General features: G+C 46.7%; 1 long non-coding RNA gene and 1 other non-coding gene across 2 annotated transcripts; one reads left to right on the plus strand and one right to left on the minus strand.

Moving 5' to 3' along the window:
• The first annotated feature begins 6,374 nt into the window (after positions 1-6,374).
• On the plus strand, positions 6,375-53,169 carry LOC149452822 (uncharacterized). Its single transcript, XR_016314832.1, has 4 exons — positions 6,375-6,446; positions 15,825-15,942; positions 24,962-25,058; positions 51,549-53,169. It is a non-coding gene; the product is annotated as an uncharacterized LOC149452822 (long non-coding RNA).
• LOC149452823 (small nucleolar RNA SNORD82) lies at positions 30,003-30,068 on the minus strand. The gene has a single exon (XR_016314837.1). It is a non-coding gene; the product is annotated as a small nucleolar RNA SNORD82 (small nucleolar RNA).
• Positions 53,170-72,089: the final 18,920 nt, after the last annotated feature.

A 72,089-nucleotide genomic window follows, 5' to 3' on the forward strand; every position in this document is an offset into this window, starting at 1 on the left:
CCTTACATGCAGTGTTCCCATCGGAGTCACCCCTTACATGGACTGATCCCATCGGAATGCCCCCTTACATGGACTGATACCATCAGAGTGCTCCCTTACATGGACTGATCCCATCGGAGTGCCCCCTTACATGGACTATTCCCATCTGGGTGCCCCCTTACATGGACTGTTCCCATCAGAATGCCCCCTTACAAGGACTGTTCCCATCGGAGTGCCCCCTTACTTGGACTGTTCCCATCGGAGTGCCCCCTTACATGGACTGTTTCCATCGGAGTGCCCCCTTACATGGACTGTTACCATCGGAGAGCCCCCTTACATGCACTGTTCCCATCGGAGAGCCCCCTTACATGGAACGTTCCCATCGGAGTGCCCCCTTACATGGACTGTTCCCATCGGAGTGCCACCTTACATGGACTGTTCCCATCGGAGTGCCCCCTTACATGGACTGTTCCCATTGGAGTGCCCCCTTACATGCAGTGTTCTCATCGGAGTGCCCCCTTACATGGACTGTTCCCATCAAAGTGCCCCCTTACATGGACTGTTCCCATCGGAGTGCCCCCTTACATGCAGTGTTCCCATCGGAGTGCCCCCTTACATGGACTGTTCCCATCGGAGTGCCCCCTTACATGAACTGTTCCCATCGGAGTGCCCCCTAACATGCAGTGTTCTCATCGGAGTGTCCCCTTACATGCAGTGTTCCCATCGGAGTGCCCCCTTACATGGACTGATCCCATCGGAGTGCCCCCTTACATGGACTGTTCCCATCGGAGTGCCCCCTTACATGAACTGATCCCATCAGAGTGCCCCCTTACATGGACTGATCCCATCGGAGTGCCCCCTTACATGGACTGTTCCCATCGGAGTGCCCCCTTACATGGACTGTTCCCATCGGAGTGCCCCCTTACATGGACTGTTCCCATCTGGGTGCCCTCTTACATGGACTGTTCCCATCGGAGTGCCCCCTTACATGGACTGTTCCCATCTGGGTGCCCCCTTACATGGACTGTTCCCATCGGAGTGCCCCCTTACAAAGACTGTTCCCATCGGAGTGCCCCCTTACATGGACTGTTCCCATCGGAGTGCCCCCTTACATGGACTGTTCCCATTGGAGTGCCCCCTTACATGCAGTGTTCCCATCGGAGTGCCCCCTTACATGGACTGATCCCATCGGAGTGCCCCCTTACATGGACTGATCCCATCGGAGTTCCCCCAAACATGTACTGTTCCCATCGGAGTGCCCCCTCACATGGACTGTTCCCATCGGAGTGCCCCCTCACATGGACTGATCCCATCAGAGTGCCCCCTCACATGGAATGTTCCCATCGGAGTGCCCCCTCACATGGACTGATCCCATCGGAGTGCCCCCTTTACATGGACTGTTCTCATCGGAGTGCCCCCTTACATGGACTGATCCCATCGGAGTGCCCCCTTACATGAAATGTTCCCATCGGAGTGCCCCCTAACATGCAGTGTTCTCATCGGAGTGCCCCCTTACATGCAGTGTTCCCATCGGAGTCACCCCTTACATGGACTGATCCCATCGGAATGCCCCCTTACATGGACTGATCCCATCAGAGTGCCCCCTTACATGGACTGTTCCCATCGGAGTGCCCCCTTACATGGACTGTTCCCATCGGAGTCACCCCTTACATGGACTGATCCCATCGGAATGCCCCCTTACATGGACTGATCCCATCGGAGTGCCCCCTTACATGGACTATTCCCATCTGGGTGCCCCCTTACATGGACTGTTCCCATCAGAATGCCCCCTTACAAGGACTGTTCCCATCGGAGTGCCCCCTTACTTGGACTGTTCCCATCGGAGAGCCCCCTTACATGCACTGTTCCCATCGGAGAGCCCCCTTACATGGAACGTTCCCATCGGAGTGCCCCCTTACATGGACTGTTCCCATCGGAGTGCCACCTTACATGGACTGTTCCCATTGGAGTGCCCCCTTACATGCAGTGTTCTCATCGGAGTGCCCCTTACATGGACTGTTCCCATCAAAGTGCCCCCTTACATGGACTGTTCCCATTGGAGTGCCCCCTTACATGCAGTGTTCCCATCGGAGTGCCCCCTTACATGGACTGTTCCCATCGGAGTGCCCCCTTACATGAACTGTTCCCATCGGAGTGCCCCCTAACATGCAGTGTTCTCATCGGAGTGTCCCCTTACATGCAGTGTTCCCATCGGAGTGCCCCCTTACATGGACTGTTCCCATCGGAGTGCCCCCTTACATGAACTGTTCCCATCGGAGTGCCCCCTAACATGCAGTGTTCTCATCGGAGTGTCCCCTTACATGCAGTGTTCCCATCGGAGTGCCCCCTTACATGGACTGATCCCATCGGAGTGCCCCCTTACATGGAACGTTCCCATCGGAGTGCCCCCATACATGGACTGTTCCCATCGGAGTGCCCCCTTACATGGACTGTTCCCATTGGAGTGCCCCCTTACATGCAGTGTTCTCATCGGAGTGCCCCCTTACATGGACTGTTCCCATCAAAGTGCCCCCTTACATGGACTGTTCCCATCGGAGTGCCCCCTTACATGCAGTGTTCCCATCGGAGTGCCCCCTTACATGGACTGTTCCCATCGGAGTGCCCCCTTACATGAACTGTTCCCATCGGAGTGCCCCCTAACATGCAGTGTTCTCATCGGAGTGTCCCCTTACATGCAGTGTTCCCATCGGAGTGCCCCCTTACATGGACTGATCCCATCGGAGTGCCCCCTTACATGGACTGTTCCCATCGGAGTGCCCCCTTACATGAACTGATCCCGTCGGAGTGCCCCCTTACATGGACTGATCCCATCGGAGTGCCCCCTTACATGGACTGTTCCCATCGGAGTGCCCCCTTACATGGACTGTTCCCATCGGAGTGCCCCCTTACATGGTCTGTTCCCATCTGGGTGCCCTCTTACATGGACTGTTCCCATCGGAGTGCCCCCTTACATGGACTGTTCCCATCTGGGTGCCCCCTTACATGGACTGTTCCCATCGGAGTGCCCCCTTACAAGGACTGTTCCCATCGGAGTGCCCCCTTACATGGACTGTTCCCATCGGAGTGCCCCCTTACAAAGACTGTTCCCATCGGAGTGCCCCCTTACATGGACTGTTCCCATTGGAGTGCCCCCTCACATGGACTGATCCCATCGGAGTTCCCCCAAACATGGACTGTTCCCATCGGAGTGCCCCCTCACATGGACTGATCCCATCGGAGTGCCCCTCACATGGACTGTTCCCATCGGAGTGTCCCCTCACATGGACTGATCCCATCGGAGTGCCCCCTCACATGGACTGATCCCATCGGAGTGCCCCCTTTACATGGACTGTTCTCATCGGAGTGCCCCCTTACATGGACTGATCCCATCGGAGTGCCCCCTTACATGAACTGTTCCCATCAGAGTGCCCCCTAACATGCAGTGTTCTCATCGGAGTGTCCCCTTACATGCAGTGTTCCCATCGGAGTGCCCCCTTACATGGACTGATCCCATCGGAGTGCCCCCTTACATGGAACGTTCCCATCGGAGTGCCCCCATACATGGACTGTTCCCATCGGAGTGCCCCCTTACATGGACTGTTCCCATTGGAGTGCCCCCTTACATGCAGTGTTCTCATCGGAGTGCCCCCTTACATGGACTGTTCCCATCAAAGTGCCCCCTTACATGGACTGTTCCCATCGGAGTGCCCCCTTACATGCAGTGTTCCCATCGGAGTGCCCCCTTACATGGACTGTTCCCATCGGAGTGCCCCCTTACATGAACTGTTCCCATCGGAGTGCCCCCTAACATGCAGTGTTCTCATCGGAGTGTCCCCTTACATGCAGTGTTCCCATCGGAGTGCCCCCTTACATGGACTGATCCCATCGGAGTGCCCCCTTACATGGACTGTTCCCATCGGAGTGCCCCCTTACATGAACTGATCCCGTCGGAGTGCCCCCTTACATGGACTGATCCCATCGGAGTGCCCCCTTACATGGACTGTTCCCATCGGAGTGCCCCCTTACATGGACTGTTCCCATCGGAGTGCCCCCTTACATGGTCTGTTCCCATCTGGGTGCCCTCTTACATGGACTGTTCCCATCGGAGTGCCCCCTTACATGGACTGTTCCCATCTGGGTGCCCCCTTACATGGACTGTTCCCATCGGAGTGCCCCCTTACAAGGACTGTTCCCATCGGAGTGCCCCCTTACATGGACTGTTCCCATCGGAGTGCCCCCTTACAAAGACTGTTCCCATCGGAGTGCCCCCTTACATGGACTGTTCCCATTGGAGTGCCCCCTCACATGGACTGATCCCATCGGAGTTCCCCCAAACATGGACTGTTCCCATCGGAGTGCCCCCTCACATGGACTGATCCCATCGGAGTGCCCCTCACATGGACTGTTCCCATCGGAGTGTCCCCTCACATGGACTGATCCCATCGGAGTGCCCCCTCACATGGACTGATCCCATCGGAGTGCCCCCTTTACATGGACTGTTCTCATCGGAGTGCCCCCTTACATGGACTGATCCCATCGGAGTGCCCCCTTACATGAACTGTTCCCATCAGAGTGCCCCCTAACATGCATTGTTCTCATCGGAGTCACCCCTTACATGGACTGATCCCATCGGAATGCCCCCTTACATGGACTGATACCATCAGAGTGCTCCCTTACATGGACTGATCCCATCGGAGTGCCCCCTTACATGGACTATTCCCATCTGGGTGCCCCCTTACATGGACTGTTCCCATCAGAATGCCCCCTTACAAGGACTGTTCCCATCGGAGTGCCCCCTTACTTGGACTGTTCCCATCGGAGTGCCCCCTTACATGGACTGTTCCCATCGGAGTGCCCCCTTACATGCACTGTTCCCATCGGAGAGCCCCCTTACATGGAACGTTCCCATCGGAGTGCCCCCTTACATGGACTGTTCCCATCGGAGTGCCACCTTACATGGACTGTTCCCATCGGAGTGCCCCCTTACATGGACTGTTCCCATTGGAGTGCCCCCTGACATGCAGTGTTCTCATCGGAGTGCCCCCTTACATGGACTGTTCCCATCAAAGTGCCCCCTTACATGGACTGTTCCCATCGGAGTGCCCCCTTACATGCAGTGTTCCCATCGGAGTGCCCCCTTACATGGACTGTTCCCATCGGAGTGCCCCCTTACATGAACTGTTCCCATCGGAGTGCCCCCTAACATGCAGTGTTCTCATCGGAGTGTCCCCTTACATGCAGTGTTCCCATCGGAGTGCCCCCTTACATGGACTGTTCCCATCGGAGTGCCCCCTTACATGAACTGTTCCCATCGGAGTGCCCCCTAACATGCAGTGTTCTCATCGGAGTGTCCCCTTACATGCAGTGTTCCCATCGGAGTGCCCCCTTACATGGACTGTTCCCATCGGAGTGCCCCCTTACATGAACTGTTCCCATCGGAGTGCCCCCTAACATGCAGTGTTCTCATCGGAGTGTCCCCTTACATGCAGTGTTCCCATCGGAGTGCCCCCTTACATGGACTGATCCCATCGGAGTGCCCCCTTACATGGACTGTTCCCATCGGAGTGCCCCCTTACATGGACTGTTCCCATCAAAGTGCCCCCTTACATGGACTGATCCCATTGGAGTGCCCCCTCACATGGACTGTCCCCATCGGAGTGCCCCCTCACATGGACTGATCCCATCGGAGTGCCCCCTTTACATGGACTGTTCTCATTGGAGTGCCCTATGCATGTATTGTTCTCATCGGAGTGTCCCTTTATGTCACCTGCTCCCCCCCCCCCCCCCCAGTCTGTCCCAGAGATGATTGGACGGTCCTCTCCAGAGTGTCCTTGCTTTCTGAGCAGAGCTTCCTCACAGTCTAGACTCCTCCCCCTTTGGAAACGTCCAAAGGGGGCGGTGCGGTACGATTAGCCAGGAGGCGGGGCTGAGGAGCGCGCGGGTAGGATCGTAGACTACTTAGGTTGCTAGGAGACCGGCGCTGTGCCTTCCAGGAGATGAGTCGAGGGGAGTGGCCTAGCAGCAAAATGGAGCTCCACTCTAGATAGGACATGTGGCCTGCACTCCATCTTTAGTTCAGGTCTCCTTTTTTTTTCTTTTTGTTTATTGAACTTTAATTCAATAAACAACCAACAATCGCAGCTCAATGAAGTGGATGTCACATATTTCCTGTGTAGATTTGTACAGAAACTGAGAAGTCTGGCTGCAGAATGGAACTCCATTTTGGAGGTCACGTTTCCTGTCAAGTGGAGCTCCACTCTGTAGCCTCTGAATATTTGTTAGTTCATTAAAGTTCATTAAAAAAGGGGCGGAGTGGAGGTCATGTGTTTCCTCTCAAATTCTGCAGCCAGCTTGTCTGAATAGAGCCCCGCCTCAGTCTAGACTCCTCCTTCCGATGATGCAGTAAGAAAGGGACGGAGCAACTTTGAGCAGCTAGGAGGCGGAGCTGAGGAGCGTGAAAAAGAAATGTATGTGATCTGTTCTGTAGTGTTTACATCGGTTGCTAGGAGACCGGCGCTGTGCTTGGAGCAGCTGCCTGCAAGGTGCTGATGGTGATGGGATCAGTCCATGTAAGGGGGCACTCCGATGGGAACAGTCCGATGGGATCAGTCCATGTAAGGGGCACTCCGATGGGATCAGTGCATGTAAAGGGGGCACTCCGATGGGAACAGTCCATGTAATGGGGCACTCCGATGGGATCAGTCCATGTAAGGGGCACTCCGATGGGAACAGTCCATGTAATGGGACACTCCGATGGGATCAGTCCATGTAAGGGGCACTCCGATGGGAACAGTGCATGTAAGGGGGCACTCCGATGGGAACAGTCCATGTAAGGGGGCACTCCGATGGGATCAGTGCATGTAAGGGGGCACTCCGATGGGAACAGTCCATGTAAGGGGGCACTCCCATGGGAACAGTCCATGTAATGGGACACTCCGATGGGAACAGTCCATGTAATGGGACACTCCGATGGGATCAGTGCATGTAAGGGGGCACTCCGATGGGATCAGTCCATGTAAGGGGGCACTCCGATGGGAACAGTCCATGTAAGGGGGCACTCCGATGGGAACAGTGCATATAATGGGGCACTCCGATGGGAACAGTCCATGTAAGGGGGCACTCCGATGGGAACAGTCCATGTAAGGGGGCACTCCGATGGGAACAGTCCATGTAATGGGGCACTCCGATGGGAACAGTCCATGTAATGGGACACTCCGATGGGATCAGTGCATGTAAGGGGGCACTCCGATGGGATCAGTGCATGTAATGGGGCACTCCGATGGGATCAGTGCATGTAAGGGGGCACTCCGATGGGAACAGTCCATGTAAGGGGGCACTCCGATGGGATCAGTGCATGTAAGGGGGCACTCCGATGGGAACAGTCCATGTAATGGGACACTCCGATGGGAACAGTCCATGTAATGGGACACTCCGATGGGATCAGTGCATGTAAAGGGGGCACTCCGATGGGAACAGTCCGTGTAAAGGGGGCACTCCGATGGGAACAGTCCGTGTAAAGGGGCACTCCGATGGGATCAGTGCATGTAAGGGGGCACTCCGATGGGAACAGTCCATGTAAGGGGGGCACTCCGATGGGATCAGTGCATGTAAGGGGGCACTCCGATGGGAACAGTCCATGTAAAGAGGCACTCCGATGGGATCAGTGCATGTAAGGGGGCACTCTGATGGGAACAGTTCATGTAAGGGGGCACTCCGATGGGATCAGTGCACGTAAGGGGGCACTCCGATGGGAGCAGTCCACGTAAGGGGACACTCCGATGGGAACAGTCCATGTAATGGGGCACTCCGATGGGATCAGTGCATGTGAAGGGACACTCCGATGGGAACATTCCATGTAAAGGGGGCACTCCGATGGGAACAGTCCATGTAAAGGGACACTCCGATGGGAACAGTCCATGTAAAGGGGCACTCCGATGGGATCAGTGCATGTAAGGGGGCACTCCGATGGGAACAGTCCATGTAAGGGGGCACTCCGATGGGAACAGTCCATGTAAGGGGGCACTCCCATGGGAACAGTCCATGTAAAGTGGGCACTCTGATGGGATCAGTGCATGTAAGGGGGCACTCCGATGGGAACAGTCCATGTAAAGGGGGCACTCCGATGTGAACAGTCCATGTAAAGGGGCACTCCGATGGGAACAGTCAATGTAAAGGGGCACTCCGATGGGATCAGTGAATGTAAGGGGACACTCCGATGGGAACAGTCCATGTAGAAGGGCACTCCGATGGGAACAGTCCATGTAAAGGGGCACTCCGATGGGATCAATGCATGTAACGGGGCACTCCGATGGGAACAGCCCATGTAAAGGGGGCACTCCGATGGGAACAGTCCATGTAAGGGGGCTCTCCGATGAGAACAGTCCATGCAAAGGAGCAAACCGATGGGAACAATGCATGTAATGGGGCACTCCGATGGGAACAGTCCATGTAAGGGGTAGGGGCGGCTTCATATCGGTCAATCAGATAACAAATGGCTGAGGGTTCGGGCAGTCTGTGTTCTTTATCAGAGGGGTCTCCTCTATGCTGCAGATTCAAAGCAGGGAGCCGGCCTGTGCAGATTGCCAGTGACCTCTGACCCCCCAGGTCCCATTAAGGGAACCTGCCTTCAATACAGCCGCCATTACTAGGTGGTCCAGGATGTAATAGAAAGGTCAAATTGTGGAGGATTGTATGAGCACAGCACACATTGTCAGATCAGATTGGTGGAGATCGCTCTTCAATCATTTCTGACTTTCGCCCCACACCATGATGGTCACATGATTGCTTGGGTGGGCGCTAACGATGGCGGATCCTCATACAACTCACTGTTTATGTCTTACAGAGCCCCTCCCCCATACTGGGAATCTGAGGGGGGCAGCAGGAAGGGGGAGTAGGCCATCGAGACAGGTAGGAGGGTAGCAGGACAAGAGGGAGGCATTATGACAGGGGGAGGGCAGCATGATGGGGGGTAGCATGATGGGTGGGGAGACAGGTGGGGGCAGAGGGACAGGAGAAGTGCAGTGGGACAGGAGGAGGAGCACAGAGGGACAGGTGGGGGGCATGGGACAGGATCGGGGCAGTGAGACAGGAGGAGCGCAGAGGGACAGGTGGGGGGCAGCGTGACGGGGGGCATGGGACAGGATCGGGGTAGTGAGACAGGAGGAGCGCAGAGGGACAGGTGGGGGGCAGCGTGACGGGGGGCATGGGACAGGATCGGGACAGGAGGAGGAGTGCAGAGGGACAGGAGGAGCGCAGAAGGACAGGTGAGGGGTAGTGGGACAGGAGGAGCTCAAAAGGAGAGGTGGGGGCCAGCGTGATACGGGGCATGGAACAGGATCGGGGCAGCGGGACAGGAGGAGCGCAGAGGGACAGGTGAGTGGCAGTGGGACAGGAGGAGCACAGAGGGACAGGTGAGGGGCAGCATGACGGGGCATGGGACAGGATCGGGGCAGCGCGACAGGAGGAGCGCAGAGGGACAGGTGAGGGGCAGTGGGAAAGGAGGAGCGCAGAGGGAAAGGTGAGTGGCAGTGGGACAAGAGGAGCTCAGAGGGACAGGTGGGGGGCAGCGTGACAGGGGGAATGGGACAGGATCGGGGCAGCGGGACAGGAGGAGTGCAGAGGGACAGGTGGGGGGCAGCGTGACAGGAGGCATGGGACAGCATCGGGGCAGTGGGACAGGAGGAGCGCAGAGGGACAGGTGAGGGGTAGTGGGACAGGAGGAGCACAGAGGGACAGGTGAGGGGCAGTGGGGACAGATGGGGAGTAGTGGGACAATGTGGGGGGACAGGAGGGGGGAAGTGGAACAGGTGTGGGAAAGGGTGACAGGAGGGGGCAGCGTGACCGGGGGCAGTGTGACGGAGAGGGGGCAGTGGTACGGGGGAGGGAAGTGGGACATGTGGGGGGCTGTGTGTCGGAGGGACAGGGGTGGGGAAGCACCAGTCCTCCAAGCTCTTACCTGTCCAGCAGGGGCTCCTCCAGACAGTGTCAGGATCACTCCAGGAGGGACGCTTGTGTCCCATATCCCTCAGGATCTCCGGCGGCGGCTGCAAAAGAGCGGGGGGCTCCTACACCCTGACCTCGTTCTTTTCTTTTTCCTCCTCCGCTGGCACCTTCTAGCCATCCTGCACGTCCCAGCGCACACTGACAGTGGGCCCCGCCCTCACGCGCTCCGAGCGCACACCAGGGATCCGCCCACCACTCTTCTCTCCTCTGCAGCCAGTCCCTTAGCCCGGGTGACCCTCCTTGTGTGTCGGCTTGGCTGTACACTCATCCATGGCAGCACTGTTGTTGACACACACAGTGTCCTTTCTGCCTGGGGGGCGTGCCGCCCCCTGTAAACTGCCACCCTAGACAAACGCCTTGTTTGCCTCATGGCAGATACACCCCTGCCTCCTCACTACCCCCCAACACTAACACAGTCCCATCCCTGCAACCAAAATCAGAACATTAACCCTCCTGGAGCCTTTGCCAGGAAATTCCCTCGTAGACATTCCTCACCAGAACACGTAACCTGTATGCATAGCCAAAACTTTTTTTTCTGTTCTTGGTTAAGTGGGAAGGATCGGCGCCCCTGTTGTGTTTTATTGTTTTTTTTTCGCACTGGGGAGAGTCTCTATTTTTCTTGATGGCTGTTGTCACTGAAGCAGAACATTATGAGAAATGTAAAATTGTAAAAGCTGTTCCCAGAAAAGGAATAGAGAAGTCCTCCAATGCAGACATTTGTTCTACTCTATCCAAAAGTGAAAACGATTTGGCTATAGATACAGTTAACTCCATTTAATCCCTCATTATATGTCACTTACTGTTACCAGGACATAGAAGGTGAATCTCCCCAGGGGGAACACAGATCGCAATAACAATTTCATAGGGAATCTAACCCATGACTTGCTTCCATTGTGAGGATCTTTTAAGAGATCAATAGGAAGGATTTTCCCAACAAAGCTTGAATGATGATCCACCAGGCCAGAGAAAACCTGGTGTTTGGTGACAGGTGCATCAGTTTGTCCCGAGATTGAACCGATTTGTCCCAGGATGAACTAACAAAAGAAAAGAGAAATCATTTTCCTAATGACACCAGTGTAATGGAAATTATTTTTGACTCCAATTTAAGGCTCGTTCACACTTGACTGTTTTACCAACGCTTGCCAAATGCCCCTATAGCGTTTGGCATGTGTTGGTCCGGCGTTTGCGGAGCGTTTTTTAACGCTTGGAAAATGCCGCATGCGCGGTTTAGCGGAGGTTGCTAGGTGTTTTCCGAGCATTAAAAATGCCCCACAAACGCCTATAATGAAGTTTGAATGGTATTACCGCTCCGCAAACACCCCGCAACCCCACCGCAAACGCCAGTCGAGCGTTTGCGGAGCGGCACCATAGACTAGAATAGGAGGCTTCAACGCCTCCTGACTCGACCAGAGGTGTCTGTTTTGCCTCGATGCTAATGCTCCCATTAGAACAGCACCATGTGCTGCAATGTGCAGAATTGTCCGAGGCGTTTGGGAAGCGGTAAAAACGCTTCCCAAACGCCTCTCTTCCGCCTGCACACAACGCTAGTGTGAACGTAGCCTTACTGGTAATTTTTCCACTGACATCCACGTATGTGAAAAATATTACCAAAGGGATGCTCACATAAGGGGAATTATTTTCCCACTGACACCAATGTAATTATTTTTTTTTTTTGCACACTGTCACTGGTATGTTGGTGGGGAATAGTTTTCCCATTGACACCAGTATAAAGGGCATTATTTTACAATCTTTACCAATTTAAAGTAGCAGTAAACTTGTTATATACACGCACGCACGCACGCACACGTGTTAAAGGGAGTTCTTCGTTGCTGTGCTGTCAGTGTGTGGTGATTTCATGTGGTCTTCCTTCCAATGTGAGGTTTCCCATCCACACCAAATAAACCCCTTCCCACCGTCTGTACACTTATGTAGCAACACACTGACACCAGTGAAACAGGAATTATTTTCCCATCTACAGCAACTTGAGAGCATTATATTCCCAGTGACATTGATGTAAGTCACATGTACAAGCAGGCATTATATTTTAACCGACATCAATGTATGAGGAATTATTTTCCCACTGACATCAATGTTAGGCACATTGGGGAGATCCAGATTGCCTTTAAATCATCTGCACATAATTAAGGAAAGCCTTGCTCGTAAAGTTCCAAAACATGCAACAGACTTGGGTAGTTCCTATTTTGGGAATTTTCAAATGTAAGAATTACTGACAGTTTGTAGATAACGTAACAGGAGGTAATTAAAACCACCTCCAATTTGGTGTACAGAGACAGGCCAGACCATGTTTGCGCTGCAAAGCTGTTGTGGATGTTACGCTTCCTCCTTAGGGCTTGCTGGTTGCTAGAATGCTGGAGGCTGCTGCTATCCTAGCAACCAAGGATGCATCTCTGGCTCCATTCAGCTGACAACCAGGAGATTCTCCAGGTGACAGCTGATTGTAAATGAAGGGGCTAAGAATGCCGGCTGATGTAATAAACTAAATATGGCACTTTTTGAACAATGACATCAGTCAGCACCCCCAGCACCCCAACCCTTTGTTTACATTCAATTGTAGGCTGGGGAACATTCCAATCATCAGCTGAATGGGGCGAGGGATGCGTAATTATTTGCTAAGGCACTGCCTACTGCACGCCTAACAGCATCTTACCAACCAATGGCACTGTGCGGCTCAGGAGCTCAGTATGGACTGAGGACAGGGTGTCCACAGTTTGTACACTGTGGCCTCATTGCTGCACCCCTCACCATGCCTCTATGTGACACATTGTTGTGCCTGTTTCTTACGTTTACAAAAATGGCAACTGTCCCATTTTATAGCTAGTTTTAGAGGATAAGTTCACCTTTAAAAAAATAAATAAATAAATAATACATGCACATCTTTTTGTAGGTAAGAAAATGTGCATTTATTAGAAAGCATCGCTCCTGCAATCAGCAGATCGCGGGTGCTATGCAGGACTTCTGCAGACTTGTCAGTGTATGTGTGCTTTTACTCCGTACGGGCAAGGAGATACACACTGACGGGAAGAGACAATGAACTATCACAGTGCTCAACAGTGCTGTGGTAATTCACTGAGGACTACAAGTCGAGAGTGTAGTTTCCCATTCACAGAATTCTGTGACTGAATGACACTGCCGGGCGGGCGAGCAATAGGTATCCCGTGCCTATTATGTGGTATAGGTATCCTAATTAAGGAAGCTGCTTACACCAAAAAACGTGTATCTCCTCTCAACTGAAGGATCAACAGTTATTAAAGCTAAAATCAGTGCTACCCATAAATCAGCATAATTAACAATGTGTCTCATTAATAAAATCATACAAGTTAGGCCTCGTTCACACTATACGTGCAGAAAAACTGATGGAAAAGATTTCACTCGCAGAGCACAAGTTTACATCTGTTTTCATGCGCATATCAGTGAGTTTTATACAGGGAATAGGGCACATTGAGAACTATTGTTTTCTTTGTACCCTTGCAGAACGTATGCAGAAAAACTCAGAAAGGTATACAGAAAAAAATGGCACGAACAAGGCCTTAGGTTCTATGACTATTCGTAACAATGTAACATGACAATATAAATACATGCAATAAAGGAAAAAAATAAATTAAGATTAAAATGATAAAAAAACTTAAAAAAATATATATTAATAATATGTTTTTTAATTATTATTTTTATTTTCATTTTTAGTAATTTTTTTCTATTTTTTTATTGCATTTATTCACATTGTTGCATTACAGTTTTACAAATAGTCACAGAACTTTATTGTTGCATGATTTTATAAATGAGACACATTGTTAATTATGTTCATTTATGGGTGGTGCTGCACTTGCTTATTTTTGGGGATTTGCTGTTTTTGCCGCCCTTCGTCAGACCCCTGGTCACACTTTTTTCTGATCTGCCTATATGAAATCTTAGGAGTCTTTTAGTTGAATCCCATGGTCAAAAATGAAACTGCCCAGAGACAATACATTCTTTCTCCAGTTTTGACATTTGTAACCAAAAGATGACAAGCCTGCCCACCACGACAAGGTAGACTCTTTCAGGGCAGGACCTACACTAAACTACACTACGCTAACCTACTCCATGCTAGTCATCGTATTTTTACTGTTAGATGCCTGATTGTAATAAGCCTCATCCTAGAACCTTCCATCTTCCTCTCCAGACTTGTTTACTAAGATCTACATAAGAACAACCCTTTTCATTCACAAAACAGAGAACAGATTTGAAATGGTTGTTGCTGTTATCTTATGGTGGGTGATGCAGTGGTCAGCAATGCTCACCTGTAATGTCCCGACACATTTCCCTTCTTTAATCAATGCAGAGCTCTCTTCCACATAGATGCCTTCAGTCTGAAAGGTCTAAAGCGATTTAATTGTCGTGAAGTTTGTTCACAGAGAACTGCCTTTGTCGCCCTCCTCATCCTACCAGTCCTCAGTTTTACTGACATAGACAAATGCTCACAATAGTGTGTTACAATAAATAATTGGATGTTAAATAAATAAATTAGGTTTTTTTTAGAATTACAATTCCAAAACATCTAAATAGAGCCCATGGCAGCAACAGGGGGAATGACAACCCTCAGGGTACTGTGGTCACCCCCTGAAGGAGGACACCCCACCCATATTCCACCTATCAGGCCATGCACAACACCCCAGTTATCCCACCAGACCACACCCAACTGGGAGGAGGTGCAATCAATCCTGAACTTCGTGAACCCAACAGGAAGGCCGAGACTTCCTCAGAGCTATGCACCACCGACATTCCTGTCCTGCCACAGTTTCAGAGCTTCCCCGAGAGGTAGCCTCACTCCATTCCTTCAGGCACAGAGTGTCTACACTCCGCCTAAAAAAAAACCTGTGCTAATACACTATTATGAGCATTATTTATTAATTATATTAATAAAAGGTAATTTTATTTTGGTTTATTCACATATATTATGGATTGGCAATATGAGATTATTAGTATACAGTATTTGATTAAGGGTTTTGTATATTAAAATATTTTTTATATACATGTACTTATTTTTTATATACATATAATTCTGTATACTAATTTTTATATTAATGGCATCGGGTTGGTATCACCCGTTTTTTTTGAGGATTAGGGGGTGAGTTTTTTTATTTTTTATCTAGTGTATTTTTATCAAATTTATAATTATTTAGATTATTAAAGGTTTTTTGAGGCTGTCCAATTTATACTGTCCAATAATGATGTTGGGAGCCATTAAGGGATATATACTATATAGTGCCATTAAGAAGTACTGCCCTGTGATCTATAGGGTCTGTGGAAAACAGGCTTCTTTTCACTGCGAGTCCGACGGTAGGGTTGCCTAGTTACCATTCGGACTACACTAGTATGGCAGTGGTTGTGCCGCCCAGCGGTCTGATTGGCAGACCTTCAGCCTATAAAATGGAGTACTGTCTACCAATAACGCAGTCCTGAAAAAGTCAATCGCATTCCTGTTCAAAATGCATGCTATTCTTTGCGGTGCAATTTGCGTCCATACATTTTGTATGGACGCCAATGGCATAGCAAAGTATCGGTAATTGGTAACGGCGAGTACTTGAGCGACAGTATCGATATCACACTTGCATCCCTAGTTAGGATATGACAGTGTTGTATCTGATGAATGTTAGACAATGTGGCCAGTAGATTAGATCCATCAGCATTTAGAGCCCGGAATTCAAATGTTGGAATTGTGTCCCTGGTGGTGGGTGTTTATTGGCTAGAATAGTTTTCTCACACCTTTATTTATAATGCTGACATTTTGACATTTGCTGTGTACAATGGTTGCACCATCTAAATCATTTTATGATCGTTATTTCTAGGTTCTGGGTTGCTTGCAAGATTCCAGACTGGACATCGAGTGGATGAGATATTTTCACAATCTACCTGACTCACTTACCTCACTCCTGATGCTGCTGACAACCGCCAATAATCCAGACGGTACGGCTTTATTCTTTCATGCACAAATCTGAGACCGCAGAACTGAAAGCAAATGCTGCACAAAAAATAGATGACTGGAGTGTTAACTAGTGGATGTGTATTTCTTATTTCTGAAAGATAAAGATCTCATGTAGGGCCAGTTCACACCACAAAACGCACTCTGGATGCATTCCGGATACGTTTTTGCTTACAGTTCACACCACACTCTGTTGCGGTGCAGTTTTGATGCAGTTTGCCATGTTCCAGTATGGTTCTGTTTAGAACAAAATGCAGCATTTTCTCTTTTTTTCCTGCACCAGAAGCTGAAATAGGCTGTGGGATTTGCAGTGTGCATAGAACAGTGCGTATGATCACAACTAGTGCGCATGCTTGTTTCAAAGAAACAGGTGAGGAGGAAAAGCATAGGTGTGGGAGCTCATGAAGGATTGGGGAAAACCTCCTGCGCTCAATCCTACTAAACTAATAATAAGCTGCTACACCTGCACCTTATTACCGAAAGTGAAAAACCAAAATATAACAAACAATAAGTGTAGCGCTCTGGTGAAAACTAACTAAATCTCAACATAAACAACATGTGACATAATGGTGGAACAAACCGTGAATCTTAATGAGAATGAATGCTAAAACAGTGCAACATCACACGATATTGTGCATATGGTGGACATGACTAATATTAAGCCCCCTAATACAGGGATATACCCTATAAAACAAGTGCTCTGTGTCAACACACTTTATTCATACCATAAATAAACCGCTGAAATCAGAAAAAAAAAATATATATATATACAGCAAGTGAATATAAATGAACACATCACTGAAAGTAATATCTCATAAACAAAACTTGCCACCAGTGTTCACAACAATAAATGCAATCATGCAGGTGAATCTTGTACGTTTGTAGGCTCTGGTGATGACTCCACACACAGCTAGATTGGCTCCTCACCTCCTTGCTGCGACCCTAAAAGGGCCTAAATGCCTTATGGATCACTCCTGGATCCCCCTTGGGTTAAAGCGTATCCTCTAGGAATATCCTAAATGGCTGTTATTCAGAAAAATCATCTCCCACATGGTCCACAAAGAGAAAAGCCTCCATAGTGTTTTATCATTTATTAACACAGTAATTAAAATAATATACACAGGACACTCACATGATACATCTTCTTGTATACAGCATTTTGAACCTGATGTATGGGTGTACTTGCATGGGTTCTTTAGGGAGTCCAAAGATGGCGTCCGCGCCAAAAATGACGTCACCTATGCCTTGCATCACCTCTCACGTGACTTCCTCAGGGACCCTGACACCATTATGTCACATGTTGTTTATGTTGAGATTCAGTTAGTTTTCACCAGAGCGCTACACTTATTGATTGTTATAGCTCATGAAGGATGTTACAAGGAAGCAGAAAAACACAGTAAGAAATGATTTTATGAAAAATAGATTATTACATTAACTAGCTGATGTGTATTGGATTTTTTTCTGAATAAGGATATTGTTTAGTGTCACAAAAAAAATCTGGCCTCCTCCTTCCCCTTATAGCCAGCCAATCCTCTCCTTTTTTGTTAGATGTTAAAGAAGTGACACTAAACTTTGGTTTAAAAAATGTGTTGTTAACCCAAAAAGTAGTTTTTACTGCTTCAAATCCCAATTTTTTTTTTTTTTGTGAGTGGGCTGTGCAGTGTATGTAGAGCAGTGTACATGGCCATAACTTATATTCACTGCTCTTTCCAAATAAACAGAAGTGAGGGGGATAGGAGACATTTGGGAGTCAATGGCGGATATCACAATGATACACAGTAAGACACAATTTCTTGAAAAATAATTGTTTTTTTTTTTTTTGTTAAATCAAGATATCATTTAGTTTCAGAAAAAAAAATATCTGGCCTCCTCCTCCCCTAATAGCCAGGCTATCACGTTCTTTTCTTGCAAGATGTTAAAGTGACACTCCAGTGTGCATAGAACAGGCGTATGATCACAACTAGTGTGCTCATTTCAAACAAACAAGTGGGGGGAAAGCATAGGTGTGGGAGCTCATGAAGGATGTTACAAGGAAGCAGAAAGACACAGTAATAAATTGTTTAATGAAAAATAGTTTATTACAGGGCCATTAATTAGTGGATGTGTACAATTATAAACAACAAATTCTCACACAGTCACAAATGCTACTAAAAATATTCCCTTCTTGTGTCAAATACAAAACTATATATCAGAAAGCAGCTCACACTAACACATACTCATGATGTGCGTGGATTCTAATACATAAAACACGCAGTGCCGCGCTCTCTTTTAGTATGTGAGAGCAAACAAATTATGTTATAAAACAGTGAACATATGTGAAAAAAGTCTCTAAGTATAAAGTTTTTCTTCAACTTGAAACAAACTTCACAATTTCATATCTTCATGCAATATAAATCCTCCACCACAAATTCCAGATGTGCCCTCACCAGGGGTTTTTGACCTCACATATAGTTTGTTCAAAAAACGCTTGTGTTCCTTGAGGTGGACATAAATGGTCAGATGTATCCTGAAAAAGGTATCTTCCTCCAAAGATTAAAGGGATCGGTGATCTTTCCTCTTCCATTTAGCATACATGTCAAAAAACGAGTAAAACACAATAGTGCGTTATCCTTTAAAACACATTACTTTACTAAAAGCATAAAAAGTGGCCAGTCACATGGTACAGGTGCTAGATCGCACCAGATATATGCGCAATTAAAACCTGTAATACTCTTGTATGAGCAATCAAAGGAAACTCCACTCCTGAAATGTAACAATGTGGTTGTAACGATGAAGGGGGGGCTTGGTGACGTCATGAAGCTCGCTGTTCATCGTTACAACCACATTGTTACATTTGAGGAGTGGAGTTTCCTTTGATTGCTCATACAAGAGTATTGCAGGTTTTAATTGCGCATATATCTGGTGTGATCTAGTACCTGTATTATGTGACTGGCCACTTTTTATGCTTTTAGTAAAGTAATGTGTTTTAAAGGATAACGCACTATTGTGTTTTACTCGTTTTTTTATCATGTATGCTGAATGGAGGAGGAAAGATTAAAGGGATCGGTGATCTTTGGAGGAAGATTCCATTTTCAGGATAGATCTGACCATTTATGTCCACCTCGAGGGACACATGCGTTTTTTGACCAAACTATATGTGAGATCAAAAACCCTGTTGAGGGCACATCTGGCGTTTGTGGTGGAGGATTTATATTGCATGAAGATATGAAATTGTGAAGTTTGTTTCAAGTTGAAGAAAAAAATGATACTTGGAGACTTTTATTCACATATGTTCACTGTATTATAACATAATTTGTTTGCTATCACATACTAAAAGCGCGGCACTGTGTGTTTTATGAACTAGAGGATGTGTATTGGATTTTTTCTGAATGATAAGGATATTGTTTAGTGTCACGAAAAAATCCGGCCTCCTCCTTCCCCTTACAGCCGACCAATCCTCTCCTTTTTAGTAAGATGTTAAAGAAGTGACACTAAACTCTGGTTTAAAAAATATATCCAATTCAAATATGTGTTTTTTAAGCCAAAAAAAAGTCATTGGTGCTCTCAGACCCTCCAAATCTCCATTTTTACTTTTTTTAATTTGTGATCCAACTTCCTGATATGGGCCCTGGGCGATGGGTGATGGGGCGTGCAGTGTGTATAGAGCAGTGTACATGGCTACAACTAATATTCACTGCTGTTTTCAAACAAAGAGAAGTGGGGAAAAGGAGAGGTTTGGGAGTTAATGTAGGATGTCACAAGGAGTTTTATTTTCAAAAAGAAGTTGGAGGGAAGGTGTGGAATCTCATGGAGGATGTTACAAAGAAGTAGAAAAATACAGTAAGAAATTATTTCCAGAAAAATAGATTACAGGAACAGTAACTAGCGGATGTGTTTGGGTTTTTTTTCTGAATAATAGGGATATTGTTTAGTGTCACAAAAATAAAAAAATCTGGCCTCCTCCACCCCTATAGCCAGCCAATCCTCTCCTTTTTTGTAAGATGTTAACGTTAAGATGTTTTAAAAATGTATACAATAACCCAAAAAAGTGACTTTTTCTGATCCAGATCTCCATTTTTTGTAATCCAACTGCCAGCTGTGGGTGACAGGTGGTGGGTTTTGCAGTTTGTATACATAAAATATAATATTATATATAACATTTTCTTTTTTAAACAGAAATGAGAAGAAAAGGAGAGGTTCAAGGGTTAAAGAGGATGTTACATGAAGTCAGAAACACACCATAATATCTTACATTAACTTACCACTATTTTATCTATGTTAAAAACTAAAATCTATTTTTTTTTTTTTTTGTATTTTTTTTTTTTTTTTTTGTAATTTTTTTTTTTTTCCAAACAAAGTGAGAAGAAAAGGACAGATTCAGGAGACAGGGAAGATGTCAGAATCAGAAACACACAGTCTAGAGAGAGCTATGGCTAAAAAATGGACTTTTTTTCCCCTTTAAGCCAGTAATTAGGGGGAGGTAAGAGAGATGGGCTGTAAACATAAAAAACCCATAATTGCCTGATGTTACTTACCTCATTCGGCCCTTACCTGATGTTACTTACCTCATTCGGCCCTGGGTCTTTTGGCTCCTTGAGGCTTGCTGTACGCTGCCTTTCTTTTGGGCTCTTTGGCATTCAGGGCATCCAGGAGACCTTCAGCTACCAGCTCTTTGTATTTAGCCCCTTTGCTTGCTCGGGAAGAGCATCGCTGGGTGCTGGTTGTAGGCTCCTGGGATGCCAAGCTGGTGGTGATGTCCCTCCTCTTCACCTTGAGGGCCTTTCCATCTTCAGCCCTCTTCCCAGATGTCTTTGGGAACCTCACTGGATAGTGGAAGATGGGAGCCATGGTGCAGGTAGTAGCCATGTCCAGAAGCTGTCCCAGGGCCTCAGTCTTCTCAGGCTTTCCTCCCTGCAGGTAAGTGACAGCGGCCATGATGTCCTCCTCTCTGTCCTTCCCGGTGCAGTCCGAGGATGCGAATCCCAGAAGCAGAAGAGGGTCCGCTGATCCCCAGTCGAAGTCTTTGGCCATCATAAAAGCAGAAACGCTGAAAACTTGCTGAAATCCACAGAAATCCACAGAAATCCTGGAGCTACAGGTGTCTGTGTCCTCAGCAGTACAGCTATCAGCAGCGATCAACTGTCACTTTTGGTGTGAGGTTGTTTACTCAAATCTCCCCCCCCCTCCCCCCCCCTCCTCAACCGACCTGATGCTTAGAAATTCACCTGTTAGCCCATTTGTTTAACACATAAACCTTATTTTACCCCAAATACTACCAGAAATATTGTTCTATAGACACACACTTTAATATCACCATACATTTAGACTGGGCACGTTTAACCCTTTTTCTGCCAGAGACGTTTTTAGGGGTTTTTTTACACATATTTTAAAAATGAATTTAAGGTGATTGCTGAAGATTACAGAAAACCCCCAAACATGATATATTTTCTTGCAGCAGAGACCCTGGCAATTCAAATATCAAAAATTATATCAAAAATTAGACAATTTATGTCACATAATATGTGTGCAATGGTTTTTCAAGCTCAAATTTTTAGTAAAAAATGTCACTAGAGTTCATTTTAGGGCACACAAACACAATATATTCCCCAAATGTTTGGTAAAATATAAAAGATGAAGTTGCACCAGGTAAATAGATGCCCAATATGTGAAGCTTTAAAACTGAGCGTGCCCATAATACAGACATGTACTTCAGCACCCTATATTTTCTCCAAGGGGACACATTAAAAGCCCCTCCAGGTCATTAGGTTGGAAGTAACTCTGTATAACAGCCCTAAAATGATTGCTGTCACTCTGGCATGTGCAGCAATGCACAACACGTGTAGCACCAGCAATGTTTTCATATGTGGGTGCCATGACCGGTGTGCTCAGGTTGGTATGTACATGGGGGGGGGGGGGACCTTTTGGAGGTTTAAGTGCTTGGGTGTACGTTTATTTGTTGACACTTTTTATTGATATCACAGAGAGGACACCGTCTCCTATGTGATGTAATGCCTTTGTGACAGGTGCTGCTTCTTCACACATCAGGAGTCTATTTCAGCAGCAAGCCGACAGATAACTTGTGATACATTGTTACATACAACACACTCCCAGCTCCTGGTGTGTACCCCCCCCCCCCGGCAGTGAGAGGGTTAATGATGCCGTAACAGATGTTGGTGTTTCTGGGGGTTGGAGGGGCATTAGGGGCCTCTTACTATATGGCTGATTCATGATTTGGCTGCCTTGTCTTGGCAGTGTGTATTTCCCTCCTGGGATCCAGTTTGTGTTTTTCTGCTCCTGATAGTTGTCTGTGAGTATGGCTGGGGAAGACAGGAATGGAGGGCACTCACACTCTATTAGTTTCACTGCAGGCAGGTGAGATGTCGGGTCTTTTAGACCCCTGTCACCAGTTACTGTGAGCAGGGAAAGGGCCACGCTCGAAATGCGTTGTCATGGTGACAGTGGAAGCCTCCATCTTGTTTGGTCCAGCTTGCACTCCACCTTGATCCCCGGATCCAGTTAACTTCCTTTGTTGATGTCACTTCTGGTGCACCGCATCCGAGCCCACGCAGGTTACCGAGTGACTCCCAGAATCCTAGTGGACCCATTGATGGTGGATCCTTACTAGCGGAGTCGCTAGTGGTTATAAAACAGTCCTGTTTGCTGACATGGGCTCACCGCTGACACTCCTGAAGCTCTGTGAGCTTCTATCTCCCTGGAAGGCTTTCCTTTAATGTGCAATGTTGCTGTTTTTATTGAAGTTCATCCTCTCTTGTTCTGACTGGTATATTACCATTGATCAAGCAAGAGAGCACGTGTTTTATCTGCCATAAATATGCTTGTGCCTTGTTATAAACGTTTAGTGCCACAGTGACCGAATTGTTGTTCTGATTTTTGATTTGACATGGGGACTCCTTTATACAAGTCACTTTCCTCGAATCGCTTTTGGGACATTTGGTTTCATGTTTGCTTTTTTCACCACTCTTGGTGATTTTCATGCGAAGCAGCTGAGGACTAGCAGCCACTTTAGACAATCATTCTATGTATACCTCACTGCCCAGCCTTAGCGCCTAAACTTCAGGATATATATCCAAATTTATTCTGCAGAAGGGCAATGACCCCAAACATACATCCAATGTCATTATAACCATCTTTACTGTAAAGAACAAGGAGTCCTGGAAGTGATGGTTTGGCCCCCACAGAGCCCTGATCTCAACCTCATCAAGTCTGTTTGGGATTACATGAAGAGTCAGAAGGATAAAGGGCAGCCTACATCCACAGAAGATATGTGGTTAGTTCTCCAATCTGTTTGGAACAACCTACCTGCCGAGTTCCTTCAAAAACTGTACAAGTGTACCTAGAATTGATGCTGTTTTGAAGGCAAAGGATGGTCACACCAAATATTGATTTCATTTGGATTTCTCTTTGGTTCATTTACCTTCCATTTTGTTATTTGATAAAAATAAACTATTAACACTTCTATGCCTGAAAGAATCCATAGTATAAGTAAACCCTCATCTTGTAAAACAGCCCATTCAGTTTGAAATAGAAATGAAAGGCAAAACATTTATGTATACTGTGGGAACTCGCTTCAACGTGGTAGAGCTTTTAAACGCAAACAGCTACTCGCTTCCTTTTTCAAGGGCCTTTTTAGCCCACTTTTATTTAAATGAAAGTTCAAACATAATGCTTCCCACGCAGGGGTATCCACCAACAAAATCAGCCTCCTGGCTTACACACAGTTCAATGTCAGTCTCCTGTAGACTCTTCCCAAATTATAGCCACTAGCACACAGCTAGTCTGGCTTCCACCTGACTCCAAGGCAGAGACCTCCCATCTGACTCCTATCTGCTGGGGTGGAGCCCTGCTGACTCCTAGCTGCCGGGGTGGATCCCTGCTGACTCCTAGCTGCCGGGGTGGAGCCCAGAACCCTGGTCCTGACTCTCTCTAAAGGCCTGCACACACCTGTGCAATCAGTCTCCTGGCCTATCCCAAAACCTGGTCCCAGGATTGGAGATTTCATCCCTCCCAGATCTCTTTGAAATCTCCAGGCTCCCGATCCCAAAACAGACCTTACAAACAAAGGAGGAAAGTGAAAAGCCACTTTCCTCCGTATCAAACACTTACCCTGGAGCCCCTCAACCTGCCTAGTTGAGAATCCTGGGTGACAGATCGTCACACTGACACAATACATATAGAAAAAGTGAAAATATATCTTCTGTTCTCAGCTTCATATGGAACTCAGGGAGGAGAAACAGCAGCACACTGGTCTTCCCAGTGAAAGACTGTGAAGGAAGCATGTCAGCACAGTTTAATCCATGGAGGAGAACAGGCTGAGTTGTCAGCAGAACCAGAAAACTGGCCACACTGTGCTCTCATGCCTGGTGTGGTCAGTTTTTAATAGGAAAGCACAGGAACTGGCAGGAACACCAACAATTTCACACAAAGCAAGCAATTCAAGGAGAACAGGATACTTTTTTTTTTTTGGTACAAGCACGTGGTACAACAGTTGTATGTCAGGAGTATGCAATGTTGGGCTTACATATTTAATTTACAGCATTTTTTACACCGGCCTAAAATGTTTGCACAGCAGTGTGTGTAAATAAGTGTATGTGTACGTGTGTGTGTTTATAAAAATATATTTTAAAAAATTGTACTATCCCCGAAATAAAATTTGCAACAATGTTTTTAATGGTAGTTGGATGTTTTGGATATGTTCTATTGGTGTAAGACTTGTGAATGTTACCCCTCCCTATCCTAAAACAGGACATTCAGAATAAAGGCAGTCGCTTACTTTGGAATTGAATGCATGAATGGATTTCCTTCTCTGAAAACTTTCAGCCAGAGTCTGGAGTGGTTGGGACATTGATATAGATGTAAAGCTGGGTTGGGTGAAGATCTGCTGACTATTTGTGCCTCTAATGATTTTCTCCTTGTTTTTTTTTTCACTTTTTTGATCATTCATTTTATCTTGGAGATCCACATCTGTAATAACACATTCACCTGCTATTTATCTTGTTTTTCTAGCTCACCACTTTAGCACCTAAACAGAGAAAGGGAAATCAACATGGGGGATGAAAGTGAATGGTTGAAACATCCTGTTGGCCAGAAGAGTGAGCACAAGGTAAATTGTGATTTCTGATGTTTAAATATGATCCACGTCATCATGCATGCCTAAAGGAGAACTTGAACTCCCTTACCCACTTCCAGTCCGGACACTTTTTTACCCTCGTCCTGTCCAGGCCAATTTTCAGCTTTCAGTGCTATCACAGTTTGAATGACAATTGCGCAGTCATGCAACACTGTACCCATATGAATTTTTTAGCATTTTTTTTTAGACAGATAAAGCTTTATTTTGGTGGTATTTATTCACCACTGGGATTTTTATTTTTTTTGCTATGTAAATGAAAAAGTCCAAAAATTTAGAAAAAAAGTGTTTTTCTTATAAAAGTTTGGAAATAAATAGTATTTCAGTATAAATCTTGGCCAAAATGTATTCTGTTATCTTTTTAGTAAAATAAAATAACCCAAATTAGTTTATAACCAAAAATTATAAGTTTTAAACATTTTTTTTTTTTTACATATTGTCACCCTAGCAGTACAGTGTCACCATGGTGACACTGTACTACATGTGAGGGGTGATGAAGATTTTTTTTTTTTTTTTACACTGATTGCTTTTACACCCGTAAAGACTGTAAAAGCAATGATTTCTCCTTCTCACTAGCTGCATTCTTGCAGCCATTGAGAACTACTGTGTGAGCTGTGATTGGTCACAGCTTGTCACAGGGTACAAGGCTGTTGTGAATAGCCTTGTACCATGTGATCTCTGTGATCATTAACAGATTTCACAGGTAGTAAGCAATGTCAAAAGTGACATCTTGCTTACTACTCTGCATGTGATCACTGATTGGCCAATCAGTGATCACATGATCGGGACGTCACACAGAGGTCCTGTCCGACGATCGGTGTTTCACTGTGTCCGGAGGCGGATTGCGGTGCTGCGTGCTCCCAGGGAGCGCGCACAAGCAGGGTGCAGGAAGGCTGTTTATAAATGGCCACCCGACCCTGCACTGCCACTGTCCGGCCGTTTATATACAACAGCCGGATGGGAGGTGGTTAATGGCACTTTTTGGTTAATGGCTGGGAGGTGGCACAGCTTCACTATCATGAGCCCACTAAAGTTGGTTGTCACAGTGGATACATGATTGGGAACCCATCCCACAGGCTGCTTGTCAAAAGCTGTGACTGAGAGCTGTCTTTGACGGCTCAGTTAATGTGCAGTGAGCTTGCTAATTGCTGTTGTGGGTGTATATGTGCCGACGCGGGGTGCTGAGGCCTACTTTTTCTTGCTATTGCAGATATGGGCTACATGGTTGGCAAAAGGTTACGTGAAGGGAGGATGATTTATGGTACATGCTCAGTTTTGCTACCAATGTGAACCTCCTTCAGCCCTACTTCGGGATCTTCACTGTGTAGCCCTACCTGGCACCGCAGAGCCTTTGCCTCAGTTTTTACTTGACTAGAAGGATAAAATGTGTCTGACGGAAATCCAATACATCTCACCATCCAAATACTACCGTTCCTACAGTAAAGCATGGAGGTGGTAATATCCTGTTCTGGGGGGCTTCTGTGCAGCAGGGATTGGAGCACTTGTCAGGATAGAAGGAAAGATGGATGGGGTGAAAAACCATCAAATTCTTGAGGAAAATGTGCTGCCTTCTGCCAGAAAGTTGTCAGTGAGAAGGTTTACCTTCCAACATGATAATGACCCAAAGCACACAGCAAAAATGGCCATACAGTGGTTGGAGGAGAAAAAGGTGAACGTCCTTGCATGGCCTAGTCAGAGCCCAGACTTAAACCCCTTTGAAACTCTGTGGAATGATTTAAGACTGCAGTCCACAAACAGTCACAATCAAATTAAAGTGAACTTGAGCAGTTCTGCAAAGAAGAGCGGGCAAATATTGCCAAGTCTAGATGTGCAAAGTTAGTGGAGACCTATCCCAACAGACTAATGGCTTTAATTAACTGCTTGCCTGCCGCCCCATAGCAGATATACTTCTCAGGGCAGCTTTGCAAAATCATGTAAATATATGTGATTTTGTAGTTCCAGGTAGGGGGTTTTCGTGTGCGGTGCCCTACCCGTTCTGCTATTTGCTCCTGAGGATGTCAATCACCAGGTCCTGGCTGGTGATTTTTGGCCAGGACTAGGTGATCATCTGCAAAGCTGAGAGGGGAGAGACCTGTGTGTAAACAACACAGATCTCTCTCCTGTCAGCATTGACATGCTGCACAGCAGAGATCTAGAAAGCAGCAGCTTTGCTTAGTAAAACACAACACAGTACACAAAAAAATCACCCCCTAACCCACAGTTAACCCTTTGATCGCCCCAGATGTTAACCCCTTCCTGCCCAGTGTCATTAGTACAGTGTCAGTGCTTTTGATTAGCCCTGATCACTGTATTAGTGTCACTGGTCAGTGGCAGTTAGTCTCCCCCAGTGTTAGATTGCCCACTGCAGTCCCACAGTTCCGCTATAAGTCGCTGATCACCGCCATTACTAGTATATATATAAAAAAAATTCATTATACGTATGTGCCGCCATTTTGTAGATGCTATAACTTTCACGTAAACCAATTAATATACACTTATTGGGATTTTTTTTTAGCAAGACATTTAGCAGAATACATTTTTGCCTAAATTTATGATGAAATGTATTTATTTTTTTGTAATTAATATGTTTTATAGCAAAAAGTCAAAAATATTGTTGTTTTGCTTTTTCAAAATTGTCGGTATTTTGTTTTCTTTATAGCATAAAATATAAAAACCACAGAGGTGATCAAATACCTATTTGTGGGGAAACAAAATGACATAAATTTCATTTATGTTCAGCGTTGCATGACTGCACAATTACTTATAAATGGGGTATGTAACGCTAGATAACAGATGACAGGCACAGTGGCTGTTACAGTATGAAGTAACCATACAGTAGTTCATATACTGATTCATATATCACTGTCAGAAGCACAACGGAGATGATCCAATGCTACTCCAGATCACATTAGGTGAGATAAAGGAAAATAGTGAGATTGTGCGCTTACCACAAGTGCACATAATATGCGCATTGTATGCAATTCAACAGCAACCGGGCATCATGGTCTGGTCAATAGCCTGGGCACCCTCTGGTCATATCCGAACATCTGGGTCACAGGTACAACGCTATCCAGGCCCTCTCAGGCTTTCAAATCCAAGAACGCCACCTTGCATAAGCATGGAGTAGCATTGGATCATCTCCGTTGTGCTTCTGACAGTGATATATGAATCAGTATATGAACTACTGTATGGTTACTTCATACTGTAACAGCCACTGTGCCTGTCATCTGTTATCTAGCGCTACATACCCCATTTATAAGTCTTTATTCCAAGGTTTTGAGGTTTACCCTGTATGTTAGCTGCTCACCTGACCTGTTTGCGCTCACTTACCTACCCTTTATATTTATGACTGCACAATTGCCAGTTAAAATAACACGGCGCTGTATCGTAAAAAATGGCCTGCTTAGGAAGGGGGGTAAATCTTCCGGAAGGCAAGTGGTTAAAGCAAAGATTGATTTAACAAAACACTGACACAAGCGGGTGATCCTTTTTCCAACTCGGTGATTCTGTTTTTGACTTTGTCAATTCTTTTTCTGACCTGTTGGTGTTCTATCTTTCACTTGGATGTTGTAACAAAAAATCTTTTTACTTTCTATGCCTCGATCACATGGGTGTGCTGCAGTGTATACCTGTGAGAGGGCCATGTAGGACCACAGGGGGATGCCCAGGTGTTCAGGTGGGTGCCATGCAGATGCGGGGGTGCAGTCCGAAATGCAGAAGTGTGCGTTTGGGGCTGTACACCCACACAGCTGTCAGAATGAGAGCAGTGGCTGTGTCCATGCAGCTCTGTGTCCCAATTGACATGAATGGGACTGCCGGCATGGAGATGCATGAACACCTGTGGCTAAAAGCGGCAGTACGCCTGTGTGAACGAAGTCTTGAAAAAAAAAAAAACTTTATTTGTACATAAAAATGCACATGAAACCCTGAAAATATTTTAAGAAGGTAAAAAAAATTTTTTAATGTATGAACTTTTTTTTTTTTTTTTTTTAAATATTTTTCAGCAAAAAACTAATGAAAACAAATGCTCAATTTCCTGGTAAAGTATAAAGAAAAAAAAAAAAAAAAAAGTAGTGTCACCATGGTGACACTCCACTCCTAGAGTGACAGTATGTAAAAAAACAAATATAGAAAAATAGAAATTGTTAAAAAAAATGTTTAAAAATTATAATTTTGGTTATAAACTAATTTGGGATTTTTTTTTTTACTGGAAAGATAACGGAATACATTTTGGCCAAGATTTATGATGAAATATATATTTGCAAAATTTTATAAGAAAAACACTTTTTTTCAAAATTTTTGGACTTTCATTTACATAGCAAAAAAAATAAAAATCCCAGTGGTGAATAAATACCACCAAAATAAAGCTTTATCTGTCTAAAAAAAAGGCTAAAAAATTCATATGGGTACAGTGTTGCATGACCGCGCAATTGTCATTCAAAGTGTGATAGCACTGAAAGCTGAAGATTGGCCTGGACCAGGAAGGGGGTAAAAGTGTCCAGACTTGAAGTGGTTAAATATGGCAATGCAGTTAAGTAGAGCAAAAAGGCTTTTTTTTCCCTTTTTAAATATGTTGGATAGAAGAGGAGAGGGTTACATTTATTGACCATCTGTGTCAGAGAATTCCCTTCACTTCCTTCAATGTTGCCTCAACATGAAGAGGAGATATCTTTCCAATGTGAAGGATATCCTCTCAGACAGTTGTCACAGGAAAACGTGCCCCCATTAGAAAAAGGTCTCCTGCATTCATGTTTTGGTGGCAACAAAATGTTGAATCTTTACAACGGGGACACAGACGGCAAAAAAAAAAAAAAAAATCTGACAAAAGGTTTTCTTTCATTACACAAGTAAAAAAAAAATAAAAGTTCCAGTAAAAAGAGATCTCCATTGCATGTTAAAAACAAAGTTATCACATTTATGGCACATCAGCAAACATCAGTCATCAAAGATCAGTATTAAGTCCCAAAATTGTTCATCATTTGTGCCAACAATTCATAAGACAGCAGGCAGCTTACCCTCCTCTTCAGACTCCTCCTTTCCAGGTTTCTTCCCTTGAGGCATTTTGTCAGGAGCTTTCTTGGCAACAGGTTTTTTCTCTTCTTCAGATTCATGTAAAGAATAGAATTCCATTAACACACCAAACCAAATTTCAGTGACACCATCTCTCTATTAGATATCTAGTATTGTAAGAGTGGGAGGAGCCATCCACTATGTCCATGTCTCCTTCCCCTGTAATCCCAGGGCGCGGCCATGGAAACAGAGGTGACCCGGAAGTAGAAAAGAGGGCAGCCTGTCACTTCAGGTGTCCTCAACCCACAGAGCGCCGCCTCTTTCTCTATGATTTGCCTCCTGTTCTCCTCCCCCTAGGTGGAGACCCGCCCCTTCCATCACGGCAGATGAGGATTCTGATCCCGCCTCTTCTCCGCCCCCTCGAAGAGTTCTACACCATACTCCTCCCCCCAGGCGGAGTTTCGGTCTTTTCCCCACTCTCATTTAGAGAGGTACCACGCCCCCACATTTATGGAGGTGAAAGCCACCCCCTCTAAAAAGTTCAATGGGAGGACATAGAGATGCCGCCCCAAAGCTTTGTCGCCCCGCCCCCATGCTCTGATGCCACGCCCCCGTTTTCTGAGTGGTAGGTTGCAAAGTCCCCGCCCCTCTCATTTGCATAAATGTTGCAGAGGATTGTGGGTATGTTGGTGTGTGATCTGGGGATGGGGGCTGAGCGGTTGTGTGTAATGTATGAGTACGGTATTCAGTGTAAGAGGTATACATTATTCATAATAATACATCCACACATACATCACAGCAGACACGTCTAGGAATAAAGGGAATGAAATGGACGGGCTCTCCATGATGTGACCCTCACAGATCCTGGAAGGGTTTATATAGAACAGGACACACCATGGTAATCAGCTGAGGGACGGCTTACTACCAAGGCTATGTGCACACCTTGGGGGGGTGTGAGGCCAGAACCAATCACTGGTGAGTCCAGAACCAATTGGTGTCCAGAACCAATCACTGGTGAGTCCACCAAGACCACATGACATGAGAAGAGCAACAAACGAAAAGAGAAGAAAAAGAAGAGATGTTGTCATGTGGGACCTTGGAGGGTGGTGGAGGTGATTGGCTGCCTGGCAGAGCAAGTCTGCGGTGTGAGATGGAGGCGCCCCACTGAAGAGTGAAGAAATGCGTGCGTGTGGGCGCTACCAGAACCCGTTTCAGACTACTCTCCCTTCCCTCACCAAACTTTTACTTCACCACAGCATGTGAGGGTGCTGCACGACCCGATTCAGACTACCTTCCCCTCCCCCACCCTCATTATTCATCACGGCATGTGGGGGCGCTACATGACCCGATTCAGACTACTCTCCCCTCCCACACCATCATTACACTCCGCCACGGCATGTGGGGGCGCTACACCACTACTCTCCCCTCCCACACCATCATTACACTCCGCCACGGCATGTGGGGGCGCTACACCACCCGATTCAGACTACTCTCCCACCCTCATTACACTCCGCCACGGCTTGTGTGGGCGCTACATGACCCGATTCAGACTACTCTCCCACCCTCATTACACTCCGCCACGGCATGTGGGGGCGCTACATGACCCGATTCAGACTACTCTCCCCTCCTCCACCCTCATTATACTCCGCCACGGCCTGTGTGGGCGCCACACGGCCCAATTCAGATGACTCTCCCCTCCCCCACCCTCATTATACTGCACCATGGCCTGTGGTGGCACTACACGACCCAATTCAGACTACTCTCTCCTCCTCCACCCTCATTATACTCCGCCACGACAAAACCACTTCTTCGGTTCCAAGACCTTCCATTCTCAACCAGTGTTCCATGGAACCCTGGGGGCTCCTCCAGAGGTTAAGAGTCCTTTGAATTGTGGCTGAATCTGATGGTGCCTGAATAGTTCTGGACCCAATGCCTATTTGAAGAGCCAACAGCAGGACACCAAAGATCTTTTTAACGGTCTGTAAGAGTGGCCTGCTGACCACCATTGTAGGGGGCAATCTTCCAAATGACTACCACTAAAAGGGGGGTGCGAATTCTTCCCACTGGCCACCAATGCAAGGGCCACTCTTTCAAATGATTACCACTAAAAGGGGCAAAATTCTTCCCACTGGCCACCAATGCGAGGGCCGTTCTTCCCACCGGCCACCAATGCGAGGGCCGTTCTTCTCACCGGCCACCAATGCGAGGGCCGTTCTTTCCACCGGCCACCAATGCGAGGGCCGTTCTTCTCACCGGCCACCAATGCGAGGGCCGTTCTTCTCACCGGCCACCAATGCGAGGGCCGTTCTTTCCACCGGCCACCAATGCGAGGGCCGTTCTTTCCACCGGCCACCAATGCGAGGGCCGTTCTTCCCACCGGCCACCAATGTCAGGGCCATTCTTCCAACAGGCCACCAATGTAAGGAGCATTCTGCCCACTGATCACCAATGAATTAATTTTAGCAAGGGTTTCCTGAAACCTGAAAATTATTTCAAGGATTCCTCGGGTAAAACTCTTGAGAAAGTCTGTCTAAGAGTTTCACAAAGATGCTCAGCATTTATATTCACAACTTAGGTCACCTCACCCTGATTGCCATGGAACATGGAAATGTGGATTGTCCAAGAGCAGGATGTGGGTGTGTGAAAGTGGCACCATCCTGTCCTAGTTACATAACCCCATTGTTGGTGTCAGGAAACCTTTATAGTCGTTAGCTCCTCCATTTACATCGGCTGATAGTGTGAATTGTCGTCAAATCACCGGGGCATTATATGTGGTAGTAAGATGGTGAAGAAGGCCACCCACCCAGTGGTGTATTTAGGTTTTGTGCAGCCCTAGGCAACACTAACATCGTCCGACCCACGGACACCGACCAACACCAACCCCCCCACCCCCTTGTCCCTCTCGTGGAGAAAGCCTGACATTGACCAACAACACCCTTGCCCCCCACCTGGGAGAGCCTTCCACTACCACCCCCCGCCCTGGCAATAGGGAGAAAGATACTCATCTTCATCTCTGGACATCACCGGGAACGAGAGTCAGGCTCTACATACACCATTAACCACTTCCAGTCCGGACACTTTCCCCCCCTTCCAGTCCGCACACTTTCACACCCTTCCAGTCCGGACGCTTTCACCCCCTTCCACTCCGGACGCTTTCTCCCCCCTTCAAGTCCGGACGCTTTCACCCCTCTTCCACTCCGGACGCTTTCACCCCCCTTCCACTCCGGACACTTTCACCCCCTTCCAGTCTGGGCACTTTCCCCCCCTTCCAGTCCGGACACTTTCCCCCCCTTCCAGTCCGGGCACTTTCCCCCCCTTCCAGTCCGGGCACTTTCACCCCCTTCCAGTCCGGGCACTTTCCCCACCCTTCCACTCCGGGCACTTTCACCACCCTTCCACTCCGGGCACTTTCACCACCCTTCCACTCCGGACACTTTCCCCCCCTTCCAGTCAGGACACTTCCCCCCCCTTCCATTCCGGACACTTTCACCCCCTTCCAGTCCGGACACTTTCACCCCCTTGCAGTCCGGACACTTTCACCCCCCCTTCCAGTCCGGGCACTTTCCCCCCCTTCCAGTCCGGACACTTTCCCCCCCTTCCAGTCCGGACACATTCCCCCCCTTCCAGTCCGGACACATTCCCCCCCTTCCAGTCCGGACACTTCCCCCCCCTTCCATTCCGGACACTTTCACCGCCTTCCACTCCGGACACTTTCATCCCCTTCCACTCCGGACACATTCCCCCCCTTCCACTCCGGACACTTTCACCCCCTTCCAGTCCGGGCACTTTCACCCCCCCTTCCAGTCCGGGCACTTTCACCCCCCCTTCCAGTCCGGGCACTTTCACCCCCCCTTCCAGTCCGGGCACTTTCACCCCCCCTTCCAGTCCGGGCACTTTCACCCCCCCTTCCAGTCCGGGCACTTTCCCCCCCTTCCAGTCCGGACACTTTCCCCCCCTTCCAGTCCGGACACTTTCCCCCCCTTCCAGTCCGGACACTTTCCCCCCCTTCCAGTCCGGACACTTTCCCCCCCTTCCAGTCCGGACACTTTCCCCACCCTTCCACTCCGGACACTTTCCCCCCCTTCCAGTCCGGACACTTTCACCCCCTTCCAGTCCGGACACTTTCACCCCCTTCCAGTCCGGACACTTTCACCCCCTTCCAGTCCCGGCACTTTCACCACCCTTCCACTCTGGACACTTTCCCCCCCTTCCAGTCCGGACACTCCCCCCCCCTTCCATTCCGGACACTTTCACCCCTTTCCAGTCCGGACACTTTCACCCCCTTCCAGTCCGGACACTTTCACCCCCTCCCAGTCCGGACACTTTCAACCCTTCCAGTCCGGACACTTTCAACCCTTCCAGTCCGGACACTCCCCCCCCCCCAATCTTCAGCTTTCAGTGCTGTCACACTTGGAATGACAATTGCGTGGTCATGCAACACTGTACCCATATGAATATTGTAGCATTTTTTTAGACAGATAAAACTTTATTTTGGTGGTATTTCCCCACCCTTCCAGTCCGGACACTTTCACCCCCTTCCAGTCCCGGCACTTTCACCACCCTTCCACTCTGGACACTTTCCCCCCCTTCCAATCCGGACACTTCCCACCCCTTTCCAGTCTGGACACTTTCACCCCCTTCCAGTCCGGACACTTTCACCCCCTTCCAGTCCGGACACTTTCACCCCCTCCCAGTCCGGACACTTTCAACCCTTCCAGTCCGGACACTTTCACCCCCTGCAAGTCCGGACACTTTGTCCCCCTTCTAGTCCGGACACTCCCCCCCCCCCCCAATCTTCAGCTTTCAGTGCTGTCACACTTGGAATGACAATTGCGTGGTCATGCAACACTGTACCCATATGAATATTGTAGCATTTTTTTAGACAGATAAAACTTTATTTTGGTGGTATTTATTCACCACTGGGATTTTAATTTTTTTGCTCTATAAATGAAAAAGTCCAAAATTTTGAAAAAAAGTGTTTTTCTTATAAAATGTTGCAAATAAATATTTCATCATAAATCTTGGCCAAAATTTCTTCCATTATCTTTTTAGTAAAACAAAAAAAAATAACCCAAATTAGTTTATAACCAAAAATTATAATTTTTCTCAATTAATTTTTGTTTTTATTATTTACATACTGTCACCCTAGCAGTACAGGGTCACCATGGTGACACTGTACTACTTGTGGGGGGTGATGAAGATGTTTTTTTTTGTTTTTTTTACACTGAATGCTCTTACTCCCATAAATCTGTAAAAGCAATCATTTCTCCTCTCTGGCTGCATTCCTGCAGCCATTGAGAAATGCTGTGTGAGCTGTGATTGGTCACAGCTTGTCACATGGTACAAGGATGTTGTGAATGGCCCTGTACCATGTGACCTCTGTGATAATTCACAGATTTCACACGTAGTAAGCAATAATGTCAGAAGTGACATCTTGCTTACTACTCTGCATTTGATCACTGATTTGCCACTCACTGATCACATGATCACACAGAGATCCCATACAGCGATCGCAGTGCCGCTCACTCCCGGCAGCGCTCCCATCTGGTCGTTTATGGACATGGTCCGGACGGGAAGAGGTTAACGGGTTAATTTGCTGCATGTACGCGCCCTAAACTGAACTTCACTGTATTTTTCATGGAAATTTTAGCTTTGCGCTAATGTCGTGGGACGCAGAAACTTGGATCGGCCGCCATCTTGTTCTCCGAGGTCTTTGCTTTCAGGAAACACATCATGGCGGGAGGTTTCATCTGACCTATCAGGACTAAAATGCAAATCCAGCTCCGGCGGGGGAAAGGGTTCATCCTGATTGGTGGTTATAGGTGTCAGGGCTCCGCCCCTGCGGTACGGTGCACTCCCCTGACTGTCCGCAGCTTGTAGGAGGAACGCGGAGGAGGACAGGGGTCTCCGGAGGAAGGGGGAGCCCCAGACACATCTCTAGAGACAGAGAGAGAGGGAGAGGAATTAGTGAGAGGTCACAGAGTATACCCTGCATGAGGAGCTCCGCCTTCACTGGGAACATGCTGCTTCCTCCAGGAGAAGGCTCTGTGTACACAGAATGGAGGGGCAGTGAGGGGGCACCGCCCTATTCACTGTCTACCACACCGGAGTCTCACCTCTGCCGCTGCAAACAGCTGCCTGAGTGCCACTGTAGCGGCAAGATCTGTCTCCCATGAAGCAACTGCTCATGTCCCGGTTTTAGGCATAAGAAGCCGATCGCGGTCTGTAGTACGGAGCTGCCACAGTTAACCCGTTTTAGGCTGGATTACACTTACACGCATCGCTGAAGCTGATCCCTCGGATCACTAGGCGCCGACGACGCTCCCGCAAGATGGTTCTAAGCTGCGTATTGGGGAGCATCAAGGATCGGAGAGAGGGCAGTTACATTGGGGAGGGGGGTTGTTACATGGGGAGTACAGTCACATGTGAGGAGTACAGTGACATGGGGGGAGTGAATGACATGTGGAGGGGATCAGTGACATGTGTGGGCCATAACATGTGTGGAGGGGCAGTGACATGGGGGGGAGCATGACATGCGGAGGACAGTGACATGTGGGGGGCCAGTGACATGAGGGGGGTGAATTGGCATGGGGAGGACAGTGACATGTGGGGGGAGGACGGGGGCATGACATGGGTAGGACAGTGAAATGTGGGGGGAGGACAGGGGGGGCGTGACATTGGGAGGACAGTGACATGTGGTGGGGTCAGTGACATGAGAGGGGGAAGTGACATGGGGAGGACAGTGATATGTGGGGGCCGTGACCTGGGGAGGACAGTGACATTTGGGGGGGGTCAGTGGCATGGGGAGGACAGCGACATGAGAGGGGGGCATAACATGGGGAGGACAGTAGTGAAGTGCTATATACCATAACCTTATAATAAAAATTATTTTAAAGTGCAACAATGTGCGCCAACATATAGTGCCAAACCTACAAATACATACAAAACCAATCAAATCATTTTCATAAATAAATTTCATAAATCACACTTAAAGTGATATGTGCAAAAAAAAGTGACCAAATTATGTGTATATACCAAATATACACATATATTTCACTCTCCAATAAATACTAATATGTGCAATAAATGATTAAACAACCCCTATCACAAATTATATACCAAACTTAAAGTGATAAGTGCAAAATAGTGTCCAAATTGATACAAAATGAGTATAAAATCACAAAAAGTGGTGGTGTGAACCTCCTGCGCTCCTAATCTTAAATATATATCCTGTTATGAGAAGCTGCTAACATTAAATCATATACCCGTGATCTGTGGTTTAACTGGTTGCCGACCAGCCACAGTGTTTTTACTGCGGCAAGGCGGCACCTCTGCGCAGAGCGACGTTAAAAACAGCGCTCTGCAAAACAGGTAGGGGGCCCGCACAAGGCGCGTGCCCACCCTACCCGCCTCGCTGATTGTGGTTTCCATCACCGGGTTTCGGCGGGTCACAACCCTCCGAGTCTCGGCGATTACAGGCAATCACTGACAGAGAGCATGGCTGCAGTGTTTACACTGCAAGTCTGCTATCTGTCAGTTCCGAACACACAGCTGATCCTGAGAGAAGAGTTTATCTCTCCAGATCAGTGTCCTGTGAAGCATCCTAACACCCCCCCCCCAGTAAAACACTCCCCTCACACAGTTAACCCTTTCAATACCTAAAAAAAAGTTAACCCCTTCCTCCCCAGTGCCATTAGTACAGTGTCAGTGGTTTTATTTTGCACTGATCACTGTATTGGTGTCACTGGGGATGTCAGTGACCCCAAGTCAATTCCCCCCCAGTGTCAAAATGTCCGCCGCAGTCCCGCAATCCCGCCGTAGGTCGCTGATCACTGTCATAAATTGCTGATCACCACCATAAGTCTCTGATCGCCATTATTAGTATAATAAAAAAAAAATCCCAGTATCTTTCCCGCCATTTGTAGACGCTATAACTTTCACGTAAACCAATTAATTTACACATATTGGGACTTTTTTTTAGCAGAGACATGTCGCAGAATACATTTTGGCACAAATTTATGACTAAATTAGATTTTTACATTTTTTACTGGACATGTTTTATAGCAAAAAGTCCAAAACATTGTTTTTTTTTCTCAAAATTGTCAGCCTTTTTTTTTATAGCGCAAATAAATAAAAACCGCACAGGCGATGAAATACCACCAAAAGAAAGCTCAATTTGTGGGGAAAAAAGGATGTAAATTTAATTTGGGTGCAGTGTTGCATGACTGCGCAATTGTTAGTTAAAATAACACAACAACGTAACACAAACAGACCGCTGTGACCGCCCTATAGCAGAAATACTACTACAGTGCGGCATGGGTGCGCAAAATCACAAATATATATACGTGATTCGTGCTCCCGTGGATTTCACGCCCCTCCCAGGTAGCGTCAGATTGCCCATCAGTACACCAGTCATCACATTTAACCCCTTGATTGCCAGGAGCACACTCATGCACAATAAACCTCCATTGCTAGTATAGTGTCTGAACGGGTCAATATCTTTGATTAGATCAGCATTATACCAGCATTCACATTAGTATAGCGTCCCCAAAAACGCAGCGTTAGCGGGATCAGCCCCGGCACCTGCCAACACCTGCGTTTAGCCCCTACGCTTACCCCCCCTTCTCCCCCAGCAAGTGCAGTGTCAGTAGGTCACTGTCACTTGATACATTGCACACAAAACCGCAGTGTTCGCAGAATCAGGCCTGATCTCTGTTAGCACTTGCCGGTAAATTTTGATGACTCTCATATGCAGCAGAGTGCCAGTCGTAGTGCCACGCTACCTATTGGTGAACTGGCGAGTACCAGCGGTCTAGTACATCCTGGTCTTTCACATACCTCCGTGATTTTTGGAGCTGTTTTTCACAGAATATCTGTATGCGTTGATTGTGGATCAAAGCAATTTATATGCACAACAATTTATCGATGCCAACCCAAATTCAAACCTTGCCAGACCATTCGCATGGAAACTCATTACGGTTTTTGAATTTACATTTTTTTGGGGCCTAGCCAACATGGGCATTACTAAAAGAAATGAATTGCAGTTGTATTGGTCCGCAGACCCGATTCATCATATACTGTGTTCTCTGCTGCCATGGCCAGGCATAGATATGAGAGTATAATGTGTTTTATGCATTTCAGCGACAATACACTCTGTCATCCTCGGGGTAACCCTGAATTTGACCGGCTCCACAAAATTCAGCCCCTCGCAAATCACCTTAACCAAAAATTTGCAGATGTCTATACTCCCCAGCAAAACATCTGCGTTGATGAGTCCCTCGTTCATTTTTCTGGCCGCCTTGCAGTCAAACAATTTCTCCCCAGCAAGCGTGCCAGATATGGGGTCAAGATGTAGAAGACCTGTGAGAGGGCGACAGGCTATACTTATAAGTTTTGGATTTACGAGGGAAAAGATAGTCACATGGAGCCCCCTGGATGCCCAGACTACATGGGGAGCAGTGACAAGATAGTTGTCATCCTTTTTCCATATGGGGTACCACTTATACAGTACGTGGACAATTTTTATTTAAGCATGCCACTATTTAGACATTTGTTCAATCTTGGAACTGGCACTTGTGGCAAAGTGTGACCTAATGTGTGCCCACCATTAGAAGTGGGTGGATGCAGGGCGGTATATTCTAATGGTGGGCATACCACACACTTTTTCTGGCAGAGATTTCTTCTCATTTTTTCATTCAGTCCACAGGCTACATACAAAAAAAAAAGAACATAGTATATATACCCAACAAGGACTAGCGACGTACTGGTACATCACTGGACTTTGAATGGTTATACCAGGATGATGCCTACAGCTGCAGGCATCATCTTGGTATCGTTTTTTTCAGCCGGCGATCGGCTTTCATGTAAAAGCAATCCTAGTGGCTAATTAGCTGCAGGATTGCTTTTACAAGCATCGGGAGATGATGCCCCCCTCCCCTGCTGCCTTCCAGGGCCTTCTCGGGCAGTCCCGTGCCATCGGGGGAACCTGAGAACGCAGCCGGTGTTTCTGCCAGCTGACCATAGAGCTTATTGGAGACCAGAATGGTGCCAATCATCTCTATAGTCTAACAATTCGGAAGCTACAAGCATTTCATCACTTCCGTTTCGCAGGATATAAACAGCGCCATTTGTAAATTGGGAAAGCATCTGATCACACCGATTTTGGTTTGATTAGATAATGTAAGGGCAGAGGAGATATCCAGAGTCTGATAGACCCCAGATTTCTGAAAAAAGAATCTATGGCAATGCCCATTGAAGTTATAGAGGATATTTGCATTCCCTGTTATAGCATTAAAAGTGCTAAAAAAAAAAATGAAAGGTACAATGTGAAAATAATAGGAAAAAAATCAAAATAACTAAGAAAAAAAAAAATCGCCCTTCCCATGCGCGCACACCTGTGTGCACAAGCCTTGACCCTGTGCCGGTATGTAAACAGCAGTTGCACCATGCATGTGAGGTATTGCCGTGAACGTCAGATCAAGGGCAGTAATTCTAACACTAGACCTCCTCTGTAAATCTAAAATGGTAGCTTTTAAAGGCTTTTAAAGTGTTGCCTATGCATATTAAAAATGTTTGCAGTTTGTCGCCATTGCAGGGGGCATGCGCAGTTTTAAAGCATGTCATGTTTGGTATCTGTTTACTCAGCATACCATTTTTTTTATCTTTTATATTTTACCAAAGAATTGGCCAATATATTGTGTTTTTGTGCATTAACAGTACTATGTGCCATAATAAATTGTAGTACCCACCGTTTTATTCACTAGGGTGTCTGCTTTAAAATAATATATACTGTTTAAATTAATTTCCTAGCAAAAAATACTGATTTTTTTTCATGTGAACAAAAAGTGTCAGAAAAGGTTTGGTCTTCAGGTGGTTAGAAGAGTGAGTGATGTGTGGCATAAACTTCTAATGCTGGGCATAGAATGCCCCCACCCCCCAAAACGATCCCTTTTTGGAAAGTAGACACCCCATACTATTTGCTGAGAGGCATATTGAATCAATAGAAGAATTTATTTTTTTACCACAAGTTTTTGGAAAATGACAAAAAAATATATATTTTTTTTACACAAAATTGTCACTTAAATGATTTACTGCTCACACATGCCATGGGTATATGTGGAATTACTCCCCAAAATACATTTTTCTACTTCTCACGAGTATGGGGGTACCACAAGTGAGAGACGTTTTGGCAGTCTAGCCAAGTACAGGACCCCAAAATCCAATAAGCACCTTCAGGCTTTTAAAGGGCTTTATTTCCTCATTACACTTCCAGACTACCTATCACAGTTTCAGAGGTCCTGAAATGCCAGGATAGCACCTAACCCCCCAAAGGACCCCTTTTTGGAAAGTAGACACCCCAAGGAATTTGATAAAAAGCATGGTAAGTATTTTGCAGATCACATTTGTTGCCACAAGTTTTTGGAAAATGAAGAAAAAAACAAGAATATATTTTTTCTATTCTTTTTTTATACTTCAATATTTTTATTGAAAGATCGGTATACAACAGTATACATAGAAATATAGACAATATTCACCGACATGGTGAGATGGAGTACATAAGCATATTCTTAGAACATAGCAGCTCACAAGAAATATAGGAAAAAATATCCCTAGTCAACCACATTGTATACAAAGGACACCATCACTACCAGGCGGGAAACTTTACATCTATCAGTGAATATAGGCAAGTATCTTATAGATTTACCAAAAGTATCAAAGATCAGTTCAGAGAAGGAAAAGAAATAAGGATGAAGACTAGAAAAGTCATAAAAAGGTCTAAGGTAAGAGAGAAAGATTAGAGAAAGAAAAAAAGGGGGGGTTTGAGCGGTAGCACCATTAACTAACAGAAATATATCTGATCCATAGTTCCCACGTCACCTCAAATCTGGCCACATCATTGATCATTGCTGACAATACTTGTGAGTTTATCATTTACCATTATCCAATTGAGTTTTTGTTTAACCCCATCCAATGGGATCAGTGATTGTCTCCAACTTCTAGCTATGGTGATGCGAGCTGCCAATAAGAGGTAGAGAATCAATTGAATCGATTTTTTGGGAACATCAGTGGGTAGCAAGTGAAATAACGCCACTTCAGGTGATTGTCGGATATTAACTCCTGTTACCAAATAGATAAAATTAAACATTCGGATCCAAAACCTATTTACCACCGGACATTTCCACCATATATGGAACATAGTGCCTTCTTGCCTACAATGTCAAAAGCAAGTAGGTGACACTGACGGGTACATTTTAGCCAGGCGCGTGGGAACCAGATACCAACGAAGTAGCGTTTTATAGTTGGATTCGATAAGAACAGTATTAATCGAGATCTTTGATAAAGAATGGGTCACATCTCACCAAGTATCCAGGTCTAATGAGCTATTCAAATTCCGTTCCCACTGAGTCATATAAGATAATTTTGTGAGTGGATCAACAAGGGAAGCATAGATAATAGATAAACGACCCCTCATCATCCCAGTCGCTCCACAGGAGACCTCCAACGGACTGAGTGTGCAAGGTTCTGTGATTAATTTGAGTTTACTACCGATAAATGAGATAAGTTGATAATAATGAAATAATTCCCCAGGAGGCAATTGATATCTTGTCAAGAAACTTTGGAGAGAACGGGGACAAAGCCCATCCAGGTAGTCCCCAATATGCAGTAACCCTTTATTTATCCACCATTGAAACACCGACGGTGACAAGCCGGGTATAAACTCGGGATTGCAAAAAACTGGAGCTAGGGGAGTATGCGGGGAGAATAAATGTTTGCGAGCTCGCCATCTATCCCACACCGTTAATGAATAGGACAATGTAGGAAACATAACAGGAGGACGCAAAAGACCGGTAAGCCACATAAGAGCCCCAATAGCATAAGGATAGCAAGATAAGGCCTCAATGCCAACCCACTGAGGGACATAACTCCTGGCCGTAGTACACGATAATTGTGCTATCTGAGCCGCCTGAAAATAGGCAAAAAGATTAGGAAGTCCCAAACCGCCATGCTTCTTCAAGGAGAATAGGGTTGACTGGTTAACCCTAGGACGTTTTCCCCTCCAGATGAATCTAGAGACTGCTGCTTGCAATAGTAACAGGTCCCGTTTGGGAACCATGATCGGTAACGTCCTAAAATAATATAATAATCTCGGCAAAAAGGTCATTTTAATAGCGTTAATTCTGCCAAACCAGGAAAGTGAAAGATCCTGCCATTCCAATAAATCAGATCGAAGGCGTTGAAAGAGTGGAGGATAATTTGCCCTATACAACAACGAGATAGATTTTGTGAGATGGATCCCTAAATAAGGAAGAGAACGAGAAGTCCACTGGAAGTCAAAGTTATCCTGGAGATGAGCAACCTCTGAATCGGGTAATGAAATATTTAAGGCAATTGTTTTAGAGGGATTAAGCGTGAGCCCAGAGGGTCAGAGAAATGATGAAACAGGTGGAGGAGACCAGGCAAAGAGGTCCGAGGATTAGATACATACATAAGGACATCGTCGGCAGATAGAGCACATTTATGGTCCCGTTGACCACAGCGGATACCTGAAATAGTGGGATCAGAACGGATAGCAATCGCCAGTGGTTCCATTGCCTGTCAACGCAAATAATAGCGGAGAAAGAGGACATCCCTGTCTAGTTCCTCGCTCTATCAAAAGGGGGGCTGATTTATATCCACGGATGGAAACGTGAGCTTACAGGCTAGAATATAAAGCCCGTAGTAATGTCGTAAAATAAGGGCCAAAACCAAACCTATCCAACATCTGGAATAAATAATCCCAGGATAGACTGTCAGATGCTTTATGAATATCCAAGGATAACAATAGAATTTCTCTCTGTGAGGATTTGTCCCAGTTGGATTGCACGGCCGACAGCAGGGCCAAAGTCCGAAGAATTTGGTCTGAAGTCTGTCGACCGCTTATGAATCCGGACTGATCATCATGAATATACAGGGCCAGGAATTTATGGAGACGCAAGGCCAAGATTTTAGTGAGAATCTTAAAATCGCAATTAATTAGGGAGATAGGCCGATAATTAGAAACTATAGACGCATCCTTGAGGACACCGATAAATGCCCTGTTTTCGTCAGGGAGCACCAGTCCCCCCTCTCGTAAATAGTTAAAATAAAGAGCCATATGGGGAATCAAGATGTCAGGAAAAACTTTATAGTATTGATGAGGAAGACCATCAGGCCCAGGGGCTTTATGAGAGGCAAGATATTTCATAAGAAATAGGCCGTTCCATAGATTCCCTATGGGTTTCCTGAAGAGAGGGGAGAGAAACAGAGCTCAAAAACACATCAAAAGGCGAGGAAGTAATCCCTGGTGATCAGCTATAAAGTTCAGTGTAAAAAGAATGAAATTTTTGGAGGATCTTACCAGGATCTTGGGACAACGTTCCATCAGTCAATCTAAGTTTAGGAAGAGCCGTTTGGGAATGTCGAGGAGCCAACGTACGGGTAGTGCGTATGAAGAAATATATGGTCAATACGAGAATAACAGTTATAGGTCCTAGAATATTGGGAGTAATCCTGAGAAGTTGGGTTAGCTTCCCTCCAAGCTTCAACCAGATCATAACGAAACAATAGCTGGGCAAACTCATGGCTCTGTCTAGGAGGGGGCTGAAGCACAGCGGTTTGGGAGTGGTCCAAAATCTGATCCAATGCCAAATTAGAGTCCCCGGCCAGGATAACATCCCCCTCAAATTCCTTAGTCATAGAGCTCAGCAATGACTGAAAAAATTCAACCTGATTGGTATTCGGGGTGCAGTAGATTACCAAAGTAACTAAATGACCCCCCAAGTGGCCCTTCACCAGAAGATACCGTCCCTCTCTGCCCCGGATGACTTTAGATTCGATGAACGACAGACGGCGAGACAAGCAAAGGGCAACCCGCCGCTTCCTCTCTGTAGCACTAGCAAAATAACAAACAGGGTAATCTTTATGAACATATCGTGGTGAGAAGGAGGAGGGAAAATGGGTCTCCTGTAAAGCAACTATATCCGCCCCAAAAGAGCGGTATGCATTAAAGGCTTTTATACGTTTAGAGGGGGAATTGAGCCCCTGAACCATTGTGGGAGAGTAGACGAATAGTTCCTCTGGTAGGGTGTCGAGACGACATAATCGACAATTAAGTACCTATAGAAGCTGGGACTCACCCCCTTGGGCAAGAAAATGGCCCAACGAATCTACATGTGCTGGCAGCTGACCCTGGAGAGAGGAAATTAAAAAAAAAGGGGCGGGGGGGGGAGGAGAGAAAAGAAAAAGAGGGAGAAAAAAGAGAAGACATTCGGACTGAAGAAAGAATCTTCTTGTCCCATAGAACCAGTAGTAGCATACAAAATAAAATAACATAGCATAAGCAAATCAAACTGCGTACCAGTAATAGCTGTAGCCCTGCAATGGAATGGATCTGCCTGGAGAAAACAACTCGGGAAGAGTCTTCCACTCAAGGAGGGCACATAGACACTCCCCGGCGCCAACAAGAACAATAACCCGAGGGAAGTTCGTGACTCTTGTGGTGAAAAAAACTGAGAATAGCTTGCACTAACCAGATGTCTCAGCACATGGAGCATGGAGTAATTAAGACCTACTCCTGGTACTCTGAAAGGAAGCCACTGAAGAGGATGATGTCATCTTATCTCTCGCCACTAGATGTCATGTTCCCAGGACAGCAGGACGGGGATCCCAGAGATATACATCAGCCAATGGAGGGATTATACAAGAAAACTTATTCCTGCGCCAAAACTTTCCAAATAACACTCTAAAAATGCTGCTGTGCCAATCGTGAAAACACAAACAATATAAATATAAATAAACAGCGCAAATTTAGATAATTAATCAATATAATAAATCATATAAAATAGGTGCATAAATTATTCGTGTTTGCCCTTAATCTTAAACAAAAACACCCAAAAGTCCATGTGCTGAAAACATAATTAAATTGTAGAAATAAAAGTGCCAACTTCTTTTCTTCAGAAAATACTTTCACCTTCCACCAGTGCACAAACCAACATCGAATACACTCACCAGAACTTGGTGAGTAAAGGACCTTTAAGGAATTTTTAGGGATCCTAAACCCTCTTTGTTGCCACGCTAGGGAAAATCTTCACCCTCCGAATAGACTCCACCATCCAACCAAAAGAAAAAAAAAACTCACATAGCATAATATTGTCACACAATAGTAACTTTTTCCAAATGGAGATTAAGGCCACTCACATGTTAAACACTTGCTAAAGGCATGTTTATTATGTATAAAAGGCTTCAGTTCCAGCAGATATACAAACTTTTCCTTCCAGGACTCTCACATCCACAGTGGAACAAAGACAGGACTCCTCTTAAACCAAACAGTGAAACAAGATGGCCGCTGGAACGCACCGCTCAGCGTGCGCTCCACTCACCGGAAATGACGTCAGGCGCATGAAGTGTGGACCGGAAATGCGTCAACGCGTTTTGCCCCTCCCATAGGGCGTTATCAAGACACCCATCTCCCGTCCTCACTCACTTAAATATCAATAAAATACCCTCCCCTCCGATTTGATTGGTCAGACCACCTCCCAGGATAATTTCAGAGGCTGCTCCTCCCACTCCAAGACGTGAGAGACCTTTACAAAATGCCAATCCACATAACAACATCATGAATTCTAACAATTGATATAAACAATTCAATTAAAAACAATATCTTTATAGTTTAATATAATTCATATTAACAAATGTATATCTATCTAAAAACAGATTGCAAAATAAAAAATGAAATATAAAAATAAAAATAGATATAAATAAAAATAAAATTAAAAATGAAAATAAAAATAAAAAATATAAATAAAAATAATAATAAAAATAAATAAATAAAAAAATGAATAAAAAAAATATAAATAAATAGAAATGAAAAATAATGAAAAATAATAAATAAAAATAAAAATAAATAAAAATAAAAATAAAATAAAAATAAATATAAAAAAATATAAAAATAAATAAACATAAAAATCAAAAATAAAATAAACAATATAAAATATATAGCAGTCTTTAAACACTAAATTCTCTACTCTTACCAATCTGACAGGAAACAGTTGATATCTATATCTGAATTTAACCCCCTGGGCAACAAGGAACCCAATTTTAGGATCCATCTCGTTTCATTCTGTGAGATGGACTTGACCCTATCTCCTCCCCTCCAAGGTGCTAAAACTCGATCAATCCCACAGAATTTCAAACAAGATGGGTCCCTATTATGATACATTCTAAAATGATGGGAAAGACTATGATACTTATAACCTTTTTTAATATTTCTAATATGTTCCCCTAATCTCACTGACAATTTTCTAGATGTTCTCCCTACGTATTGAAGATGACATGGACATTCTAACACATAGGTGACAAACGAGCTATCACATGATATAAAGTTTTTTATCTTGTAAGAGGAACCATTTGAACAAGAATAAAACGTATCGTACCTTCTGATATTATCTCCTTTCATTGTTTTACATACCAAACATCTTTTACATTTAAAAAACCCCACACTATCAAGAAAAGTCGCCTTTTTCTTTGGAATATCTGGAACATTTTTTGCTAATTTTAATCTAAGTGTAGGTGGTTTTCTATAAACAAATGAAGGTTTCTTAGGTAATAGGTCATGAAGAACCTCATCCCTTTTTAAAATCTGCCAGTGTTTTCGCATTATATTTTCAAAAGCCTTATGCTGATTCGAATATCCCGTTATAAAGGATAATTCCCCTCTTCTATTTTCTTTCTTTATTTTATTTAACAAATCTTCTCTTCTGATTTTACTTACCTGGTTAACTGCACCTGTTAATATCTCCTCTTTATAACCTTTCTCCCTAAATCTCTCTAACAAAGTATCTGCTTGCTTATGAAAGATCTCCTTATCATCACAATTACGTTTCAGTCTTATCAATTGGCTTTTAGGGATGGATCTTAGCCAATTCCTATGGTGGCAACTATGTGTGGGGATGTATGCATTTCTATCGACTTCTTTGAAATGAGTCTTAGTATAAAACGAATCTCCTTGTTTGTAGATAGTTAAGTCCAAGAAATTAATCGCTTCTGTACTAATATAGTTTGTAAAGGATATATTATAAGGATTACACCCCATTTCATGAATGTAATCCTCCAGTTCTTCCTTTGTACCCTTCCAGATTATCACTATATCGTCTATAAATCTTTTATAGAGCAATAACTTATGATTCTTCTTTTCAAAAATTGCTTTATCTTCCCACATACTCATAAAAAGATTAGCTACTGATGGAGCATACTTCGCTCCCATTGCCACCCCGGTGCACTGTCTGTAATAACTATTCAAATGCCAAAAATAGTTATTCGACATTGCTAAATCCAGACATTCAAGAAGATATTTAATTTGTTCAGCTTTTAACCCTGATTTTTTCTTTAATGACCATTTTACCGCTCTTAAAGCATCAGCATGTCTAATATTTGTATATAATGCATTAACATCTACACTTGCCATGACACAATTACCTTCTATTCTTACTTGTTTTAAAACTGAAATTAAATCACCACTATCCTTCAAATACGATGGAAAGACCGAAACTATAGGCTGTAGGAATTTATCCACATACTCCCCCAGCCTAGAGAAAAGTGAATCGATCCCATTTATTATGGGTCTTCCCGGTGGTTTCATTAAGTTCTTGTGAATCTTAGGTAATTGGTATATAATTGGTGTATAACTCCTATCACCCACCAATCTATTGAGTTCCTCAGCGGACAAAGGGGGAGGTGTTGTAGTGTTGAATAAGAAGGATTACTATGAGGAACTCAATAGATTGGTGGGTGATAGGAGTACTTATGAATTACTTAAGGGTAACCCTATAAAAAGCTATAAAAATAAACTTGTGAAAATAGTGAAAAAAGGTGAAAAAGAAGGTTTTTTGAATAAGAGAGAGGCAAAATATTTAGTACCGAACGCACCTGTTACTCCAGTTATATACCAATTACCTAAGATTCACAAGAACTTAATGAAACCACCGGGAAGACCCATAATAAATGCATAAATAAATGTATAAAACGCACAGATATGCGTATGAAAGCAGACGTAAACTTGTGCTCTGCGAGTGAAATCTTTTCCATCAGTTTTTCTGCACGTATAGTGTGAACGAGGCCTAACTTGTATGATTTTATTAATGAGACACATTGTTAATTATGCTGATTTATGGGTAGCACTGATTTTAGCTTTAATAACTGTTGATCCTTCAGTTGAGAGGAGATACACGTTTTTTGGTGTAAGCAGCTTCCTTAATTAGGATACCTATACCACATAATAGGCACGGGATACCTATTGCTCGCCCGCCCGGCAGTGTCATTCAGTCACAGAATTCTATGAATGGGAAATGACACTCTCGGCTTGTAGTCCTCAGTGAACTACCACAGCACTGTTGAGCACTGTGATAGTTCGTTGTCTCTTCCCGTCAGTGTGTATCTCCTTGCCCGTACAGAGTAAAAGCACACATACACTGACAAGTCTGCAGAAGTCCTGCATAGCACCCGCGATCTGCTGATTGCAGGAGCAATGCTTTCTAATAAATGCACATTTTCTTACCTGCAAAAAGATGTGCATGTATTATTTATTTATTTTTTTTTTTATAGGTGAACTTATTCTTTAAAACTAGCTATGAAATGGGATAGTTGCCATTTTTGTAAACGTAAGAAACAGGCACAACAATGTGTCACATAGAGGCATCGTGAGGGGTGCAGCAATGAGGCCACAGTGTACAAACTGTGGACACCCTGTCCTCAGTCCATACTGAGCTCCTGAGCCGCACAGTGCCATTGGTTGGTAAGATGCTGTTAGGTGTGCAGTAGGCAGTGCCTTAGCAAATAATTACGCATCCCTCGCCCCATTCAGCTGATGATTGGAATGTTCCCCAGCCTACAATTGAATGTAAACAAAGGGTTGGGGTGCTGGGGATGCTGACTGATGTCATTGTTCAAAAAGTGCCATAGCCATGTTTGGTTTATTACATCAGCCAGCATTCTTAGCCCCTTCATTTACAATCAGCTGTCACCTGGAGAATCTCCTGGTTGTCAGCTGAATGGAGCCAGAGATGCATCCTTGGTTGCTAGGATAGCAGCAGCCTCCAGCATTCTAGCAACCAGCAAGCCCTAAGGAGGAAGCGTAACATCCACAACAGCTTTGCAGCGCAAACATGGTCTGGCCTGTCTCTGTACACCAAATTGGAGGTGGTTTTAATTACCTCCTGTTACGTTATCTACAAACTGTCAGTAATTCTTACATTTGAAAATTCCCAAAATAGGAACTATCCAAGTCTGTTGCATGTTTTGGAACTTTACGAGCAAGGCTTTCCTTAATTATGTGCAGATGATTTAAAGGCAATCTGGATCTCCCCAATGTGCCTAACATTGATGTCAGTGGGAAAATAATTCCTCATACATTGATGTCGGTTAAAATATAATGCCTGCTTGTACATGTGACTTACATCGATGTCACTGGGAATATAATGCTCTCAAGTTGCTGTAGATGGGAAAATAATTCCTGTTTCACTGGTGTCAGTGTGTTGCTACATAAGTGTACAGACGGTGGGAAGGGGTTTATTTGGTGTGGATGGGAAACCTCACATTGGAAGGAAGACCACATGAAATCACCACACACTGACAGCACAGCAACGAAGAACTCCCTTTAACACGTGTGTGCGTGTGCGTGTGCGTGCGTGTATATAACAAGTTTACTGCTACTTTAAATTGGTAAAGATTGTAAAATAATGCCCTTTATACTGGTGTCAATGGGAAAACTATTCCCCACCAACATACCAGTGACAGTGTGCAAAAAAAAAAAAAATAGATACATTGGTGTCAGTGGGAAAATAATTCCCCTTATGTGAGCATCCCTTTGGTAAAATTTTTCACATATGTGGATGTCAGTGGAAAAATTGCCAGTAAGGCTACGTTCACACTAGCGTTGTGTGCAGGCGGAAGAGAGGCGTTTGGGAAGCGTTTTTACCGCTTCCCAAACGCCTCGGACAATTCTGCACATTGCAGCACATGGTGCTGTTCTAACGGGAGCGTTAGCATTGAGGCAAAACGGACGCCTCTGGTCGAGTCAGGAGGCGTTGAAGCCTCCTATTCTAGTCTATGTTGCCGCTCCGCAAACGCCTGATTGGCAATTGCGGTGCGGTTGCGGGGCGTTTGCGGAGCGGTCACACTATTCAAACTTCATTATAGGTGTTTGTGGGGCATTTTTAATGCTCGGCAAACGCCTAGCAACCGCCGCTAAACCGCGCATGAGGCATTTGCCGAGCGTTAAAAAACGCTCCGCAAACGCCGGACCAACGCTTGCCAAACGCTATATGGGCGTTTGGCAAGCGTTAGTAAAACAGTCAAGTGTGAATGAGCCCTAAAATTGGAGTCAAAAATAATTTCCATTACACTGGTGTCATTAGGAAAATGATTTCTCTTTTCTTTTGTTAGTTCATCCTGGGACAAATCGGTTCAATCTCGGGACAAACTGATGCACCTGTCACCAAACACCAGGTTTTCTCTGGCCTGGTGGATCATCATTCAAGCTTTGGAGTTGGGAAAATCCTTCCTATTGATCTCTTAAAAGATCCTCACAATGGAAGCAAGTCATGGGTTAGATTCCCTATGAAATTGTTATTGCGATCTGTGTTTCCCCTGAGGACATTCACCTTCTATGTCCTGGTAACAGTAAGTGACATATAATGAGGGATTTTGGTTGCAGGGCTGGGACTGTGTTAGTGTTGGGGGGTAGTGAGGAGGCAGGGGTGTATCTGCCATGAGGCAAACAAGGCGTTTGCCTAGGATGGCAGTTTACGAGGGGGCGGCACGCCCCCCAGGCAAAAGGGACACTGTGTGTCAGCAACAGGGCTGCCATGGGTGAGTGTACAGCCAAGCCGACACACAAGGAGGGTCACCCGGGCTAAGGGACCGGCTGCAGAGGAGAGCAGAGTGGTGGGCGGATCCCTGGTGTGCGCTCGGAGCGCGTGAGGGCGGGGCCCACTGTCAGTGTGCGCTGGGACGTGCTGTCCTCCTGTCCCGATCCTGTCCCATGCCCCCGTCATGCTACCCCCCAACTGTCCCTCTGCGCTCCTCCTGTCCCACTGCCACTCACCTGTCCCTCTGCGCTCCTCCTGTCCCGCTGCCCCGAATCACTCTGTACCCCCCATCTGTCCCCACTGCCCCTCACCTGTCCTTCTGCGCTCCTCCTGTCCCATGCCCCCTGTCACGCTACCCCCCACCTGTCTCTCTGCGCTCCTCCTGTCCCACTGCCACTCACCTGTCCCTCTGCGCTCCTCCTTTCCCACTGCCCCTTACCTGTCCCTCAGCGCTCCTCCTGTCCCGCTGCCCCGATCCTGTCCCATGCCCCCGTCATGCTGCCCCCCACCTGTCGCTCTGCGCTCCTCCTGTCCCGCTGCCCCGATCCTGTCCCATGCCCCCGTCATGCTGCCCCCCACCTGTCCCTCTGCGCTCCTCCTGTCCCACTACCCCTCACCTGTCCTTCTGTGCTCCTCCTCCTGTCCCGATCCTGTCCCATGTCCCCCGTCACGCTGCCTGCCACCTGTCCCTCTGTGCTTCTCCTGTCCCACTGCCCCTCACCTGTTCCTCTGCACTCCTCCTGTCCCATGCCCCCCACCTGTCCCTCTGTGCTCCTCCTCCTGTCCCACTGCACTCCTACTGTCCCTCTGCCCCCACCTGTCTCCCCACCCATCACGCTGCCCCCCATCATGCTGCCCTCCCCCTGTCATGATGCCTCCCTCTTGTCCTGCAACCCTCCTACCTGTCTCGATGGCCTACTCCTGTCCTGATCTCCCCCTTCCTGCTGCCCCCCTCCTCTCCTGCTGCCTCCTTCCTGTCCTGCTGCCCCCCATCACGCTGACCCCCTCCTGTCCCACGACCTCCCCCTGCCATGTCACACTGCCCTCCATCATGCTCCTGTACTGAAGAAGTGGATCTTAAACAGCAAGGAGAGAGATAAATGTAGATGGGGGGTGGTCGATTTTAGTCTTGCCTAGGGCAGCAAAAAAGTAAAATACACTACTGTGCGGAGGGACGATTCTGGGACTGCAGGGATGGGTGAGTAGGTGGGGATCGCAGGGATGGGTCAGCATGTGGGGATCGCAGGGATGGGTCAGTATGTGGGGATCGCAGGGATGGGTCAGTATGTGGGGACTGCAGGGATGGGTCAGTATGTGGGGACTGCAGGGATGGGTCAGTATGTGGGGATTGCAGTGATGGGTCAGTATGTGGGGACTGCAGGGATGGGTCAGTATGTGGGGACTGCAGGGATGGGTCAGTGTGTGGGGACTGCAGGGATGGGTCAGTGTGTGGGGATTGCAGGGATGGGTCAGTGTGTGGGGATCGCAGGGATGGGTCAGTGTGTGGGGACTGCAGGGATGGGTCAGTGTGTGGGGACTGTAGGGATGGGTCAGTGTGTGGGGACTGCAGGGATGGGTCAGTGTGTGGGGATTGCTGGGATGGGTCAGTGTGTGGGGATCGCAGGGATGGGTCAGTGTGTGGGGATCGCAGGGATGGGTCAGTGTGTGGGGATCGCAGGGATGGGTCAGTGTGTAGGGACTGCAGGGATGGGTCAGTGTGTGGGGACTGCAGGGATGGGTCAGTGTGTGGGGACTGCAGGGATGGGTCAGTGTGTGGGGATCGCAGGGATGGGTCAGTGTGTGGGGATCGCAGGGTTGGGTCAGTTTGTGGGGATCGCAGGGACGGGTCAGTATGTGGGGATCGCAGGGATGGGTCAGTGTGTGGGGACTGCAGGGATGGGTCAGTGTGTGGGGATTGCAGGGATGGGTCAGTATGTGGGGATTGCAGGGATGGGTCAGTATGTGGGGATTGCAGGGATGGGTCAGTATGTGGGGATTGCAGGGATGGGTCAGTATGTGGGGACTGCAGGGATGGGTCAGTATGTGGGGATTGCAGGGATGGGTCAGTATGTGGGGATTGCAGGGATGGGTCAGTATGTGGGGATCGCAGGGATGGGTCAGTATGTGGGGATCGCAGGGAAGGGTCAGTATGTGGGGATCGCAGGGATGGGTCAGTATGTGGTGGATTGGAGGATGGGTCAGTATGTGGGGATCGCAGGGATGGGTCAGTATGTGGGGATCGCAGGGAGGGTCAGTATGTGGGGATCGCAGGGATGGGTCAGTATGTGGGGATTGCAGGGATGGGTCAGTATGTGGGGATTGCAGGGATGGGTCAGTATGTGGGGATTGCAGGGATGGGTCAGTATGTGGGGATTGCAGGGATGGGTCAGTATGTGGGGACTGCAGGGATGGGTCAGTATGTGGGGATTGCAGGGATGGGTCAGTATGTGGGGATCGCAGGGAGGGTCAGTATGTGGGGATCGCAGGGATGGGTCAGTATGTGGGGATCGCAGGGATGGGTCAGTATGTGGGGATTGCAGGGATGGGTCAGTATGTGGGGATTGCAGGGATGGGTCAGTATGTTGGGATTGCAGGGATGGGTCAGTATGTGGTGGATGGGAGGATGGGTCAGTGTTGTCTGTGATGGATACTACCAGCACTGATCTCCTGCCACTTCCAGCTCATACATGGGTATGGGGAGCCCTCTCTGTATATGGGTGACACACCATTCCTTCCCCCAGTGAGGACCCCTTTGCTCCCATCCTCACCCACCTACCTGTCTTCTGGATGAAGTACTGACAGCGCCTGCTGCTCACTGCACCCATCATCTGATACTTCATGTCCGTCCCCTCGCCCTTCACTTGCCGACATCGTTCCACCACCTGGGGAGATTCACCTTCTATGTCCTGGTAACAGTAAGTGACATATAATGAGGGATTTTGGTTGCAGGGATGGGACTGTGTTAGTGTTGGGGGTTGGTGAGGAGGCAGGGGTGTATCTGCCATGAGGAAACCTTTCTATTACATCCGGGACCACCTAGTAATGGCGGCTGTATTGTAGGCAGGTTCCCTTAATGGGACCTGGGGGGTCAGAGGTCACTGGCAATCTGCACAGGCCGGCTCCCTGCTTTGAATCTGCAGCATAGAGGAGACCCCTCTGATAAAGAACACAGACTGCCCGGACCCTCAGACATTTGTTATCTGATTGACCGACATGAAACCGCTCCTACCCCTTACATGGACTGTTCCGATTGGAGTGCCTTTTTACATGCATTGTTCCCATCGGTTTGCTCCTCTGCATGGACTGTTCCCATCGGAGTGCCCCCTTACATGGACTGTTCCCATCGGAGTGCCCCCTTACATGCACTGATCCCATCGGAGTGCCCCCCTTACATGGACTGTTCCCATAGGAGTGCCCCTTTACATGGACTGATCCCATAGGAGTGCCCCCTTACATGCACTGATCCCATCGGAGTGCCCCTTTACATAAACTGTTCCCATCGGAGTGCCCCTTTACATGGACTGATCCCATCGGAGTGCCCCCCCTTACATGGACTGTTCCCATCGGAGTGCCCCCTTAAATGCACTGATCCCATCGGAGTGCCCCTTTACATGGACTGATCCCATCGGAGTGCCCCTTTACATGGACCGTTCCCATCAGAGTGTCCCCTTACAAGGACTGATCCCATCGGAGTGCCCCTTTACATGGACTGTTCCCATCAGAGTGTCCCCTTACATGGACTGTTCCCATCGGAGTGCCCCTTTACATGGACTGTTCCCATCGGAGTGCCCCCTTACAAGGACTGATCCCATCGGAGTGCCCCCCCTTACATGGACTGTTCCCATCAGAGTGCCCCCTTACATGCACTGATCCCATCGGAGTGCCCCCTTACATGCACTGATCCCATCGGAGTGCCCCCTTACATGCACTGATCCCATCGGAGTGCCCCTTTACATGCACTGATCCCATCGGAGTGTCCCCTTACATGGACTGATCACATCGGAGTGCCCCTTTACATGGACTGTTCCCATCGGAGTGCCCCCTTACATGGACTGATCCTATCGGAGTGCCCCCTTACATGGACTGATCTTATCGGAGTGCCCCCTTACATGGACTGATCCTATCGGAGTGCCCCCTTACATGAACTGTTCCCATCGGAGTGCCCCCTTACATGCACTGATCCCATCGGAGTCCCCGTTTACATGGACTGTTCCCATCGTAGTGCCCCCTTACATGCACTGATCCCATCGGAGTGCCCCCTTTAGATGGACTGATCCCATCGGAGTGCCCCTTTACATGGACTGTTCCCATCGGAGTGCACCCTTTACATGGACTGTTCCCATCGGAGTGCCCCCTTTAGATGGACTGATCCCATCGGAGTGCCCCTTTACATGGACTGTTCACATCGGAGTGTCCCCTTTACATGGACTGTTCCCATCGGAGTGCCCCCTTACATGCACTGATCCCATCGGAGTGCCCCCTTACATGCACTGATCCCATCGGAGTGCCCCCTTACATGCACTGATCCCATCGGAGTGCCCCCTTACATGCACTGATCCCATCGGAGTGCCCCCTTACATGCACTGATCCCATCGTAGTGCCCCTTTACATGCACTGATACCATCGGAGTGCCCCCTTAAATGCTCTGATACCATCGGAGTGCCCTTTTACATGGACTGATCCCATCGGAGTGCCCCCTTAAATGCACTGATACCATCGGAGTGCCCTTTTACATGGACTGATCCCATCGGAGTGCCCCATTACATGGACTGATCCCATCAGAGTGTCCCCTTACAAGGACTGATCCCATCGGAGTGCCCCTTTACATGGACTGTTCCCATCAGAGTGTCCCCTTACATGGACTGTTCCCATCAGAGTGTCCCCTTACAAGGACTGATCCCATCAGAGTGCCCCTTTACATGGACCGTTCCCATCAGAGTGTCCCCTTACAAGGACTGATCCCATCGGAGTGCCCCTTTACATGGACTGTTCCCATCAGAGTGCCCCCTTTACATGGACTGATCCCATCGGAGTGCCCCATTACATGGACTGATCCCATCAGAGTGTCCCCTTACAAGGACTGATCCCATCGGAGTGCCCCTTTACATGGACTGTTCCCATCAGAGTGTCCCCTTACATGGACTGTTCCCATCAGAGTGTCCCCTTACATGGACTGTTCCCATCGGAGTGCACCCTTTACATGGACTGTTCACATCGGAGTGTCCCCTTTACATGGACTGTTCCCATCGGAGTGCCCCCTTACATGCACTGATCCCATCGGAGTGCCCCCTTACATGCACTGATCCCATCGGAGTGCCCCCTTACATGCACTGATCCCATCGGAGTGCCCCCTTACATGCACTGATCCCATCGGAGTGCCCCCTTACATGCACTGATCCCATCGGAGTGCCCCCTTACATGCACTGATCCCATCGGAGTGCCCCCTTACATGCACTGATCCCATCGTAGTGCCCCTTTACATGCACTGATACCATCGGAGTGCCCCCTTAAATGCACTGATCCCATCAGAGTGTCCCCTTACATGGACTGATCCCATCAGAGTGCCCCTTTACATGGACCGTTCCTATCAGAGTGTCCCCTTACAAGGACCGATCCCATCGGAGTGCCCCTTTACATGGACTGTTCCCATCAGAGTGCCCCTTTACATGGACTGTTCCCATCGGAGTGCCCCTTTACATGGACTGTTCCCATCGGAGTGCCCCCTTTACATGCACTGATCCCATCGGAGTGCCCCCTTACATGCACTGATCCCATCGGAGTGCCCCCTTACATGCACTGATCCCATCGGAGTGCCCCCTTACATGCACTGATCCCATCGGAGTGCCCCCTTACATGGACTGATCCTATCGGAGTGCCCCCTTACATGAACTGATCCCATCGGAGTCCCCGTTTACATGGACTGTTCCCATCGGAGTGCCCCTTTACATGGACTGTTCCCATCGGAGTGCCCCTTTACATGGACTGTTCCCATCGGAGTGTCCCCTTTACATGGACTGTTCCCATCGGAGTGTCCCCTTTACATGGACTGTTCCCATCGGAGTGTCCCCTTTACATGGACTGTTCCCATCGGAGTGTCCCCTTTCATGCACTGATCCCATCGGAGTGCCCCCTTACATGGACTGTTCCCATCGGAGTGCCCCCTTACATGCATTGTTCCCATCAGTTTGCTCCTCTGCATGGACTATTCTCATCGGAGTGCCCCCTTACATGCACTGATCCCATCGGAGTGTCCCTTTACATGGACTGTTCCCATTGGAGTGCCCCCTTTTATGGACTGATCCCATCGGAGTGTCCCCTTACATGCAGTGTTCCCATCGGAGTGCCCCCTTACATGGACTGATCCCATCGGAGTGCCCCCTTACATGGACTGATCCCATCGGAGTGCCCCCTTACATGCACTGATCCCATCAGAGTGCCCCTTTACACGCACTGATCTCATCGGAGTCCCCGTTTACATGGACTGTTCCCATCGGAGTGCCCCCTTACATGCACTGATCCCATCGGAGTGCCCCCTTTACATGGACTGATCACATCTAAGTGCCCCATTACATGGACTGATCCCATCGGAGTGCCCCCTTACATGCACTGATCCCATCGGAGTGCCCCCTTACATGCACTGATCCCATCGGAGTGCACACTTTACATGGACTGTTCCCATCGGAGTGCCCCCTTACATGGACTGTTCCCATCGGAGTACCCCCTTACATGGACTGTTCCCATCGGAGTGCCCCCTTACATGCATTGTTCCCATCGGTTTGCTCCTCTGCATGGACTGATCTCATCGGAGTGCCCCCTTACATGGACTGTTCCTATTGGAGTGCCCCCTTACATGCACTGATCCCATCGGAGTGCCCCCTTACATGCATTGTTCCCATCAGTTTGCTCCTCTGCATGGACTATTCTCATCGGAGTGCCCCCTTACATGCACTGATCCCATCGGAGTGCCCCCTTACATGGACTGTTCCCATCGGAGTGCCCCCTTATATGGACTGATCCCATCGGAGTGCCCCTTTACATGCACTGATCCCATCGGAGTGCCCCCCTTACATGCACTGATCCCATCGGAGTGCCCCTTTACATGGACTGTTCCCATCGGAGTGCCCCCTTTACATGGACTGATCCCATCAGAGTGTCCCCTTACATGGACTGTTCCCATCGCAGTGCCCCATTACATGGACTGATCCCATCGGAGTGCCCCCTTACATGCACTGATCCCATCGGAGTGCCCACTTACATGCACTGATCCCATCAGAGTGCCCCCTTACATGCACTGTTCCCATCGGAGTGCCCCCTTACATGGACTGTTCCCATCGGAGTGCCCCCTTACATGGACTGTTCCCATCGGAGTGCCCCCTTACATGGACTGTTCCCATCGGAGTCCCCCCTTACATGGACTGTTCCCATCAGTTTGCTCCTCTGCATGGACTATTCTCATCGGAGTGCCCCCTTACATGCACTGATCCCATCGGAGTGTCCCTTTACATGGACTGTTCCCATCGGAGTGCCCCCTTATATGGACTGATCCCATCGGAGTGCCCCTTTACATGCACTGATCCCATCGGAGTGCCCCCCTTACATGCACTGATCCCATCGGAGTGCCCCTTTACATGGACTGTTCCCATCGGAGTGCCCCCTTTACATGGACTGATCCCATCAGAGTGTCCCCTTACATGGACTGTTCCCATCGCAGTGCCCCATTACATGGACTGATCCCATCGGAGTGCCCCCTTACATGCACTGATCCCATCGGAGTGCCCCTTTACATGGACTGTTCCCATCGGAGTGCCCCCTTTACATGGACTGATCCCATCAGAGTGTCCCCTTACATGGACTGTTCCCATCGCAGTGCCCCATTACATGGACTGATCCCATCGGAGTGCCCCCTTACATGCACTGATCCCATCGGAGTGCCCCCTTACATGCACTGATCCCATCGGAGTGCCCACTTACATGCACTGATCCCATCGGAGTGCCCACTTACATGCACTGATCCCATCAGAGTGCCCCCTTACATGCACTGTTCCCATCGGAGTGCCCCCTTACATGGACTGTTCCCATCAGAGTGCCCCCTTACATGGACTGTTCCCATTCAAATTATGATACAAATAACTAATAAAAGTGTATAAATACCAAAAAATATTTAAATAGATAATTTCAACTAATCAATCTCCTCCAAATAAATATCAAAATAATTCCACATAAAATACTCCTCTAAAAAAATATATTTTACCAAGTGCTCATAAATCATCTATTAGTGACATGATGTACTTACTAATACCCTCAATTTCATTTATATTCATAATACCCTCATTTAATATAATAAAAATAATAAACCAACTAATAACACTCAACTAAAACGCATTTAAATGATCCTCCATAAATAAAAATAACCAAATGCTCATAAATAATTAGTAGTGATTAGTATGAATCCAAATATCATCAAAATAATAGTCCCATTGAATAAACAATTGTTTATATAGAGTGACTTGGTGCTTGTTGTTCTTCAATTTGTGACTTTTGTGAATCCTTCAAATAGTGAAGATGTACGTCATCACTCGGAGAGGAGCTGCACAACACGATAGACGGCAGGTGTATGACTCAGAGGCCAGCAGAGGATTTCCAATGGGATATTGTGTTATTTAAACCTGTCTAATGTGAGTTTAATACTTGGATGGTGGGAATAAAAAGTTTTAAAAGGTAAAGCACTATGTCCTCTATTTCTTCCTGCATGCGGAGTAACACAAGAAGAGGATAATTAGGAGGTCTGGGATAACAAAAGGAGTGTGTAATCCCTGAGGGGATAATCAGCCACCAGAGGATACATCCATTACTCCTAAAGGAAGGATCTCCCAATTTTACCAGCAAAAGTGTATGTCCAGCAGGTTCCAGGGAAAGTGAACCGAAAGCGTGTATAGCCTAATTGCAGGCATCAAAGGAGGTGAGCGCACATCTTCACTATTTGAAGGATTCACAAAAGTCACAAATTGAAGAACAACAAGCACCAAGTCACTATATATAAACGATTGTTTATTCAATGGGACTATTATTTTGATGATATTTGGATTCATACTAATCACTACTAAATTATTTATGAGCATTTGGTTATTTTTATTTATGGAGGATCATTTAAATGCATTTTAGTTGAGTGTTATTAGTTGGTTTATTATTTTTATTATATTAAATGAGGGTATTATGAATATAAATGAAATTGAGGGTATTAGTAAGTACATCATGTCACTAATAGATGATTTATGAGCACTTGGTAAAATATATTTTTTTAGAGGAGTATTTTATGTGGAATTATTTTGATATTTATTTGGAGGAGATTGATTAGTTGAAATTATCTATTTAAATATTTTTTGGTATTTATACACTTTTATTAGTTATTTGTATCATAATTTGAATTAATTTAATGGTAATAATTTAATTATTATTTATTGAGAAGTACAGTGGGGCAAAAAAGTATTTAGTCAGCCACCAATTGTGCAAGTTCTCCGACTTAAAAAGATGAGAGAGGCCTGTAATTGGCATCATAGGTAGACCTCAACTATGAGAGACAAAATGAGAAAAAAAATCCAGACAATCACATTGGCTGATTTGGAAAGAATTTATTTGCAAATTATGGTGGAAAATAAGTATTTGGTCAATATCAAAAGTTCATCTCAATACTTTGTTATATATCCTTTGTTGGCAATGACAGAGGTCAAACGTTTCCTGTAAGTCTTCACAAGGTTGGCACTCACTGTTGCTGGTATGTTGGCCCATTCCTCCATGCAGATCTCCTCTAGAGCAGTGATGTTTTGGGGCTGTCGCTGGGCAACACGGACTTTCAACTCCCTCCAAAGGTTTTCTATGGGGTTGAGATCTGGAGACTGGCTAGGCCACTCCAGGACCTTGAAATTCTTCTTAGGAAGCCACTCCTTTGTTGCCCGGGCGGTATGTTTGGGATCATTGTCATGTTGGCAGACCCAGCCACGTTTCATCTTCAATGCCCTTGCTGATGGAAGGAGGTTTGCACTCAAAATCTCACGATACATGGCCCCATTCATTCTGTCCTGTACATGGATCAGTCGTCCCGGTCCCTTTGCGGAGAGACAGCCCCAAAGCATGATGTTGCCACCCCCATGCTTCACAGTAGGTATGGTGTTCTTTGGATGCAACTCGGCATTCTCTCTCCTCCAAACACGACGAGTTGTGTTTCTACCAAACAGTTCTATTTTGGTTTCATCTGACCATATGACATTCTCCCAATCCTCTTCTGGATCCTCCAAATGCTCTCTAGCAAACTTCAGATGGGCCCGGACATGTACTGGCTTAAGCAGGGGGACACGTCTGGCACTGCAGGATCTGAGTCCCTGGCAGCGTAGTGTGTTATTGATGGTAGCCTTTGTTACGTTGGTCCCAGCTCTTTGCAGGTCATTCACTAGGTCCCCCCGTGTGGTCCTGGGATTTTTGCTCACTTTTCTTGTGATCATTTTGACCTCACGGGGTGAGATCTTGCGTGGAGCCCCAGATCGAGGGAGATTATCAGTGGTCTTGTATGTCTTCCATTTTCTAATTATTGCTCCCACAGTTGATTTGTTCACACCAAGCTGCTTGCCTATTGCAGATTCAGTCTTCCCAGCCTGGTGCAGGTCTACAATTTTGTTTCTGGTGTCCTTCGACAGCTCTTTAGTCTTCACCATAGTGGAGTTTCGGCTCCTTGCTTCTTGGTCAGAAGGTGCCTGGGGTACCCGAGGGTCGGCCTTGGGGGGAGCGTCTCTCTTCGGAGGGCCCCCCCTTGCTGCTATTGGCCTTAGGCTTAGTCCCCAGGCAACGGGTTGCGATCGCCCCCACCAGTCTCCCTAGGGTGGCTGGTGGTGGGTTGGCGGTGGCGGACTGCGAGTCCTTTTTGCTTGTGATCTCTTGGGGTTGCGAGCTGGAAGGTGGTGTCGGTAGGAGACCTGCGCCCTCGGCCTTCCCAGGTACCCCAAGCCTGGGATGCTGCTATAGGGGGTTGCGCTCTCTGAGTACACCTGAGCGGCGAGCACCTGGCGGAACCTCCCCTTGGGGCTGGTGAAGCAGGATCTGGGCATTTATGGCCGGGCCATCAGATGCACCCAACACCGTGAGGGTGTTTATCCCGGAGGACAGGCGTGCAGATTGTGGGCTGTTCTTTGTCCAAAAGAAGCTTGTCATGGACTTGCTTGGGATGCCCTTGGAGAGCCTTTTCTGTGTTCAAGCCTTCCCGACTAGCGGTTTTTTTGACTTTACCTTTTTTTCGATGGCGGATGTGCAGACGTGCCTGTTGAGGAGTCAAGAAAAAGCTAGTGACCCAGTGATGGCGGGGATCCGGTTCCTTTGTAGTGAGACCAAGCAGAGGCTGCCCCTTACAGTGCAGATGTTTAACCCCTATGTAAAGGATGAGGAGATCAGGGCATTTCTTTCACGGTATTGTTCCTTTGTATCCGGTGGGGCGAAACAAACGAATATTTTCGGCACCTTCAACGGTCAGCGGAGGTTTTATGTACAGCTGAAGAGAGAGGAGGGAGGGATAGGAGGTTGTGTGCACCCCCCTCAGGCCTTTTCCATCGGCCCTAATCGTGGGGTATTGTGGTACCCAGGACAGCCTCAGTTCTGTCGTAACTGTTTTGCCTTTGGGCATACCCGAGACAGTTGCGAGACGGGACAGGTGTGTCGTAATTGCTACCAGCCTGGGCACAAGACGGTGGAATGTCCAGAGAATAGGAGGTGTCACCTGTGTGGGGGGGATTCCCACTTGGCCAGGCAGTGCCCCAGGTTAATTGATGAGGCCTTCGCGTCGGCCCGTCAGCTCATTCGTGCTGGGATGAGTAGGCCCTCATATGCGGAGGTGGTTGGTGGGGCGGGTAGGAGGGCAGAGGTCTCTGTTGCGGGGGACACCATGGTTCCTGTGCCTGAGCCTTCTGGAGATGGCGGGGCGCCGACACCCATGCTGGCTAGTGTTACTATGGTGCCGGTGGATGAGGCTGTGGGGGATTTGGGGGATTCGGTGCCCATGCTGGAGGGGGACACTGTAGTCCCGGTGCTGGATCTTGGTGGTAGTGGCGGGGCTCTGGTACCCGTATCGGGTGAAATCGCTGAAACCCCATTGTCAGTTCTTGGGGGAGATGTTGGAGCGCCAGAGCTTGTGCCGCCTGGGGAGGAAGGGGTGGTTCAGGCGTCCACGTCTGCTGAAGCGTTGGTGGAGGCTAGGGTTGCAGTGGTGGAGAGTGGTGAGCCGGTAGTGTCTCCGGAAGCGTTGCCCACTAAGGCGGAAGGTGGGAGGGCTGAGGAGATGGATGTGTCGCGGGACACCTTGAAGAGGAGGAAGGTGGAGAAGGTGGTGGTGACGGGGACTCAGGATATTGCTGAGTACAGATCCGGGACGGATGATCTGGATTCAGATTCATCCATCGTCTCCGCCGAGTCCTTGGTTGGTGGGGGACAGGTGGAGCGGATGCAACCTGTGGTGGAGCTTCAGAGGCTTCCCCGGGAGGAAGGAAGGAGGAGAGGAATGGGGGGAGTGTCAGGGGCAAAGGCTGCTGGGCGGAAATGTAGAGGGAAAAAGGCTGATACGTGAAGATGACGTATGCTTTCTTTTACTAATTTGTGTTTTTTCCTTCATAAATAGGATAAAATGAAACTAATTTTGTCCTCCCTGCACGTTAGGAGCATTTTGGCTGCACCCAGACAAGCGGCAATCTTGAAGTATTTGGCGTTGCTGTCCGGGGATGTGGTCTGTATTCAGGAATGCAATCTGAAGGAAAGCCCTTGCGCGGATGCATGGCCTCATGGTCCAACAGTGTGGTCACCAGGAACCGAAGGAAATGCTGGGATTGGAGTCCTGTTCAAAAACAAAAGAGTTCGGATTCTGAGTGTGATTCATATTGTCAAAGGGAGAGCTGTGTTGGTTAAGTTTAAGTTGGATGGGAAAGTCTTGAGGCTGCTAAATGTATATGCATCTCCCCATAGGAATGAGCGTATTGCCCTTTTCGAAAAGCTCAGGATGTTCCTGGGTGGTAGAGAGCCCTTACTGCTTGTGGGTGATTTTAACTGTGTGCTGGGGGGGGGAGGATAGGGAGGGAAGGGGTGGGGGTGTGGGGAGGGGAGGTGGGGGTGTGGGGAGGGGGAGGGGTGGAGTGGGGGGTGGTGGTGGAGGTGGGGGGGGGTGGATAAGTCTGGCAAGCTTTTGTTGGAAGTGTGCCAAGATTTTGGCCTGCAGGATGGTGGAAAGGGCAAAGGTTACACTTTTTGTTTGGCGAACCGTAGTGTCCAGTCACGAATTGATTTTGTTTTTTCCTCCAAGGATCTGACCGTGGACTCCTTTGGGGTGCAGCCGGAGCCTTTTACGGACCATGGCCGTATTGACTGTACCGTGAGTATGGAGAGTGAGAATGCGTATGGTAGGGGTGTGTGGAAATTGAATGTTGAATTGTTGGAGGATGTGAGTGTGAGGGAGGAGTTTTGTTTGTTGTTTGGGCGGTGGAAGCGGAAGAGGTTGGAGTTTGGTAGTGTTGTTGAATGGTGGGAGTGGGTGAAGGCGCGGACGAAGAGGTTTTTCGTGAAGAAAGGGTGTGAAAGGGTCAGGAGAGAGCGGGAGGAGTATGAGTGGTGGCAGAAGCGGTTGGTTTTTTTGGAAGAGATGAGTGAATGGGGGGAGGATGTCGCGAATGAGATAGTGGAAGCAAGGGTGAAAGTTGGGAAATTTTTGGTGATGAAAGGGAAGGCGATCATTGCGCAGGCTCGAATGGTGGTGAGAGAACAGGATGAGAAATGTACGCGGTTTTTTTTTAAGCGAGTGTATGGGGGTAAGAGTGATGTGATAAGTGTTTTGGATGAGGGTGGGAGGGAGGTGAGTGGGAATGCGGAAGTAATGAAGGAAGTGAGGAAGTTTTATGGTGATTTGTTTTCAGCTTGTAAGAGGGATGTGGAGGTGGAACGGGAGGTTGTGGATGGGATTGAGGGGAGATTGGATTTGGATGATAAGAGGGTGTTGAGTGAGGATGTGAGATTGGAGGAGTTGGAGTTGTGTTTGAAGAGTATGAAGAAGAGTAAGACTCCGGGGTTGGATGGGTTGCCTTCGGAGTTTTATCGAACGTTTTGGGAGATGATTGGGGAGTGTGTGCATGAGGTGTGTGTTGAGGTGTTGGAGAATGGGAGTATGTCTGGAAGTATGGCAGAGAGTTTGATTTGTCTTGTTGTATAAAAAGGGGGATAGGAGAGACCTTAACCGCTTGCCGCCCTGCCACTGTGTATATACGTGTGCAGGGCGGCAGTGGAGCGCAAAACCACGTTTAAAAACGGGTTCCGCGCTCCCGACACTTTCGCCGGCAGGGGGCGCGCGCGCGCGCTCCCGCCGACCCGCGGGTGACACTATTTGATCCAGGAGGGATCAATCATTAGATTTCAGCCAGTGATTTCTGGCTGAAATCACATGATCGGTCCCTGTCCTATCCTGTCCTGTGTTGACATACACAGGGCAGGATATGATGTCATTCTTCTCTGCCTGGACACATTCCGTTCCAGACAGAGAAGAAGACATCCAAAAAGTGAGTACACAAGCACTACACTACAGTTAGAACACTCTAGGACACATTTAACCCCCTGATCGCCCCCCCCCCCTCCAGTTAACCCTTCACTGCCCTGTCACCAGTGTTACTGATCAGTGAAGCGATTTTTACTGATCAGTGTCGCTGGCGACTTCCGATAGAGTTAGCGCCCCTCCCAGATAGCGCCAGATTGCCCGCCAGTACACCAGTAATCCCGTTTAACCCCTTGATCGCCCCCCCCCTCCAGTTAACCCCTTCACTGCCCTGTCACCCAGTGTCACTGATCAGTGAACCAATTTTTACTGATCACTGTATCAGTGTCGCTGGCGACTTCCGATAGAGTTAGCGCCCCTCCCAGATAGCGCCAGATTGCCCGCCAGTACACCAGTAATCCCGTTTAACCCCTTGATCACCCCCCCCAGTTAACCCCTTCACTGCCCTGTCACCAGTGTCATTGATTACAGTGAACAGATTTTTACTGATCACTGTATTAGTGTCACTGGTGACTTCCGATAGTGTTAGCGCCCCTCCTAGATAGCGCCAGTTTGCCCACTAATGCACGGGATTTTTTTTACCAAAAACATGTAGCAGAATACATTTTGGCTTAAATTTATGACTAACTTTGAGTTTACGATATATTTTTTATAGCTGAAAGTAGAAAATATTGTTTTTTTTCAAAATTTTTGTGGTTTTTTTGTTTATAGCGCAAAAAATAAAAAGCGCACAGGTGATCAAATACCACCAAAAGAAAGCTCTATTTGTGTGAAAAAAAGGACGTAATTTTCGTTTAAGTGCAGCATTGCATGACCGCGCAATTATCATTTGAGTTAGTGCAGCGCTGTATAGCAAAAAAAGGCATAAATTACAGTATCTATACCATAGTTTGTAGACGCTATAACTTTCACATAAAGCAATCAATATACACTTATTGGGATTTTTTTTACCAAAAACATGTGGAAGAATACATTTTGGCTTAAATTTATGACTAACTTTGAGTTTACGATATATTTTTTATAGCTGAAAGTAGAAAATATTGGTTTTTTTCAAAATTTTTGTGGTTTTTTTGTTTATAGCGCAAAAAATAAAAAGCACACAGGTGATCAAATACCACCAAAAGAAAGCTCTATTTGTGTGAAAAAAAGGACGTAATTTTCGTTTGGGTGCAGCATTGCATGACCGCGCAATTATCATTTGAGTTAGTGCAGCGCTGTATAGCAAAAAAAGGCATAAATTACAGTATCTATACCATAGTTTGTAGACGCTATAACTTTCACACAAAGCAATCAATATACACTTATTGGGATTTTTTTTACCAAAAACATGTAGCAGAATACATTTTGGCTTAAATTTATGACTAACTTTGAGTTTACGATATATTTTTTATAGCTGAAAGTAGAAAATATTGTTTTTTTTCAAAATTTTTGTAGTTTTTTTGTTTATAGCGCAAAAAATAAAAAGCGCACAGGTGATCAAATACCACCAAAAGAAAGCTCTATTTGTGTGAAAAAAAGGACGTAAACTTTGTTTGGGTATAGCATTGCATGACCGCGCAATTATCATTTGAATTAGTGCAGCGCCAAACAGCAAAAAAAGGCCTGGTCATTAAGGGGGGTAAATCCTCTGGGGCTCAAGTGGTTAAGAACTGGAGACCGATCTCTTTGTTGAACACGGACTACAAATTAATTGCTAAAACTTTGGCCAATAGAATGCGTGGGGTGATTGAGAGAATGGTTGGGGAGGAGCAGATGTGTGCGGTACCGGGACGTGTGATTTCTGAGAGTTTGGTGTGTTTGCGGGATGTTTTGTGTGACTGTAGGGAGAGGAAACAGAGAGTAGCGGTTTTAGCCGTGGATTTTGAGAAGGCTTATGACAGAGTGGCGCATGGGTTTTTGTTTAGGGTATTGGAGAGAATGGGGGTACCGGATAGAATGGTGGGTTGGGTGAGAGCGTTGTATGGGGGAATTGTGAGTAGAGTGCAGGTGAATGGATGGGTGACTGAAGGGGTGAATGTGAAGGCGGGAGTGAGACAGGGGTGTCCCCTGTCCCCCGTGCTTTTTATTTGTGCGATAGAACCGTTGGTGAGGATGTTGATGCGGGATAAGTGTGTGGCAGGAATAACGGTACCAGGGAGTGGTGGTAGGTGTTTGAAAGTGATGGGTTATATGGACGATGTGACTGTGGTGTGTAAGGACGTGAGGAGTTTAGAGAGGACTAAGTTGCTGATTGATATTTTTTGTATGGCTAGTGGGTTCCGGGTTAACATGGAGAAAAGTGAGTGTAAGTTTTTTGGGGAGTGGGGTGAGATTGGAGGTTGTGGATGGAGAGTGTGTCAGGGGAGCGTGAAGATTTTGGGTGTGTGGTATGATAGTGAGTTGTTTGGGAGGGAGAGTTGGGAGAATGTTTTGGCCAAAGTAAAGAAAAAGATTGGATTTTGGTCTTTGAGGACTCTTTCCTTTACTGGGAAAGTTTTGGTGATTAAGTCGGTGGTCATTCCTGTGCTCCTTTTTTTGTATCAGGTGTTCCCGGCGCAAGATAGGATGCTTAAGAAAGTGGTGAGAGTAATCTTTGAGTTCTTTTGGACCTCAAAGGCGGAGAAGTTGAAAAGGGAGAAAGTTGTGAAGCTGAGGATGAATGGGGGTATGGGTATGGTGGGGGTGGAGAGGTTTTTGTTGGTAAGATATGTGGGGATGTGTGTGAGGTTATGTAAGAAAGAAAGTTTGGCAGGGTGTATGATGAGATATGTGGGTGGTAATGTGTTGCGTAGGTATGGGTGGTGTGAGTGGGATTTGCGGAGACCGGTGGGATTTTATGTCCCCTGGTTTTATGTAAGGATTGAACGGGGTATGCAGAAGTTTGGTTTGGGTGAAGTGGAGAAAGGAGAGTGGGGGGATGGTAAGAAGGTAATGAAGTGGTTGGATGGAAGGGAGGAGACTGAGTGGATTAGTGGTTTGACGATCGTGGAGTGTGAAAGAACATGGAGGAATGTGTGCATGTCTGGAGTAGAGAATAGACAGAGGGATGTTGCGTGGATGGGTGTGCATGATTGCCTTCCGGTACGTGTGTTTCAGAGGAGACGGAGGATGGCAGATAGTGAGGGATGTCCGAGAGTGCAGTGTTTGGGGCGAGAAAGTGTATATCATGTGTTTTGGGAATGTGCATTTGCGAAAGAGGTGTGGAAGAAGTTGGAGAGAACGATTAAGGGTTTGTCGGGTATTAAGAGATTGACGTATGAGATGGTGCTGTATGGGTTGTGGAAGTTGGGTAAGAATGAAGCAAGGGTGTTGTGGATGTTGGTATGCTGTGTGAAGGAGTGTTTGTGGGATGCGAGGAATTTGATGGTGTATAAAAGAGAATGTTTGAGTGTGGATGAGTGTACGGCCATGGTCCGTGGAAGGCTTTATCGATATGGTCATTATGACCGCTTGAAACTGGGGGCGGATGAGGCTGAGAGGAGGTGGCATTTCAAAACTTGGAGGCAGTGGACGGTATGAGTTGGATACGTACGTTCATTTTCTTGTTCACTGTATGACTTTACTGTACTGTCCAGAAGTGACTTGGTTTTTGATGGTCTTCTTTTTTCTTTGCCTTTTTATGAAGACTTCAGGTTCGACTTGACTGTGTTTCCTTAAACCTTTTTGCCTTTATTTGCAGTGCTGTCTGGACGCATCCACAGGGTGAAGGGACAGTGGTAGGAGTGTGCTGTGTATAGAGTCAGAGGAAAGAAGGAATCTTGGTGAAGTTCCAAACACGAAAACTGGAAAAGAGCACTTCTGGATGAAGTTTTGAGATTCTGGAATGCTTTTTTGAAAAATGGAATCATTGTTTTTCTGAACCCTTTTTTTCCCTGTTTTTGATGGGTTTTTTTGGGAGTAGGAAATATGCTTTGGTTTGTGTGTATATTAAAGTACATATGTATGTTTTTTTTTCGTATTTGATTTTGATTATCGTGATATGTGTTGGAACTTGGTTTTTTTTTTCTTTGTATGCAAATGTTTTTTTGATTTGTTAAACTGTTAACTTTTTAAATAAAAGAATTAAAAAAAAAATAAATAAAATAGTGGAGTTTGGAGTGTGACTGTTTGAGGTTGTGGACAGGTGTATTTTATACTGATAAGTTTAAACAGGTGCCATTGATACAGGTAATGAGTGCAGGACAGAGGAGCCTATTAAAGAAGAAGGTACAGGTCTGTGAGAGCCAGAAATCTTGCTTGTTTGTAGGTGACCAAATACTAATTATCCACCATAATTTGCAAATAAATTCTTTCCAAATCAGCCAATGTGATTGTCTGGATTTTTTTCTCATTTTGTCTCTCATAGTTGAGGTCTACCTATGATGCCAATTACAGGCCTCTCTCATCTTTGTAAGTGGGAGAACTTGCACAATTGGTGGCTGACTAAATACTTTTTTGCCCCACTGTATTTAGGAGCGCAACATATATTTGTAGATATTTCCAACACAGTTGTAGTTATGTAGTTCATGTTTGCGATCCTCTAGTAATTATCACACCTGTGGCTCGCAAGTCACTCTGATTCATCTATAAAAGGCAAACGTTACCTGTGTCTTTTGACAGATATACCCAGTAAATATTTTACCATTGCAGTACCTCTAGCATCTCCCCTGCAACCTTCATACAGTCTATAGCCCCTTTAGAGTCTCCCTGCCACCTACAGATTATAGCTGCTCTAGTATCTCCCTTCGTGCCACCTACACCCTCTATATTCTCTCTAGCATCTCCCTGCCAACCCACCACCTTCAGGGAAGTTTGCCTGTCATTCTAGAACCGTGGCCACTCTGCACCTCCTTCCCACCACCACCTACAGGAGGTCACACAGAGGATGGCTCTCTGATCCAGTTTGCCGTTGTGTTTTGCACTGCAGACCCTATGCAAATCCAGGTCTGCCAGGATTGCCTCCATGTAACAGGATTTGAGAATGGTGACTCGCTCATGATAGCAAATAATGCATTGTGGGAAGGCAGGGGGTATAGCCATGTATTTTTATACCTGAAAGTACTGGGATTTTCACTGGTGTGGATATGGGAGGTAGACAGGAACTAGGAAGGTAATTAATCACTTCCCGTCCGGCCCATGTATATAAATGGCCAGACGGGAGCAGTGCAGGGGTGGGTGGCTGATTATAATCGATTGTTGTACAGGACGTCTGTGTGACGATCACGTGATCACTGATTGGCCAATCAGTGATCACATGAAGAGTAATAAGCAAGATGTCATTTCTGACATCATTGCTTACTACGTGTGAAATCTTTGAATGATCACAGAGGTGACATGGTACAAGGCTATTCACAACAGCCTTGTACCATGTGACGAGCTGTGACCAATCACAGCTCACACAGTATTTCTCAATGGCTACAAGAATGCAGCCAGAGAAGAGTAGAAATTATTGCTTTTACAGCCTTTATGGGTGTAAAAGCAATCGGTGTAAAAAAAAAAAATCTTCACCACCCCCCACAAGTAGTGACACTACTACTTGTGGGGGGTGATGAAGATTTTTTTTTTTTACTGCTAGGGTGACAGTATGTTGACAAA

Source organism: Staurois parvus, unplaced genomic scaffold (assembly GCF_062004578.1).
Source record: "Staurois parvus isolate SC_StPar_1 unplaced genomic scaffold, SC_StPar_1.0 ptg000462l, whole genome shotgun sequence".
Classification (NCBI taxonomy): Eukaryota; Metazoa; Chordata; class Amphibia; order Anura; family Ranidae; genus Staurois; species Staurois parvus.